Source organism: Bos indicus, chromosome 26 (assembly GCF_029378745.1).
Source record: "Bos indicus isolate NIAB-ARS_2022 breed Sahiwal x Tharparkar chromosome 26, NIAB-ARS_B.indTharparkar_mat_pri_1.0, whole genome shotgun sequence".
Lineage (NCBI taxonomy): Eukaryota > Metazoa > Chordata > Mammalia > Artiodactyla > Bovidae > Bos > Bos indicus.
Genome location: NC_091785.1, coordinates 10,552,941 through 10,611,470, shown reverse-complemented (window position 1 = coordinate 10,611,470; position 58,530 = coordinate 10,552,941). Strand labels below are relative to the sequence as shown.

Genomic DNA, 58,530 nt, shown 5'->3' with positions numbered 1-58,530 from the left:
ATATGGTTCTAACAAGTGAGTTTGTTTGCACTTAGCCTTTCTTAATAGCCACTGTAAACCAGATTTCAATAGGAAATGTCCCAAACACAGTACCCCATTTTGAGCCCTGAGTCCTTCCTGCCCCTGTGAGAACTTTCCTTCCCTCTTCAGCTCTGCTTCCTTCTTTTCACATGTCACCATTGGCAGAGTAGGTATGACTCAGAAACCGGTTCCTCGGGGTTGTAACATTAGATGACGCAGGACTTGGGTCATTCATTACATGGTAAACCAATGCCCTTGTTTCACTGGGCTGGGCTCTCTGGAAGGTGTGCTGCTGCCTGGGCTGCTGGAAGAACACTCACCGGCGTGGGAAGAAACGACCTGCCACTGACCAACCTGGGCTTCTAGAGACCTTTCTCTGGACTGGGAAGGACTTGGATATTAACTGGAAATACCTCAAGAAGATTCAAGAAGCTGTAGAGGTGAAGTAAACCCGTGAAGGACCAGTATGGGAATCCTATACTCTGAGGTACGTAAGTTCTCTGGAAATAAGATTTCCAGGGTGTTAAAACTGGCTCCTGCTTTTCAAATGGAACTTCCTATCCCTGTTAATATGTCTCCTTTTCTTCTGTCTAACTTTCTGTAAGAGCTTTAAGTCGAAACAAGGTCCTGTGTGCTAGTCTTTTTGACATGTTTAATATTTTAAAGGCAATATTATTTTGCAGCTCTAAAACTTTAGCTAGACAGAGCCATAGTGTGAACAAGTCATGATGTCCAGATGTTTATAGGGGTAATTTAGATTCATAAAATGAAGTTTATGAAGATGGAGTTAATGGAGTTGTTGTTTTCTGATGTTAAATATCCAGGGGATAAGTAAAACTTGTCCTCAGCTGAATTTTCTAAACAGACAAAAGATAGCCTGGTTCTTTTATGGAACCATTTATATAATACAGAGTAACACCTTTCTTCTTGCTATTTGAAAGGAAATTCAAATATTAGCAATTACTAATAAAGCCTGTACCTATATAGAAGGAAATTCAAATATTAGCATTACTAATAAAGCCTGTACCTATATAGAAGACAGATAAAAACAGAATGCATTTCGATATTTTTCTTTTCATATCTGATGGATACAGAAATACTTTTTCCTATATTGAGAGTTACCAGTTAAAATCAAATAGATTTTTACTAATGTTTTAAAGAACAAGAGAATGATGTTTAAACAAGAGTCCACGAAAGCAAATGATGTTATTATTCACGGTTTGCTCCCTCTCCTCTCTGACACAAATAGCCTGTCTGTCTGCATTTCATTGCAGACGCTCAGTAGAACCTCTTTGGGTCATTCGTCTATTACTAAAAGCCGTTTCTCAGTGTTGGCAGTTTTGTCTAATGCCAGTTGTGGGTGTGTGTTTCTGTAGTCAACTTGTTCTTTAATTAGTTTATATTTCTAAGTATGTCTTGACCAGCAACTTTAAGCTGGTGAAAAACTCTCATAGATGAAAGTGTCAACACGTATAATATTCTAAAATGCTACTCTGGCTTTTCTTAAACCCTAGATTGCCTAAGTGCCGGGGAGAGGAACTTGTTGAAAATGCAGTTTTAAGGGCCCCCCACCCCAGAGAGTCTATTTCACTCAGTTTAGGGTAGGGTCCAGAAACCTGCTTTGTAGAGGAGCCTCTCAAGTGATCCTGATGTAGGTGATCAGCTTACCACCTCTTGGGAGAGAAACCCTGCTTTAGGCTAGTGCTTTTCAAATTTTAATGTGCATACAGGTCACTCAAACATCTTGTGCAAATATAGATTATTATTCTGTAGGTCTGGCTGGGCCTAAGATAATGCTGCTGGGCCAGGACCACAGCTGTGAGAAGCCAGACTATAGTTTTAGCCATTCCCTTCTCCAAGGGATCTTCCCAACCCAGGGATCGAGCCCAGGTCTCCTGCATTGCAGGCGAATTCTTTACTAACTGAACCAACAGGGAAGACCAGACTGTAGTTTAGGCCCCAGGAATAATTACTTACAGAAATCTCTGTGTGAGCAGTGTAATTGTTAATGGTCTGCTGATGTGGCAGGTGGTTGAGTCAAGGCAAGGCAAGACACAATGAGTTATTTAGCAGTATCAATAAGAATATCCTCAGAAGCAGACTGAATGGTTCACTTTTCAGATATATTGAGGACAAAGCAATGTGGAATTTACTGTGATATTTGAAAGCAAATACAACCACATGCATACACACACATCATATGCTTACACACATCCCTAAAAGACTTTAACTTACCCAGAAACTCATAGGTCATTATTCAAAGCTCATAATTAATATTGAATCATGGGTAGTATTGACTGAAAAACATATGCCCAACCTAAAAGTTGAGAGTTACGTTTTATTCAGCAGACACTCTGAGGATCTTAAGCCCAGAAGGCAACATCTCAAGTAACCCTGAGAAAACTGCTCCAAGGAGGTGAAGGGGAAGCCAGGATACATAGGAGCTTTGCAAGCAAGGGCAGGAGTAGGAACAAAAGATTACTGTTAACAAAAAAAAGCTAGATATCTCAAGTTAAAAATTTAGTGCTTTTCCATGTATGGAAAGACGCCAGAGTCTGGGCTCACTGAAATCATTTCTTTGATATGCATCTCAGCTATCTGGGGCCTATATCCTGGTTTCCACTTCCTGTGTGTTCTCAGGGCTCACTGTAGGGAGTGGCCGCAGTCTGCTGGCTTCTAGATGGCAGGTTGTTCTTTGTTTTCTTCCTTAGTTCCCTCAGGGCTCACCGGGTCACCTTTGATGGTCAGAGGTGGCTGCAGTCTTTGATGACTTTGACATCCTTTATTTACTGATATGACATCCTTTGTTTACTGATATGGGATAAAAGGTATTTCCATGCAACTCAGTATCAAATGATACTACTCTGGATAACTCAAAGAGGTACTTACAACCTGGGCTCACACAGCATCTTAACAAAAGAACAACAAGTTTGTAGATCAGAGGCAAGGTGGAAGGAAAAGAACTTTGAGTTCCTAAGGCAGAAAATTGAGGGAAGGCAAATACTTAAGATAGCTAAGGGAAGATGAGAGCTAGTTTCTGTGGATTGCTTTGTTGCCTTCTCTGGGCGGACAAAGGTAATTTTGTGTTTGCTGGTAGAGAAGGAAGGGAGACACCTTCACAAATTTATATCCTGTTTTAATTAAATAGGAGGGTAGAGAACAATCTTTGTATCTACTTTTTCTCAATTGCTTTTACCTCAAAATAACTGTTACATTAATAAGTGAAAATTGGGGTGCATATTCTGCTACTCTTTAGAGTCGTGCATTGCTAATAGTTATGCTATTTTATATTAATATCTATTTATATTAATACCTAGCATATGTATATTTATTGAGATATAACTGACGTAACATTATATTAGTTTCAGGTGTATAAAGTTATGATTCAATATTTGCATATATTGCAAAATGATCACCACAATAAGTCCAGTTAACATCCATCACCATATGTAGTTAGAATTTAAAAAAAAATTTTTTTTGGCCATGTGGCATGTGGAATCTTAGCTCCCTGATCAGGGTTTGAACCCACACCCCTGCACTGCAAGCTTGGAGTCTTTACCACTGGATCACCAGGGAAGTTCCTAGAAAAATTTTTTGATGATAACTTTTAGGATCCACTCCCCTAGTTGCTTTCAAGCAAGAACTGTACTGTTATTAACTATAGTTACCAAGCTTACATTGCATCCCAATGACTTACTCATTTTATAACTAGAAATTTGCACCTTTTGACTTCCTTTACCCATTCCCCCCACCTTCCACTTCCTTCCCTCTGTCTCAGGCAACCACCATCTATTCTCAATATTCATGTGTGCATGTGTGTGAGTGTGTGCTTGTTTGTTGTTTTTCATTGTTGTTATTTGATTCCGCGGAGAGTCAGACATGACTGAGCCACTAATCACAGCACAAAAGTTAGAGCATCTGGTATTTATCTTTTTCCGTGTGACATACTTCACTTAGTATAATGTCCTGAAGGTCCATCTTTGTTATGAGCCCCTGTTAAGTTGCTTCAGTCATGTCTGACTCTTTGCAACCCCATGGACTATAGCCTGCCAGACACCTCTGTCCATGGGATTCTCCAGGCAAGAATACTCGAGTCGGTTGCCATTTCCTCCTCCATCTATGTTGTTACAAATGGTAAAAGAAATTTTCTCCTTTTTATGTCTGAATAATATTCCATTGTAGATATAGATGTACCACATTTTCTTTATCCATGTATTCACTGATGGACATTTAAATTGTTTCTAATATATTTTTAAGAAAGAAGAAGAAACTAACACAACATTGTAAATCAATTATACTCCAATAATTTTTTTTTTTTTTAAATAGGAGGGAATGAGGGGGCATCCCAGAGTCATTCCTAATGCCTACAGTAGGGGATATGCTCAGAGCTCAGTGAGAGAACCTAGCTTGGAGTGATCACCCCCAGTTACACAAGCTGAACTTTTAAACATGGCTGATTCATTTAAACTCTTATCACACATATCTGTTCATACTATTTACAATAATAACATGTACTTTGGACTTATTATGTGTCTGGCTATGCCTACCAATGCAGGACACATAAGAGATTCAAGTTCCTTCCCTGGGTTGGGAAGATCCCCTGGAGGAGGGCATGGCAACCCACTCCAGTATTCTTGCCTGGAGAATCCCATGGACAGAGGAGCCTGGCGGGCTACAGTCCACACAGTTGTACAGAGTTGGATATGACTGAAGCGGCTTAGCACGCATGCACACATGAGGCAAAGACAGTTTCAGGAACCTGTTCAGAGTTATGCAACTAAAGAATACTTACTGGCTAGAGACCTGTGTATACTCAGGGAAATCCTGCTTACCTGCTGGTGAATCTGCTAAACTCTTTCCCTAAAGCTCTCTAAACAGGCATGTCACCCTCCATAAAGAGGCTGGTCTTAACCACTCTGCTCCCCACGAAGACACACTATGGCCCTTTCCCTTAGTTAGAAGAATAGGGTACTAAATCCAGGTGCCAGTGAGGTACACCTTACTCTCAGCTGTAGAGAAGTGTTGCACTGGGAAGTATTGTTGCAAAACAAAAGTTAGAAAGCAGGAATATGTATAAAAACTTAAAGAGCTCAAGGATTTGTGCTTAGGAGACCTATAGAATCTTCTCTAAGCTCTTATACTTGTCAGCTGGGGAATCAGGCCCTAAGAGGAATGTCTAGAGGATCATATGATAAATGATGTAGCCCTTTAAACTTTAGGAAAGTTGAATGTTAAAATTACCTATGAACAGAGGTGCTTACACACACACACACACACACTTGGTATTAATGTTTTAGAAATGAATCTATTTTTCAGATAGGAAGATGATGCCATAGAAAAAGAGCATATGTTTTAGAGAAAAGTGGGATCATGTTGAAATAAACAGTGTCTAGAGAAAGCAATTTCAGCTGAACAGGGCTTTTTGGGGAGAGCTGGTACTCCTGAGGAGGAGAGCTCAGTGGGGAGAGAAAGAGAGATGTAATGAGTGGAAAGGCCATTGGAATGGAAATCCAGAAGACCTGGAATTTAGTCCCCATTGTGCCAGAAACTCTTGGCCCTTACAGGAAATCATTTAACCTCTCCAGGTCACAGTTTTGATACCACATAAAACAAGAGGGCTGGGTGAGATCCAGTTCAGCATGAAACACTGTGTCATTCCAGATGAGGGAAAAGGAGAAGCAAAGGCAGTTGAAAAAAAAAAAATCCTCCTCCTAATTTTACAAGCGGTATCTTCTTTGTTTGTATATTGCTCCCTTTGCAAAATGTTGGCATTATGTATTTAAAAAGAGCACCAAAGAGCATCCAGTTGATGTCTTGATTCCTTCCTTGTATATTTTAAGTATTTTACAAATGATAAGAAGGCACTAAATCACTTTTCAAAGAGGAAATGATAACTTCAGTGTATGAGCGGAAACCAGAACTAAGTGCTAATAAATATTTATTCATGCATTCAGTCACCTATTTGTTTAATCAACAATATTTACTGATCACATACTACATTCCAGGCACGTGCTAGTTCCTGGTACATAGTGATAAAAAAAAATCAAAGTGGATCTGGACCTCTTGGAGCTACCAGTGTGAAATGAATATACAAACTGAAAAAAAGAGTATTATATGTAGTGAAAAGAGGAAGCAAGGAAGCAACAGGATAAAGAAAGAGTATCTAAGAGGGGTGTATATATGGAATTAGATTTGACCTGAAAGGCTTCTCTGAGATAGTGACATTCGAGCTAAACTCCGGGGAAAATGAATCAGTCTTAGAATCTAGTCTTGGGGATAGGGTCCTGGACAGAAGATGTATGTGTGGAGAATGTGAAGCATGGGAAGTTGGGCCAATTGGAATAACTGAGCAGCACATGCAAGGCATGCAGGTGAGAGCAGTTCATCCAGGTGCAGGCAATAAGAAGTTTTATTGTCTATTCAGAATTTGTGCTTTCTTGTGCTCAAGTTGTGTCTGACCCTTTGTGACCCTATGGACTGTAGCCCATCAGACTTCTCTATCCATAGCATTTTCCAGGCAAGAATACTGGAGTGGGTTGCCATTTTTCTTTTCCAGGGGATCTTTCTGACCCGGGGACTGAACCCACATCTCTTGTATCTCTTGCATTGGCAGGCAGATTCTTCACCACTGTGCCACCAGAGAAGCCTGGAATTTAGAGATTAATGAATCTGACTCAGGATTGATTTGCTTTTTGTCATCACTGCTCCAGTGATTCTAAATAATGTCAGTTTAACGTGGTCCTCCCCACCCTTGGGCAGTCATTGTTTGGCAGAAAGTCCCGGGTACAGGAAGCAAGAAGTGTGACACTGACCTCTGGTGGTCTTGACCTGTAGCAGCTTGAAGCAGAGTTTTAGCTCCTGGCAGAGACTGATGTCGGGCCATGGCAGTGAGAGTGTCAAATCCTGGCCACCAGACCACCAGGGGCCAGGGATCGATGACAAGGCCCTGGCCCCACAGCTGTGTGGAAATGAATTTCCACGTAGAGATGGAAAGTTGTGAAGCAAGTACAGTGTTTATTAGGAGGAAAAAGAGTCCGTATGGAAAGACACACAGGCAGGCTCAGAGAGAGAGCGTGCTGTCCTTGGGGTGGTTTGAATTACTTTTATGGGACGTTTCTTCTGGGTTTCCTTTGGCCATTCACCTTGCTTTGCTGGGTTCTGATATATTTGGTGCATCCCAGGAGCCTCCTAAGTATGCATATGTGTCTCTCAGCCAAGATGGATTCTAGCAAAGAGGCCTATGGGAAGTTGACATCACTTACTATGAGGTGATGCTGCCTCCCCCTCTGACCTTCAAAGAGTCTTTCTGCACAGGTGTCATCTGGAAGGTCTCCTTGTCTTCGAGAATGAGGAATATGTGATCTTTTATCTCTTACCTGGGTAGGGCTCAGCTCCTCTCTTCCTCCAGCTATTTTGGAGTATCTGTCCACAGGGAAGAAACTCCAGTTGTTCAGATTGGGGCCCATCTATCTCCTGCCTCAACACTACTTCCTCCTCAAAGCTCTGCACTTGCTTCTTTTGTGCTCTGAGCTGGTGGGGAGATACAGGGCTTCTGAGGTGCTAAATCTAGCAGTTAGAACCCATGCTTCCTTTGCCCCTTCTCCTCAAACAAGCCTTTGCCTTCTCCTGGTCCTCATCACTGACTGCAGGGCTTCTCAGTCTCAAGTGTGGTCATGATGCTTCTTTAACTTTCTGGCAGTGAAGACAACATCACGTTCTCAAGAGGATCTTTGTTGGAGAAAGAACAGAAAATAGATAAATGTGTGCCTTGCCTTGATTTCCCCTTCACTGCTACTACTCCTTATAATCCAACCATTGCTGAGACTATCCTTCATGTAACATAAAGGATGGTGGACTTAAAGACAACAAACAAACAAACAAACAAACAAAACAACAACAACAACAAATACACCTTGTGCCTTTTTTTTAAATTTGTCTGAAAGAAAGAATTTATTAGGAAATTTAAGTCACAGTATGTAAAGAAAGAAGTCATCAGAAGGAAAGGCTTGAGATTTATTGTACAAATAAAATTAAACCTTCCTGATTGTTCCCTAAGATTTCCTGAATTGAAGAGGAAGAAAATGCTTTCTCGACTTTTCTGGGAAGACATTTTGTTAATATACAAGGCTCTTTACGTGAACCGTGTTGCATCAAAAGCCACTCATCCTTCTCAGAAGTTGTTAGGGAACATTTTAATTCCCCCACACACCTTTTTGCCATGCCATGGAGCATGCAGGATCTTAGTTCCCCAGCCAGGGATCAAACCTGTGTGCCCTGCATTGGGAGCACAGAGTCTTAACTGCTGGACCACCAGGGAAGTCCCAGGGAACATTTTAAATGAGTGGATCTTCAGCATGCAGATGGTTAATAAGCAACTTATCAAGGCAGAGTTCCACATCATCTTTCTTTAGACTGACAGTTAAGGAAGATCCTCTACACTTAAAGGGAAGCAATACTGAGAATGGGAGTGGTGGGAGAAACTTTGCTTTTAGAGAATCTATAATGGTGCAGGCAGCTCAGATTCTTCCATGTTACTAAAAATGTAAACCCGTGGACTGTAACCCACCAGGCTCCTTTGTCCATGGAATTCTCCAGGCAAGAATACTGGAATGGATTTGCCATTCCCCTCTCCAAGGGATCTTCCCAACCCAGGGATTGAATCTGGGTCTCCTGTACTGGCAGGTGGATTCTTTACCCTCTAAGCCACCAAGGAAACCTGAAAAGGTGAGATACAAAGTGGACGGAGGTGGGCTTCTAGCACCCAGCTCTTGACTATTTTTAAGGCCAGACACGTACACTTCCTCTTCTTCTGGCTGGTCTGCGAATTAGATGGGCATGAGGAAGATACACAGGAGAAAATCAATCAAAAGTTTGAGGACATGTTTACATGGGAGAGACCCAGGAAGACTGAGTAGCTCGCCAAAATGGCTGAAACCCTCACGTTAAATACCATCTTAAGCTAAATATGAAGAGGATGTCGGGGTGGTGATTTGAGACTTCAAAGGGGAGGAAGGCAATTCATGTAAAGATGAAAAAGCAGAGAACTTCCCTGGTGGGCAGGTGGCTAAAACTCCATGCTCCCAATGCAGGGGACTCAGACTTGATCCCTGGTCGGGGAACTAGATCCACATGCCACAGCTAAGACCCGGTGCAGCCAAAAAACCAAAAATGAACCTTTTTCTTTAAGAAGATGAAAAAGCAAACATTTGGTAGATGGATGTTTGCTGGGCCTGCAGAAACAGTGGGACACAAAGTGGACCCTGGTCTTCAGGCTTTGGTGAGTTTTCCCCATACTCCTTGCAGAGATCTCTGGTGATAGCTCTATTCTAGAACGGGCCTTTTTTATATTTTTAAATTATAGTTGATTTAGAATGTTGTGCCAATCTCTGCTATATAGCAAAGTGATTCGGTTTTACATATACATACATTCTTATTTTTAAATATTTTGTTTATTATGGTTTATCCCAGGAGACTGGATATAGTTGTTTATCTATTCTAAATGTAATAGTTTACATCTACCAACCCCAAACTCCCAGTCCATCCCTCTCCCTCTCCTCAGCCCCTTGGCAACCACAAGTCTGATCTCAACCAATAGTGTATGAGTCTATTGCTATTTCATAGATAGGTTCATTTGTGCTGTATTTTAGATTCCACATGTAAGTGGTATCACATGGTATTTGTCTTTCTCGTTCTGACTTACTTCACTTAGTACAATGATCTCTAGTTGCATCCATATTGCTGCAAATGGCATTAGATTCTATTTCTATATAGGTCATTACCGGGCACTGAGTAGAGCTCCTTGTGCTATACAATGGGCCCTTTCTAGTTATCTATTTTATATATAGTAGTGTGTATATGTCAGTTTCAATTCCCTGGTTTACCCCTCCTCCAATAATTAGCGATGGGGCTTCCCAGCAGTAAAGAATCCACTTGCAATTCAGGAGACGCAGGAGACTTGGGTTTGATCCCTGGGTCAGGAAGATCTCCTGGAGTAGGGAATGGCAACCCACTCCAGTATTCTTGCCTAGAGAATCCCATGGACAGCAGGTTGCAAAGAGTTGGACACGACTGAAGTAACTTAGCATGCACAATAATTAGTTATGTTGAGCATCTTTTTTTGTTCCTACTGACCATCTATATGTCTTCTTTGCAGAAATGCCTAACATCAGTTGGTAAAGAACCCACCTACAATGCAGGAGACCCCGGTTTGATTCCTGGGTTGGGAAGATGTCCTGGAGAAGGGACAGACTACCCACTCCAGTATTCTTGGGCTTTCCTTGTGGCTCAGCTGGTAAAGAATCTGCCTGCAATGCAGGAGATCTGGGTTCAGTCTCTGGGTTGGGAAGATTCCCTGGAGAAGGGAAAGGCTACCCACTCCAGTATTCTGGCCTGGAGAATTCCGTGGTCTGTACAGTTTATTGTGTTGCAAAGAGTCAGATAGAGCTGAGTGACTTTCATACACATGGCAAAGAATCGTAATAGGCCCTTTTATCTAAATTCTTCTGGTAGCTAAGTGGGAGGTAAAAAGAAAGATTTTCTGAGTCTTCAGTTTCTTAAAAATAACCAGCCTAAATTAATCCTCATGCCAAAGAGACACATTTTGGGGTATCAAATTTTGCTCCCCTACATCATTAACCCATTCATCTATTTAAACATAGTTGCTATTTATTGAGTAACTGTGTCTATATTTATTTATGATAAAAACATGTTAGCATAAAGCATGAAGGTCAAACCTCAGATTTTCTGGCAAAAAATTCAGCTAATATAAAGTTCTGTTCAAATTTCCTTAGCACCAAATTGTCATTCTCTTTGGTAAGGTTAATGCTTTGACTTCTGTTTTCTATCCCATCATTACTCTCTCAGTAATTATTTATCTGATAACCATCTCTGCTCCTCTTCATTGGTTCCTATGTTTTTAAAAAATAATTGTAAGGGTATAGTTTATACTAATTGAGGGTTTATTATGAGTCAGATCTGAGCTATGTGCTTTATCTATACGGTCACACTTAACCCTTTTTGTAACCTAATAAAGAAGATGTGATTATTAAATGAAGACACAAAGTGAACACAAATTGCTTAAGTGTCCAAACAGCACGGTTGTTAAATGGCAGAGTTGAGATCAGAGCCTAGAAACTCTGCCTCCAGTGCCTGTATTTATAACCACTTGAAACCACCATCCTGTCTGTAAGGGGGGTAGAACTTTGGCCGGACCCTGCTGCTCCCCTCTGGGTACCCACTGGCTCCCTCTTAGCTTTCACTACCAAACTTACAACCCACTCCAGTATTCTTTTCTGGGAAATTCCACAGAGTGTGATCAGAGAGGAATTTGTGGCAAGTCTGGTGTGTGATTCAGTCGTGTCCGACTCTTTGGGACCCCATGGACTGTAGCCTACCAGGCTTCTCTGTCCCTGGGATTTTCCAGGCAGTAGTACCGCAGTGGTCTGCCATTTCCTTCTCCAGGGGATCTTCCTGACCCACGGATCGAACCCAGGTCTCCCGCATTGTAGACAGACGCTTTACCGTCTGAGCCACCAGGGAAGTCCAAGCCTGTATGAAATTGACCTCTGAATGGTTATTAATGATTAGATCCAACAATCTTTTCTTGCACTTGACTTTCTTAATTCTATCTTCCTTCTTGAAACTTTTAAACTTTTCTTTTTTTTTAGCAGATATTGCTAAATACAGAAACTGTGTGTCTAGGATATAAGAAGCCTAGGAATGATGGAAAAATAAGGTCAGGTTAATACTGTAAATAATGTTGCTCAAATGGGATTGAGAAAACACGCCAAGGCACTGGGCAACTCTTGCAGGAAAACTGTCCACTTTTCCTTTCCTCCTCATATTTAACTCTCAATGAAATTTTGAACAGCCTAAGTAGAGGGAGCTTTGTGTGGAGTCCTGTGTGAATTGTGGGCTCTTAAAATATTTGATCTGGAAAGCCAGATTACTACATGAAAGACTCCACCTTTTTAAATATTTTCAACAAAAATTTTAGAAAAAGAAAAATTAACAATTCGTATAGGATGTCTAACCAAACCAGGAAGACACTTTACTTTTTAACAGAAAAATTAACTCTAGAACCACCTGTTTTTAAGTTTTGGAGACCATCATTTCCCAAAAGCTAGTCCGTGAGTAGTAGTGATCAGAGGCAAAGTTTCACAGGTCTATGGTTAAATTTTTAAAAATGAAATGGTTTTTTCCAAACAGCTTAATCTAGCTAATATGACAGACTGTTTTTTCCTTCTGATTACAGACTGATGTCTGTTGTCAGTGCTTTTATGACTCCGAACTGCTCCCTAGTGGAGATAGCATGCATAACAGCGTGGAATTTTCTCATTTGCTTGTACAAGTCATCCACCAAATCATTGTGTGATGTCTAAATAAAAGTTGAGAGTGAAAGTGTAGTCGCTCAGTCGTATTCGACTCTTTGAAATCCTATTGGCTGTATGTAGCCGCCAGGCTCCTCCGTCCTTGGGATTTTCCAGGCAAGTATACTGGAGTGTGTTGCCATTTCCTTCTCCAGGGGATCTTCCGGACCCAGGGATGGAACTCACGCCTCCTGAATTGTGGGCAGGCTCTTTACTGTCAGTTCAGTCGCTCAGTTGTGTCCGACTTTTTGCGACCCCATGAATTGCAGCACGCCAGGCCTCCCTGTCCATCACCAACTCCCGGAGTTCACTCAAACTCATGTCCATCGATTCGGTGATGCCATCCAGCCATCTCATCCTCTGTAGTCCCCTTCTCCTCCTGCCCCCAATCCCTCCCAGCATCAGAGTCTTTTCCAATGAGTCAACTCTTCGCATTAGGTGGCCAAAGTATTGGAGTTTCAGCTTTAGCATCAGTCCTTCCAAAGAACACCCAGGACTGATCTCCTTTGGAATGGACTGGTTGGATCTCCTTGCAGTCCAAGGGACTCTCAAGAGTCTTCTCCAACACCATAGTTCAAAAGCATCAATTCTTTGGTGCTCAGCTTTCTTCACAGTCCAACTCTCACATCCATACATGACCAGTGGAAAAACCATAACCTTGACTAGACAGACCTTTGTTGGCAAAGTAATGTCTCTGCTTTTGAATATGCTATCTAGGTTGGTCATAACGTTCCTTCCAAGGAGTAAGTGTCTTTTAATTTCATGGCTGAAATCACCATCTGCAGTGATTTTGGAGCCCCAAAAAATAAAGTCTGACACTGCTTCCCCTGTTCCCCCATCTATTTGCCATGAAGTGATGGGACCAGATGCCATGATCTTCATTTTCTGAATGCTGAATTTTAAGCCAACTTTTCCACTCTCCTCTTTCACTTTCATCAAGAGGCTTTTTAGTTCCTCTTCACTTTCTGCCATAAAGGTGGTGTCATCTGCATATCTGAGGTTATTGATATTTCTCCCAGCAATCTTGATTCCAGCTTGTGCTTCTTCCAGCCCAGCATTTCTCATGATGTACTCTGCATATAAGTTAAATAAGCAGGGTGACAATATACAGCCTTGATGTATTCCTTTTCTTATTTGGAAAGGTTGTTGTTCCATGTCCAGTTCTAACTGTTGCTTCCTGACCTGCATACAGATTTCTCAAGAGGCAGGTCAGCTGGTCTGGTATTCCCATCTCTTTCAGAATTTTCCACAGTTTATTGTGATCCACACAGTCAAAGGCTTTGGCATAGTCAATAAAGCAGAAAGAGATGTTTTTCTGGAACTCTCTTGCTTTTTCCATGATCCAGCAGATGTTGGTAATTTGATCTCCGGTTCCTCTGCCTTTTCTAAAACCAACTTGAACATCTGGAAGTTCACGGTTCATATATTGCTGAAGCCTGGCTTGGAGAATTTTGAGCATTACTTTATTAGCGTGTGAGATGAGTGCAATTGTGCGGTAGTTTGAACATTCATAACAATTTAATTTTATAATTAAAAAAAGCTTTGCCTCATTTGCATTTGGGCCATGTCTTTTTCTGGCTTCTCTTGCAACCTCTCTGCCCACTATTTCTTTTCCTCTTGGCCGATACTACTGATTAATTTAATTAATACTTGTTTTAGTCACTAAATTATGTCCAGCTCTCCGCAACTCCATGAACTGCAGTCCACCAGGCTCCTCTGTCTATGGGATTCTCCAGATAAGAATACTGGAGTGGGTTGCCATTTCCTCCTCCAGGGGATCTTCTTGACCCAGGGATCGAACCTGTGTCTCTTATGTCTCCTGCATTGACACGTGGGTTCTTTACCACTAATGTCACCTGGGAAACCCAGAAGTGATAATAATAACTTCCATCAACTAAGTATGATTCATGTGCTAGGTATTTTTAGTGTTTTTTAAATACTGTCTAATTAAAATAAATCTGAAAATATTTAATGTTTTTCTACTCTGTTCCCAGTGCTGCCCAACACTGCATGAAACTGATCTCTGAATGGTCATTAATGATCAAATTCAGCAATCTTTTCTGGGGCTGTGGTGGTGAATGGAATTAAGTAGTCTCTATTCAAGTGGAATTTCTAGCCTGAGCTTCAGTGCTTCCCCTCAGTCACCGTGGCCTCAACACCTCCTGATTCACACTGGTGTGAAACACACAATTATAAGTAAGAAAAGAGGTATAATTATGCCAGTTGCTGTAAAGGAATGCTGCAGTCAGCAAAGACTTAGATAATATGAAAATAGTTTATGACATGAAGGATAAGCTAGAAGTTAGCCAGGTAAGGAGAGAGGTGAAAAGTGTTTTGTTTAGCTTGTTTATTTTGTAGAAGGGGTAGTAAGGGCAGAGGCCCTGATGGGAAAATTAAACATGGGCTTCCCTGGTGACCCAGTGATAAAGAATCCATCTGCCAGTGTAGGAGATGTGGGTTCGATCCCTGGGAAGACCCTCTGGTGAAGGAAATGGCAATCCACCCCAGTATTCTTGGCTGGGAAATCTCATGGACAGAAGAGCTTGGCAGGTTACAGTCCATGGGGTTGCAAAAGAGTCTGACATGACTTAGCGACTAAACAACAACAAATTGAAAAAAAGAGAGAAGTTCAGAGGGAGAGCAAAGAGGGAAAATTAGGCAAGATTAGGTAGGCTCAGAACCTCCCACTGTTTTTTGCAAAGTTCCTTATAATGCTTTATAAAATAAAAAGCATCTAATTGCAACTAATTATATAATTCATTATTTGTATATTATTTGTCTGAAATAGGTCTTTCCCACTGTGCAGAGCTCCTTGGTGGGGTGTGCTGGAAGGGAGCAGGTGGTCATATGTCTTTAACTCATTGTTTGGTGCTGCCCTGAACTCCTCCCATAGGCTGATTTCATTTTAAGTAAAATCCTGCTTTCCTGACAGACATTAATCCATGAACCCAACACATGATTTCCTTACTGAGTTGGTAATATCGTAGCCATTCTTTCACTCGCTGGTCTTGGATGAACATGCCTGTGTGCCAAGCAATTTAGGAAATCATAACAGGTTCCTTGTGTCCTTATGCTTGTCCTAGACTTAAGACTAGGCATAATGGAGACCCAAGATCTCATCTACAAAGCAGAGGACAAGTGTTCCAAAACACTGAATTTCAAGGTATCAGGTGATTTTTTTTTTTTTTTGGCTGTAGTTTAATTATTCCTGTTTCAAAGCCTGCTTTTGTTTTCCTCTCCTCAGCCCATCTGCCAGGCGGCCTATCAGAATGACCTGGGTCAAGTGTGGCGGTGGGTGAGGGAAGACGGCAGCTATATCAACATCCAAGACGGCTTTAATGGAGACACCCCTTTGATCTGTGCTTGCAGGCGGGGGCACATGAGAATTGTTTCCTTCCTTCTGAGAAGGAATGCTGATGTGAATCTCAAAAACCAGGTGAGGCTATGACCGCGGTAATGCCTTTCCCTTGGCCCAGTGGAAGCAGTGGGCGTCATTTGCTTGTTGTTCGCAGTTCTTAATACAAACAAAATTTTTTTTGGCCTTACTTTAGAGAGACTGACACTTATTGAGGCCATGTCATTGGGCTAAAAAGCAAAATAAAGCCTAATTCCATGGGTAGGTATAGTTCCATGAGCAGGCGTATTTTGTTGGTTTTATAGCGATTATGTCCTTGCATTTATGGAAAAAACAAAACAAAACAGGAATGGTTCACTCATTTGTCTGCAAAGAGTATCTTCCTTTCTTTTCCTCCTTCTCCTCCTCCCCAGGCTTCTCTTTGCCCTTCTTCTTTCCCTGCTCATCTTCCTCACTATTACAAAAGTAATTGGCAAGAGTCCCTGGAAAACAAGTATTGACCTGGTGCTGCTATTTCATTAGTTAGACTTTTGTCTACTATGTCAATGTTCTGATCTCCAGAAGATTCTATAATTTGCTTATGGAATAAAAGAATTTCAGTAAGACATTTGCAAAGAATAAATATGAAGCTACCTGAAACCAGACAGGAGATGCTGTAACATCCTTTCAGAACCCGATGGGAATGTCCAATTCTGGCATCACAGTAAAGCTGACATTTAAAGGACACTGAATAAATATTAAAAGTCACTCTTTGTAATAATTGTGAATGCCCAGTACCAACTCGAGTACATTCAATGGCAGAAAATAGCCCATAAGGCCCCACCTGCCCCTTCCAAGTCACTTCAAACTCCGCATTTGGAGTAATAATATATTATCAGAAAATGGATCACTGCTGGACTTTCTTATTTGTGCTTCCTATTCTCTGTGTTGTTGGGTTTAAAAGCAAGTCACGGCTGGGCTGAGTCTAACAGATAGGCAGTTTAGTGGAGTGTGACATGATTGCCCCAGCACCCAGCTGAGGAACCAGGTGGGTGGCCTTGTGGTGACAGCGGGCAGCCAAGACAGATGTGTCTGGGTTCATGCCCTCTCAGGAGACTTGGTGGTTAGGAAGCTGAGAGAGGGAGATGTTTGTCAACACCAAGATGGGCTGAGGAGGCAGCTTAGCTCTGTTTGGCAGAGAACCTGAGCCACCCTGCTCATGGAGATGATGGAAAGGACTTCAGTGGATACTTAAGTAGAGATTTTATGAGAAGTGGTATTTGGTCTGCAATTTAAAAAATATTTTTAATGTTTTTTTAAAAGGTTTAATCTGTTACATTTTCCCCTATTATTAATTCTTATACATTAATAATTTGAACTGATGCTTTCTCATTTCTTGGGTCTAGGAACTGCCTTCAGGAAGTTCTCCTAACCTAGGAGTTAGGAGTAAGCACTCCTAACCGGAGTCCTTAAAAACAAACAAACAAAAAGCTCTGGTGTGTACCATTGATGATTAAAGAGGGGTGGTGGTGGTAGCTTAGTTGCTAAGTCATGTCTGACTCTTGTGATCCCATGGACTGTGGCTTGCCAGGCTTCTCTGTCCTTGGGGATTCTCCAGACAAGAATGCAAGAGTGGGTTGCCATGCCCTCCTCCAGGGAATCTTCCTGACTCAGGGATCAAACCCAAGTCTCAAACCTGCACTTCCCGCATTGTAGTTGAATTCTTTATTGCTGAGCCACCAGGGAAGCCCAGATTAAGGACTAACTATAGATTTTCATACTAAATTCAGTCCTTTGTTTATATCTCAATGTATTTTTCCCCCAAACTGAGTGTGATAATCCATCTTTTGATAATTCGTAAAATGTACATTTTATTTACTGTCTTCTTCTGTGGCCCAACTTTTCCTTTCGACTGTACTGTGTTCAACATTCTGGTCAATGGAAAGCAGGGTTTACTCATTAGATGTACTCTTCAGAAAAGGGTGCCCTGGGTATCACAAAAATAAAAATCACAGACTAAATTGTTTGATATTATAATTTAAAAATCTGACTTTTGAAAAAGTGTTTCATTAATAAAGAGTCCTTTTATGGATTTTTTAGAAACAGAGAACCTGCTTGCATTATGCTGTGAAGAAAAGATTTACCTTCTTTGATTATCTACTCATTATCCTCTTAATGCCTGTCCTGCTTATTGGGTATTTCCTCATGGTGAGTACAATACTCATGAGATAAGTGAGTAAGAGGTCGTCAGCATGAGTCATTTTTGCTACACTGGTGAGATGTAAATAAATGGTAACAAAAATAAGCTCTTGGTTTGTGTTCTATAAATCGCATTACCAACATATATGCAATACTATGATTGAAGTAAAGCAAGAAGAAAGGAACCCAGGTCAATCAGTCAATGATAAAATAATCTGTGCAATGTTTATTTGGAAAAATAAATTAATTTTGATTACGAATCTTCTGAAGGAAAAGCAAAAATTCTAAATATTAAAAAAATCCCCTCCCTACTGTTTATTTTCTCTCTCTCTCTCTCTTTTTTTTTTTTTTATAAGGAGAGTGTAAGTCTGTACATATCTTTCTGAGTTTCTGACTTTTAGGACCCACCCTGGTGTGAATTAAAAAACAGATCCCAGGAGATATGCACCAGAAGCTGAAAAACATAAGAGATCTTTACGGAGAATTTGAAGCCCACCTTTCCCCTTGGTAGATTTATTCATGCTTGCAGGAATCTTTGGAGTGCAGTAATCTGCTTGCGTAAAGAAAGATGCAGTTGGTATATGAATATAGTCATATTATGAATAGAAAATTAAGCTTGAGTTTTTTTTTTCCCAAATAGAGTGACAGGTTTGCACTGACTCATTCAGTTTTTCCCATCTGGTTCTTCTTTTGGCAAGCTCCACGTTTGAGAGATGACTCAACATATATGCAATTTATTTCAGTTAAGTGACCAACTCCCTTCCCTTCTGGCTAATAGACTATGGGTGTTAGTTATTCTTGTCAACATAAGCTCCAGAACAAACTCTGCCACTAGGCAATGTGATTATCTCCTTGAGTAATTAAATGTTATAAATTTTGAAGAACTATAATTAAATATGGCAACATTGATTCTGATGCTTGGATTTATGAGAGAGAGGGAAAACTATAATTCACTGACAAACATATAATCTGTTTATACTCTCAAAAAGTTCTTAAAAATGTATATTTAGTCCACAGCATTTGAATGTTTGTAGTTTTGGTGTGTGTGTGTGTGGGGCGGAATCTGCCTTCACTTCCAAGCCTTTTCAGAGATTTTGAGGAAAAAGTCTCAACCATGATTGGTCAGGCTGTTTCAGAATTTGTTGACACACAAACTTGCTCTCTAAAACAGTACAGTGTTTAAAGCTGGAGCCTGGGCAAAAAAGATGAATTACAGTGAATGAGTCAACTCTGATTGTACATGTATTATATTAATTCATGGGAACTGAAGTTGTAGATATAATGGTCATCTGAGTTAAATTCACCCATTCCAGTCCATTTCAGTTCACCGATTCCTAGAATGTCGACGTTCACTCTTGCCATCTCCTGTTTGACCACTTCCAATTTGCCTTGATTCATGGACCTTACATTCCAGGTTCCTGTGCAATATTGCTCTTGGCAGCATCGGACCTTGCTTCTATTACCAGTCACATCCACAACTGGATATTGTGTTTGCTTTGGTTCCATCCCTTCATTCTTTCTGGAGTTATTTCTTCACTGATCTCCAGTAGCATATTGGACACCTACCAACCTGGGGAGTTCCCCTTTCAGTATCCTATCATTTTGCCTTTTCATACTGTTCATGGGGTTCTCAAGGCAAGAAAACTGCAGTGGTTTGCCATTCCCTTCTCCAGTGGACCACATTCTGTCAGACCTCTCCACCATGACTCTCCTGTCTTGGGTGGCCCACATGGCATGGCTTAGTTTCATTGAGTTAGACAAGGCTGTGGTCCATGTGATCAGATTGGCTAGTTTTCTGTGATTATGGTTTCAGTATGTCTGCCCTCTGACGCATATTGAAAAGCAGAGATATTACTTTGCTAACAAAGGTCCTTCTAGTCAAGGCTATGGTTTTTCCAGTGGTCATGTTGGGATGTGAGAGTTGGACTGTAAAGAAAGCTGAGCACTGAAGAATTGATGTTTTGAACTGTGGTGTTGGAGAAGACTCTTGAGAGTCCCTTGGACTGCAAGGAGATCCAACCAGTCCATCCTAAAGGAGATCAGTCCTGGGTGTTCATTGGAAGGACTGATGCTGAAGCTGAAACTCCAATACTTTGGCTACCTCATACGAAGAGTTGATTCATTGGAAAAGACCCTGATGCTGGGAGGGATTGGGGGCAGGGGGAGAAGCGGACTACAGAGGATGAGATGGCTGGATGGCATCACTGACTCGATGGACATGAGTTTGAGTGAACTCCGGGAGTTGGTGATGGACAGGGAGGCCTGGCGTGCTGCAGTTCATGGGGTCGCAAAGAATTGGACATGACTGAGCGACTGAACTGAAGTTGTAAATTTGTGATGCATAAGGAATAAATGACATGAGAGGAAATAATCTGGGAAGGGATCAGAAAGGACTGTATTACATCAGAGGACAGGAGGAGAAAGGCAGATATTGAGGTGGGAGGGAACTGCAAAGAGAAGACAGCTGGATTAAATCAGATCAGATCAGTCCAGTGTTTCTCATGATGTACTCTGCATATAAGTTAACTAAACAGGGTGACAATATACAGCCTTGATGTACTCCTTTTCCTATTTGGAACCAGTCTGTTGTTCCATGTCCAGTTCTAACTGTTGCTTTCTGACCTGCATACAGATTTCTCAAGAGGCAGGTCAGCTGGTCTGGTATTCCCATCTCTTTCAGAATTTTCCACAGTTTATTATGATCCACACAGTCAAAGGCTTTGGCATAGTCAATAAAGCAGAAATAGATGTTTTTCTGGAACTCTCTTGCTTTTTCCATGATCCAGCGGATGTTGGCAATTTGATCTCTGGTTCCTCTGCCTTTTCTAAAACCAGCTTGAACATCAGGAAGTTCACGGTTCACATATTGCTGAAGCCTGGCTTGGAGAATTTTGAGCATCACTTTACTCCTGTGTGAGATGAGTGCAATTGTGCGGTAGTTTGAGCACTCTTTGGCATTGCCTTTCTTTGGGATTGGAATGAAAACTGACCTCTTCCAGTCCTGTGGCCACTGCCGAGTTTTCCAAATTTGCTGGCATATTGAGTGCAGCATCTTCACAGCATCATCTTTCAGGATTTGGAATAGCTCAACTGGAATTCCATCACCTCCACTAGCTTTGTTCATAGTGATGCTTTCTAAGGCCCACTTGACTTCACATTCCGGGATGTCTGGCTCTAGGTCAGTTATCACACCATCATGATTATCTGGGTCGTGAAGATCTTTTTTGTACAGTTCTTCTGTGTATTCTTGCCATCTCTTCTTAATATCTTCTGTTTCTGTTAGGTCCATACCATTTCTGTCCTTTATCGAGCTCATCTTTGCATGAAATGTTCCTTTGGTATCTCTGATTTTCTTGAAGAGATCCCTAGTCTTTCCCATTCTGTTGTTTTCCTCTATTTCTTTGCATTGATCATTGAAGAAGGCTTTCTTATCTCTTCTTGCTATTCTTTGGAACTCTGAATTCAGATGTTTATATCTTTCCTTTTCTCCTTTGCTTTTCACTTCTCTTCTTTTCACAGCTATTTGTAAGCCCTCCCCAGACAGCCAATTTGCTTTTTTGCATTTCTTTTCCACAGGAATGGTCTTGATCCCTGTCTCCTGTACAATGTCATGAACCTCATTCCATAGTTCATCAGGCACTCTATCGATCAGATCTAGGCCCTTACATCTATTTCTCACTTCCACTGTATAATCATAAGGGATTTGATTTAGGTCATACCTGAATGGTCTAGTGGTTTTCCCTACTTTCTTCAATTTAAGTCTGAATTTGGCAATAAGGAGTTCATGGTCTGAGCCACAGTCAGCTCTAAGGAGCTTCCTAAATGATAAAGGTGCTTAACTCCAGGACATACCCACTTGAATAGGGACAGCCATGCTCCCTACACAGTGGAATGGTGGGGGATGCTCAAAGTGTCCTGTGATCAGAATCTCAGAGGACTAGGCAGAAAAAGTGGATTTCCGAGGACCCTAGTTAATTTCATTCATGTTTTCAGTCATTCACCACATACTTATTTTTTTTAAATTTTATTTTATTTTTAAACTTTACAAATTGTATTAGTTTTGCCAAATATCAAAATGAATCCACCACAGGTATACATGTGTTCCCCATCCTGAACCCTTTATGTGCCAGACACTGTGCTGGGTATTAGGAATACAATGATGCACCAAACAGGTTTGGTCCTTGTCCTCATGAGAGTTAGATGGTAGTGAAGAATGAGTCACTCAATCAAACAGTGAAAGAAACTTACAAAATTCTCATGAGGTAGTTGGTACACAGAGGTGGTCAATGGAGAGGGATGTTGCCTGGACAGGTAGGTCAGAAAAAGCCTGCTGGAGGAAGAGGGGCATAGGGTGAAATATTTACCAGGCAAAGAAGAAAGAGAGGAGGCTTCTAGGCAGAAGAAACATTCAGTGCAACTCTTCTATGGCACAGGGCAGCCTGTGGGGATGAAAGACTGCTGCTGCTGCTGCTGCTGCTAAGTCGCTGCAGTCGTGTCCGACTCTGTGCGACCCCATAGACGGCAGCCCATCAGGCTGCCCCGTCCCTGGTATTCTCCAGGCAAGAACACTCGAGTGGGTTGCCATTTCCTTCTCCAGTGCATGAAAGTGAAAAGTGAAAGTGAAGTCGCTCAGTCATGTCTGACTCTTAGCGACCCCATGGACTGCAGCCTACCAGGCTCCTCTGTCCTTGGGATTTTCCAGGCAAGAGTACTGGAGTGGAGTGCCATTGCCTTCTCCGGATGAAAGACTAACAGAGGCCAATGTGGCTGGAGCAAGGTGAGCCAGGGGGTGTGGTTGAGATGGCTGAGGCCATAAGCGGAGGGTGGAATATATGGGGATTGCCACAGGCTGAAGATTTTGCTTTTGTCCCCAGAGCAACGGGATGTTATAGAAAGGTTTTGAGTGAGGAAAGGAAAGACAGGTCACTGGACTCCAGCCTCAGTAGCATTTGGCAGGTCTGGGATGGCGCCCTAGATTTTGCATTTCTAGGTCCCCAGATGCTGATGCTGCTACTCCAGGATTACACTCTGACAACTATGGCTTTCCCTAGTTGTTATGGGAGGGCAGTGGGTGGGGTGGGGAGAATTTAAGAATGATTCATAGATGCAGGGGGATGTTGGGATTAAAATAAAGCCTATTGATGGGAATATTCCAGATATAAGATGGAGACAATGTTTGTAAATAACCCTCTCTTGTTCTTCTTGTGCTTGCTGTTGTAACAGGTGTCAAAGACGAAGCAGAATGAGGCTCTTGTACGAATGCTGCTTAATGCTGGTGTTGACGTTAATGCCATAGACTGTGTAAGCTTACATTTTTAGTCACTTTGAAATAACATTCAAAATGATATTTATGGGTAGTATACTTGTCTCAGAAGAGTCAGACATGACTTAGCAACTGAACAACAATACTTGTCATCTATAAAGTTGCTTGTTTTTTATTTTGTGAAACACTTGAACAGTTAGTTGCTCCTTCCTCCTTTCTTGCCTTTCTTCTTCCCTCCCTCCTTTGCCTCACTCCCTCCTGCCCTCTTTTTTCTTCTTCATTTTTACTATGTCAGGCAACCTTGAGATTGCCACTGATCTCATGGGATTAATACTTTTATTGAATATAGGACATTTTTAAGAGAACTGCTCCACCAGTAGTGGGAAGGTAATAAAAATGGAGGCTCTGATTACAAAAGTGCATTCTCAGTAGTTAAGCTGGAACCCCAATGCCTGTGCGTAAACCTTGCCGGTTGTTACGTATGCAAGTTGTGGCAAGTTTTAAACTTACCTGACTCTTGGGTTTCCTTATCTGTAAGATGGGGACATCACTAGTTCCTACAAGGCTCATCATGTGATGCACTGAGCAGAGTAACTGGCACACAGTAAGTGCTCAATGAATCCTAACAGCTGTTGCAGCCAAAACCCCAACCCACTGGTGAGAAGGTCCCCAACTGCAAACCAAGGAAAAATAAGGGCAAAGGTCAAAGAGAAATCCAAATGACAGTAAAAACAGTGATAACAGAAGCAGTGTAAGCTACTTTCTTCCTGTTTAAATATAAGATTTTGTTTTCACCTTTTGCTCCATACTCGTGTACTCATCTTCTCTTACATGATAATATAGGGATCAGAAGTTTACTGGCATGAAATTTTGCTTATATTAGTAAAATGAAACTTTGATTCCCAGTTCTTTATTGAAAGGGCACGCAAGTTGAAATTTGATCCTAAGAAAACCAATATTCTTAGGTTTTCTTTACGATCCATGCTGTGTACATCCATGCTGTGTATTTTATGCTGTGTACATCTGTGTGTGTGCATGTTTATTACCATTTTTGTGTGATGAAAAAATGTCCCTACCCATGTTTGCATTATTGTAATTTTAGTTTTGGTTATATTGGTATTGTTTAAATGGAGGTAACACACTCTGTGTGTGTGTGTGAGAGAGAAAGAGACAGAGACAGAGAGAGAGACAGAGAGAGAGAGATACAGGAGGAGAATGCCCAAGAGAATACATTTGTGAAATTAATGTTTTCCCTTTTATTTAGGGTAGAATTTTTGGATTAATTTGGATAGACTGTGCATCATCATTTTCTTAGATAACTTTAAAATGTATTAAGTAAGATATTTAAAAAACCTAAAAGGTTTGTTGCAGGTATTGCTTGGTTTTCTTATTTAAATTCAAAAGGTATATTTATTTATTTTTTCTTTTTTTTTTAATAGTTTTTGCTTTAAGTATTGTCTAGCCATTTGTGGTTAGAGACTGTATGTTTAAATGGAGGTAACACACTCTGTGTGTGAGAGAGAGAGAGAGAGAGAGAGAGAGAGAGAGAGAGAGAGAGAGAGAGAGATACAGGAGGAGAATGCCCAAGAGAATACATTTGTGAAATTAATGTTTTCCCTTTTATTTAAGGTAGAATTTTTGGATTAATTTAGATAGACTGTGCATCATCATTTTCTTAGATAACTTTAAAATGTATTAAGTAAGATGTTTAAAAAACCTAAAAGGTTTGTTGCAGGTATTGCTTGGTCTTCTTATTTAAATTCAAAAGTTGTATTTCTTTTTTTCTCTTTTTTTAATAGTGTTTGCTTTAAGTATTGTCTAACCATTTGTGGTTAGAGACTGTATTGGATGACTTCTGATGTCTTGTCTAATTCAAGATTCTGCTTATTTAGTGTCATTTGTACAACTAAAATATGTAAAACACGTGTAATGTCTTGAAAGATCATTTCATCCAGAGCTTCTTAGTTTCTAACTTAGTAGTTGATGATTTTCAACTTGCTACACCAAGGATGCATATAAATGAGTCAACAGAGAATGTATCTATTTTAAAAAATGTGTTCGTAATAATAATTGCAAACTTAATTTCCCTTAAAAAAGGTTTACAACTTTGCCTATGACTGAAATTTCCCTAGGACATTTTTCTCACTATCTATGTCTCTCTCCATCTCTGATAGAAAAATCACATTTCTGCATACACACAAGCACATACATGCAGACATACTCTTTCCCCACTATTTTTCAAAAACCATCTAAATATTAAGGTCCATTTTCCAAATCTAAATAATGTAGTATATTGCATTTTTAGGTAATTAGATCCTATTTATTTCACATGGAAAAACTCAGATCCAGATCTTCATTTAACATGTTATCATTTAATAAAAAATAAGTGTTTGCAGCATTATTTCCTATAATCTTAGAGGAATTTCTGGGGAATAAGATCCAGAGTCAATTTTATTAGTCTTGACAGTCAAGCATACTATTTCTTCACTTCTTGAATATTATTATTCAAAATCATAGTTATTTGGCTGCTTTTTAAAAGACAAAATTTGGGGCACGAATATCTCAGCTATAAATTTCCTTTGACTGTCAGTGTTTTAAATTAGACCCACGCAGCAGCAGCAGCAGTAGATCTGCTATTGTATAGCATAATATAAGCTATAATATAATATAATAATATAAGCTTATAACATAATATAAGCTACAACAAAGCAAGGATGAACAATGACCATGTGGACCAGCACTGATCTCGTAGGTATGCTATAACATCTGAGCACCAGCAACCTTCTTCAGACTGGAGGCATTTTGATTATGAACCATAAAGGATGATATTTGTAAAAACTTGTGAACTCTTTAAGAGAAAAGATGGTAACATAATCAAGGTGGTGATTGTCCAGAATTGTAGAAAGAAACCCTGGGATAGTTCAGCATCAGCCTTTTATAAGCGGAATTTGTTTAGTCTGCAACAGAAAACAAGAAGGGACGATATGGATGACTTACAGGATGTTGATAATATACACACTGAGGCAGAACAGGCTTTTTGAGCACAAGAAATGCAATTGCACGTGGATGGTTTGCAGACTGTTGGTTTGGCTTAGCGGTGTAAGACAAAATATGAAAAGTACTTGCTGAAGAAGCCACACGTACGGTGTGTAAGGTTCCGATGGAGCCGTTGTATTGTTGGTCTTTTGTGTTTCAGTATGGCTGCACTGCACTACACTATGCCTGTGAAATGAAAAACCAAACGCTCATTCCTCTGCTCCTTGAAGCCCGTGCAAACCCCACGATAAAGAATAAGGTAAGGATCTGTGGACCACGGTCTGAGGTCCTTCCAGCAGCATCACCTTCTAACGTTGGCCTTGTGTTGACATAAATAAATTGCCCCTGAAGTTGTTAATAGCAAATTATTAAGGAGTCAAGTTATCCCATTAAAGTTAGAACCCAGTGATGCACGATGCTGGATGCTTGGGGCTGGTGCACTGGACGGCCCAGAGGGATGGTATGGGGAGGGAGGAGGGAGGAGGGTTCGGGATGGGGAACACATGTATACCTGTGGCGGATTCATTTTGATATTTGGCAAAACTAATACAATTATGTAAAGTTTAAAAATAAAATAAAATTAGAAAAAAAAAAAAAAAGTTAGAACCCAGTGACATTCAAAGCCCTTGCCAAGCCTGAGTCAATCACACTAAACTATTTACTAGATCCTTTGCATTGACATTTGACTTTCTTGGCGATAACTACAGTTTCTTTTTCTTCTCAGGATGGTGAGACTTCCCTGGATATTGCACAGAGATTAAAATTTTCCCAGATTGAATTAATGCTAAGGAAAGCATCATAGTCTTTGAGATCTCATATGAAGAAGTAGTAAAAGGCCTGGATTGTGTCTCAGTCTTGGACTATGGGTCTGCAGACCATTCACTCTGGGGACACCCGTGGTACGGGGATAAGGTTGGTTGCCATGGGTAACATTTTCGAAGAGCTTTGTATTTCCAATGTTTTTTGCTCAGTGGAGTTCATTGTGGTCACAATCCTTCTGGGGGAGACACTAAAAATGTTGGACTCTCCACATCAGTCAAAAAAAGGTGATGTTTCAAAGTCAATCTCTCCTGAAGGAAAGGATCAGTGTTCTGTCTTTTCAGTTGCACTGCTCTTATAAAGAGGCTGTCCCGTCCATATCCTGCCCCAAAAGACAAACTGTTCCTCTGAGGCTCCTTTGAGTAATAAGACGAAGAATCAAGCAGATATATTCGTACAGAATGGTATATGTATGTGTGTAGGTTTAGAGATTAATATGTAAATATTCCATCTTCAACAAAATCATGTATCAGTTGTCAACAACAAATATTGGCAAATGCTTCAAGTCAGCTTTTTTTTTTGCCTTACAAAGAGCCACTGTATCAGCATCTCGAGATGTTTTGCTATCAGTTTACAAATTAGAGCCGTCTTGATTTCAAACATGATTATATGACTATCAAGTTGTTTGTTCAAAAATATTTTTATGATTCTCTTGTGAATGCAGGGCAGTTACTAATCTTGTTAGTGCATTTTTTATTGATAAAATTAAAATATTGTAAATTATTTGAATAAATAATTCTTTACAAGAAAGAACTACGTGATGAGGTGGCGTCTGGATTAAACTTCTAGAGGAGAGAGAGTGAACATTGAAAGATCTGTCTCAAGTTCTTTGTCAGTGAAACAGAACAGAAATAAGCATATTTAAAAATGATTGAATTTTTACAAAGCAAGACTGCATCTTGATTATTTTTAGCCATGGACTACACAGTATGTAGTAACAAATGCAGTCTAAGAATGAAAGATTTACCATCTCCAAACAGAACAAAGGTCTAATAAAAAAATAAAATCCAGGAAAATTCATTGAACTCTGCACAGTACCTTAAGCACATACTTTTTGAGGGAAGTAGTTGTGTGTAGATATAGATTCTGAAGACCTTAAATGTCTCTTACTACATTATCTAAGATCCATTCACGTTGAACTGAGCTATAAGGTGACTCTGAAGATTTAAAAAAAAAAAAAAGTGAAACTTCCAACAAATTGCCAGTATGCCTTCAGTTTGGTGTCAGTGTTCTGCAAAATCACCATACCATGTAATTCATAACTGTTGTCTTTGTGTGAAAATTGAACAATTTTCTAAAGAAATAAATCCAGATTTATAAACGAGTTACTTTGCCAACAAAGGTCTGTCTAGTCAAGGCTATGGTTTTTCCAGTGATCATGTATGGATGTGAGAGTTGGACTATAAAGAAAGCTGAGTGCAGAAGAATTGATGCTTTTGAACTGTGGTGTTGGAGAAAACTCTTGAGAGTCCCTTGAACTGCAAGGAGATCCAACAAGTCCATCCTAAAGGAAATCAGTCCTGGATATTCACTGGAAGGACTGATGTTGAAGGTGAAACTCCTACTTTGGCCACCTCATGTGAAGAACTGACTCACTTGAAAAGACTCTGATGCTGGGAAAAATTGAGGGCAGGAGGAGAAGGGGACAACAGAGGATGAGATGGTTGGATGGCATCATTGACTCAATGGACGTGAGTTTGAGTAAACTCCAGGAATTGGCAATGGACAGGGAAGCCTGGTGTGCTGCAGTCCATGCGGTCACAAAGAATCGGACACGAATGAGCAACTGAACTGAACTGAACTGGGTATGATTGTCTAATAACAGTACCTTTGTTAAGATCAAAGCACAATGTTGTATTATGTTCATGATATTTTAAAAACTTTATTCCTGGTGTTTAATTTTTGAAGGCAGAAAACTGGGCTAGACATTTGTAGCCAGTAGGTCTCCTAGCAACAACCTGTAAATTATCAAAGAAGCTTGAGCTAGAACCTAGGTACTGAAACACACACACATGCTTTATTGGAAAAACTCATAAATATCCTAGAAGATATCTTCTTTGACTCTCAGCTATGAATCTTGGCCTTTTCATCTATACTGTACATTGATTTTTCTTTTTTGGTTAAAGCAACTTGGCTTCCTGAAATAGTGTTATGTCTCTGTAGCAATAAGGTAAAAACATCTAACTTATTTTTTCAAATTCAGCAACCATCTGGAGATTCAAGACCTCTGACTCCAATTCATCATTTTACTTTATTGCTCCAAAAATATGGCTCATAGACAAGAATAAAAGTTTTAGGGAAGTTTATTTGAATGACTTAAAGAATGACTAGATAATTCCTAGCTGTCAGCTAACACCTACCTTTCAAGATGGCAGAATACACAATAGTACATGAAAACTGTGTTCCCCCAATGAGTGGTTCAATTAACTGAAAAAATCAAATGTCAGTTTTAGCCTCAAATGCAAAAAATCTGAAGGAATGAATACAATCTTAACCCCAATCTCTGCCCTCCCTTTTACTAATAGGGTGGGTTTCCAATGCTGAAAATCTTTCATATCTTTCATTCTTGGCCCCATCATTCTTGAGGTTTTTTCTAAGACTAGTTAGTATCAGGTGTTTCACAAGCTCACACTGATAGTTCCCTGGGAAAGGCTGGTATCTTCCTGTTTCATCAGATGTATGATTTCATTGTACATACGGTGAGGAGCATCCAGACCCCAGATGAAATCCACGTGAGCCCATTCAGGAATGTTCTTATGGTAGATGAGATTGGTCACCTCGGAGAGCAGTGTTCTCACATCATCCGGATTTGAAAGCCAGTCCTGACCCCCAGTCCAGATTGCTGTAGGGACTGTCATGTCTCTAACTTTGTACCTTACAGGAGTTGGCTAGAGAAAATAAATAGTTTTTAACTGTATAACATTTGGACATCCAAACTCATAATTTACTTTTCTAATAAACTCAGTAAATGTGCTCTGTGTTGTGATGAAAGGCGCATGGGCACTGGAGCCATACAAAACTGCATTGAGAGTTTCTACGCCAACTCCTGCTCAACCTCATTTAACCTCGTTTTCTTCATCTGCAAAATGTGGATGATGCCTGGAATAATTTACCAAGTTAAATGAGAAAACATCTCAATTGCCTAGCACCTTTGGCATTGCATGTTCAATTCTTTCCCTTCCTATTAGTAAATATTTAATATACAAATTGCCTTTAAAAGATAATACTCCTGTTTTTTTCAAAGATAATTTCACAACATTTCATGAGGTCAGATTGAAAAGATTGTACAGAGAAAGGCAAGAGGATGGAATCTACTGAGAAGGACTTGGCTGTTCACAGGGGTTTTCTGTCCTGTGTCTCAAGAAACATGGGGAAGCCAATGGCACTGAAACTTAGGGAGTTTGAACCTAGAAGTGGTAAGAATTAGATCCTTGCTCTAGTCGCCCATCACCCAGAGAAAGGATATCTAGGATTCCTAGTTCTTGAGATCTTCTCTTATTCAAACAGAACTACCAGATCAGTTTGGCTGGCTGAGAGCCCTTGATGTTAATAAACACCAAGAACTCTCAACAGAAATGTCCAGGCCCACTTCTCAGAAAATCCACCCTGGACCCAGGACTCCAATCCTGGGAGTCTTTATTTCTCTTTGTGGCTTTTAAGAATTTGAAGGAATAGCATCTGATACTGTGAGTTATAATAAGACATATGTATATGGTCTTCATCCAAGTTTGTGGTCAGATCCACTTTAATAGAGTAACTAAATGTGGAAAGGACTTCCCTGGTGGCTCACACGGTAAAGCGTCTGTCTACAATGTGGGAGACCTGGGTTCGATCCCTGGGTCAGGAAGATCCCCTGGAGAAGGGAATGGCAATCCACTCCAGGACTATTGCCTGGAAAATCCCATGGACAGAGAAGCCTGGTAGGCTACAGTCCATGGAGTCGCAAAGAGTCGGACACGACTGAGCGACTTCACTTTCACTTTAGATATGGAAGGTTGGAATAGTCTATGGAACCTATGTTTTTCTCATCTAACAGGTGAAAAGATTGGCCTGAATATCAGGACTGGCTCTAAGGCTGTGTGCCTCTATGATATCTTTTTGTGTAATAATGCTTTTTGGTATGTGTGTTTTTCTTTCCATGACATTTTTTGTCACCCCTTTTGCATGCTTCACTTTCTAATTCATGACCTTAAATATTGATTAATTAAATCTACCTTGGAACTGGTATGCTTTCTCTAAAGCTATCTTTTAGGAAACAAGAAGGATCTAAAAATATATAGCTGATACTCGTGATTGAGAGTTTGCTCTTCAGTGGCACTGCAGTGGTCTCTCCAGTTTCCTAGACTTTTATATCTAGACTGTTATAGAAAAGTGGATGCTAAGTATGATGTGAGACTCTCAAAGATCCACCTGTGTGTGTATTCTGCTCCTTCCAGCTTTATGTTTGTGTGGTCAATATCTGTTTACATTCATATACAAGCTAACCAATAAACTTCAGTGAAGATTTTATGCTCAGAAAAGTTTGATGCCCATTACTTTTACTTTAAATTTTAGTCCATAGCATTGATCACACACACATTTTCTTGGGTAATATGTTTTCATATTTTTCACTTGCAGATTACAGATTCATTAAAAGTGTAACCAGGGAGAATTCTTACAAGTTATCTCATCCAATAATTTTCATTTTAAAGAGAAACAGATTGAGGCCTGAAGAATCAAAGCAGTCTGGCCATCATTACACAACTTTGTAGGGCAGAGGCATAACTAATGCAGTAATTCTTACTTGTTATTAATACTCCTTTTACTGTACCATGAACCAACCTCACTCCTGCCACCTTAATTTTTTTTTTCTGTTGTCATTGTTGTTTTTAAATCTTAAAGATCTTTCTAGCAGCCACCAGACTACACCCTTCCCTTCACTGTCTACCCAGTCTTGCTCCTAGGGGGCCCAGTCCCTTGCTCACAGAGGCAGCATCATCAGAAAAGTTCTCCTAAGCATTATAACAGTCTTTTTTTTTAACTTCTAAAAGTCTCTTGTCAAAGCTTTAAACTTTCTCATATCCTTAAATGAAGTTGAACCAGAACTAATTACTTTCTACTTGAATTCTTTCGTAAGAATTTATTTTGTGCCATGCACATAGTTGACTGACAATGTCGTGTTAATTTCTGCTGTACAGCAAAATGATTCAGATATATATTCTTTTTCATTTTCTTTTCAATTATATGCACCAGATATTGAATAGAGTTCTCTGTGCTATACAGTAGGACCCTGCTGTTTATCCATCCTATATATAATAGTTTGCATTTGCTAATCCCAAACTTCAAGTCAGTCCGTCTCCTAACCCCTCCGCCCTGGCAACCACAAGTCTGCTGTTCTATTCGTCTGTAAGTCTCTTTTGTAGATAAGTTCATCTGTGTCGTATTTTAGATGCCACATATAAGTGATAACATGCGGTATTTTCCTTTCTTTCTCTGACATACTTCACTTAGTATGATAATCTCTGGGTCCATCCATATTGTTGCAAATGGCATTATTTCACTCTTTTTTTATGGCTGAGTGGTATTCTATTCTACTTGATTTCTTATACTTTATTTCCATTTCTAGAATAAACTGCCAGTATAACTTTTCTCTCATGCATTTCAAAAGGATATATTTTCAGCAGATGGTATTTGATTTTCTTACCTGATTGCTTTTTTCCAGATTTTTGGTCTCACTACCCCAGTCAAATGCCCGGAGTTCCCCAGAATTCGCTGCCTAAAAGGAAACAACAATTTAGATGGCATTCAAATGTGTTAAGGGATAAAGGTGGGAAAAGGGTTGAAAACATGCTGCCAAGTCTGCAGTTATGAGGGAAGCAGAGGACAAAGCCTGAAGCTGCTTTCCATTCAACTTCAGGATAATCTTCAGGAGAGTGTAAAGACAAGAATAAGGTCCTTCAGGAAGAAAAATGTGCTACAGAACTTGACCACCATATTATACAACCCCAGAAAGTGTATCCCCATCATAGTCTATGTAGGTGGGAATCCTGCACACACCTACAGTGGGAGAGTACCCCCTACAGTTGTGCAATGTAGTGACTCTGGACGAAGATGACCAACACTTAATCCAGTTTAGAATTCTTTAATTTTAATGATAAAATGCCTCTCCCCACTCTTCTCTCTCTCTCTCTCTCTCTTGCTCTCACACACATCTACCAAAATATAACAATGACCTTTGAAGAACAATTTGACTAGGTTCTAAATTAGAAAAATGGACACTACCAGTATTTATGATTTATTAATGTCATCATCACTATTACAACTTTTTGTTGAGTTAAAAGTCTCTCATTTTCAAAAACAAAGTAGTATTTTTAGTACATATGTATATACATTAGTCACTCAGTCATGTCTGACTCTTTTGCAGCCCCTTGGACTTTAAAGTCCACCAGGCTCCTCTTCCATGGAGTTCCCAGGCAAGAATACTGGAGTGGGTGGCCATTCCCTTCTCCGGGGGCATTTTTAATAGGTGAGAATCTAAGGTTAGTGAGGTTCTAACTCTCTGTACTGTGTGCATTGTCATTCCCACAGCCGATTGGGGTCACTCTATAGTATCATCTATAATGAGCAATATTAGTTTTGTTGCTTCTTCACATGTGAAAGAATAACGAGCAGTCACATTGTTCCTTGAACCGATGGCAGAACAAACTCACCACACTGTGCCTAGAGATAGTTTCCATGACTGTTCATCAGGACATTCCTTCCTCGGCTCCAGATGCAATCTTCAGCACAGAGGACTTCCGTGGAAGCCTCTCTGGGGAATTAGACCTGCATTTGCATTTTTATTTCTACTTGACCATGCCATCCTGCTGGAAAAGCCTATCTCCAGTCTTATCTTTGAGGTGGCTAGAGATTCACATTCACATTTTGAGGAGTCTACTAAAGATGTCCTAGGGCCAGTCCTTTCCTCCCATATCTTGAAAAGTTTCAGTTTTCTAGATCAAACTCACAGTTGAAATAGTGTTGACAGAATCACATGTCATCTTGGAATAAAGGTGAAACAACTCCTGGGCTGTCCGAAGAGCACTGACTTTTCCAGACAAACTGCACAAACACCTTCAACAAAGAGTACAAACTCAGCGCCCTTACCTGGCTCCAGTGCAGGATGTTTTGCACAGACGTTCCTGAAGGAGTATGAGCGACATACACATTTGCTCGGCTCTGTAACAAAGCATGAGTAGTTTGTGGGACATGAATGGAAGTCTTCATTCCAATGCCAAAGAAAGGCAATGCCAAAGAATGCTCAAACTACTGCACAATTGCACTCATCTCACACGCTAGTAAAGTAATGCTCAAAATTCTCCAAGCCAGGCTTCAGCAATGTGTGAACTGCGAACTTCCAGATGTTCAAGCTGGTTTTAGAAAAGGCAGAGGAACCAGAGACCAAATTGCCAACATCCGCTGGATCATCGAAAAAGCAAAAGAGTTCCAGAAAAACATCTATTTCTGCTTTATTGACTATGCCAAAGCCTTTGACTGTGTGGATCACAATAAACTGTGGAAAATTCTGAAAGAGATGGGAATACCAGACCACCTGACCTGCCTCTTGAGAAACCTGTATGCAGGTCAGGAAGCAACAGTTAGAACTGGACATGGAACAACAGACTGGTTCCAAATAGGAAAAGGAGTACGTCAAGGCTGTATATTGTCACCCTATTTATTTAACTTATATGCAGAGTACATCATGAGAAATGCTGGGCTGGAAGAAGCACAAGCTGGAATCAAGATTGCCAGGAGAAATATCAATAACCTCAGATATGCAGATGATGCCACCCTTATGACAGAAAGTGAAGAGGAACTAAAAAGCCTCTTGATGAAAGTGAAAGAGGAGAGTGAAAAAGTTGGCTTAAAGCTCAACGTTCAGAAAATGAAGATCATGGCATCTGGTCCCATCACTTCATGGCAAATAGATGGGGAAACAGTGGAAACAGTGTCAGACTTAATTTTTTGGGCTCCAAAATCACTGCAGATGGTGACTGTAGCCATGAAATTAAAAGACACTTACTCCTTGGAAGGAAAGTTATGACCAACCTAGATAGCGTATTGAAAAGCAGAGACATTACTTTGCCAACAAAGGTCCGTCTAGTCAAGGCTGTGGTTTTTCCAGTGGTCATGTACAGATGCGACAGTTGGACTATGAAGAAAGCTGAGCGCCGAAGAATTGATGCTTTTGAACTGTGGTGTTGGAGAAGACTCTTGAGAGTCCCTTGGATTGCAAGGAGATCCAACCAGTGCATTCTAAAGGAGATCAGCCCTGGGATTTCTTTGGAAGGAATGATGCTAAAGCTGAAACTCCAGTACTTTGGCTACCTCATGCAAAGAGTTGACTCATTGGAAAAGACCCTGATGCTGGGAGGGATTGGGGGCAGGAGGAGAAGGGGACGACAGAGGATGAGATGGCTGGGGCATCACGGACTCAATGGACGTGAGTTTGAGTGAACTCCGGGAGATGGTGATGGACAGGGAAGCCTGGCGTGCTGCTATTCATGGGGTTGCAAAGTGTCGGACACGACTGAGTGACTGAACTGAACTGAAGAGCAAATCTTCAGGGTGTCAAACGCAGAAATGGGAACATCATTAAAGTCCCAGCATTTATCCATGAAATAGAAAACTACACATGCACATAATTAAAAAATGCCCCTAAACCTATCCCAAGCACCTGAATTTTTCATCTGAGAAAAGCTTCTCATTAGACATCTGACTTTATCTTTTAGAAAGCTTTCCTAAAGTAATTAACTGAGACTGCATTCAAATCTCACTTCTGCTGTTTATTTTTTAGGAGAAATTGAGAGCATAGCTTAATCCACTAAATGTGAGGTTATTAATCTGCAAAGTGGGAATATTGATAATACCTGTTTCATAGGGTTGTTATAGGGAATAATAGCCTGGCATGCAATGAAATGCTTATCAAATGATAGCTGTTCATCATATTTTTGATTAAAAAAAAGGCAAAAAAATCTTCCATGTGCCTCCAGCTGTTGACAGATAGCCCTCCACTGTCTGGTGTCCTTGGGGAACTGTCCCCTCTGCAGAGAGCTGCACTGCCCATCTCCCCATGACTGGTGCTGTCTGTGGGGGTTATAAAGACCCAGCCCTCTCATGCTAACTTGGGACAATTCTGAAGGATCATCCCATCTTTACAGATCCCTAGAGGGTCAACTGAGGTTCCCACTGAGGCTACATCCCAGCTGGACTTTTTTGATCTACCAAGTCCTGTTGCCTTCCCTTTCCTATGTGTTATCCCAAGGCCATAGCCTGAATCATTCTGCACACGAATCTCTATCTCAGAGTACGCTTCCTGGGGAACCCACTGTCATGCTTGCCAAATGGAAGCTATGCCTTGTGTGTGCTAAGTTGCTTCAGTTGTGTCTGACTCTTTGCGGTCCTATGGGCCATAAACTGCCAGGCTTCTCTGTTTATGGGATTCTCCAAGCATGAATACTGGAGTGGGTTGCCATGCCCTCCTCCAGGGGATCTTCCCAACCCAGGGACCAAACCTGTGTCTCTTACATCTCCTGCATTGGCAGGCAAGTTCTTTACCACTAACACCACCTGGGAAGAACTGGGAAGCTATCTTAGCCAAACTGAAACTCCCAGACAGCCTATCACAGGACTTAAACTACAAACTGGAAAGGTCTGAGTAAAAAGAAGACATGGATGGTGCACAGCAGTTTTCTCTTTCGACTTATGGGTTCTAATCACATATTTTTGTGGATGTTAATTCACTGTAGGGAAGCTGTTTTCAGACCTTTTCAATCTTGAATCTATGGAGTTAATGCGTAGTCATGCTGTTATGTTAAACTTGACTCAGCCCATGCTGAAGTATTTTCTGCACAGTATCATGATTTGAAGAAAACTGAGTTTCTTGGAGCATCACTTCCCTAAATCTTCCCTGGCATTAGCTCACCCTCAAGGAGAGAGACTAATAATTGTTTGCTTTGTTCTGGGACACTGAGAATTGACGAGGCTGCCACTTACCATGTTCATATTCTTTGGATTAAATCCTCCCAGGAGTAACATGATGTTGCTACAAATCTGATCCATAATCACCTGGCTGCAAAGGTACACAACAAACTGTCTAAGAAATCGGGTCTGGTAGAGAAATTCTCTTTTGCCAAACAATCCCTGTAAAAACATGAAATGAAATAGTCATTATAGTAAAAAAGAAGTGTCTCTAGTGTAAAAGCATATTTCCTAGCCAATGGACTGGAAAACTCTTGTGCATAGGCAAGGAATTTTCTGAGGAGTCACATACCTTGATCATCATATCTGGCAGCAGCAAAAATTTGGTCCCAGGGCTTTTTGCATATTTAATAGTAGCTATGGGTGCTAAAGCAAAATACATTTTTATTTTCTGAGCCAGCTCTGGCATGGTGGAAAATGCAATAAAGCCTGCAAAAAAGAAATATGTCAACATGGATATTGAATATCCTAGAGCAAATAAAATGCTTATTTAACTTCTATCAAGATGTTTCAGTAATTGTTTTGTTCTTTAGTAGCTAAGTAATTGGAGAAGGCAATGGCACCCCCCTTCAGTACTCTTGCCTGGAAAATCCCACGGATGGAGGAGCCTGGAAGGCTGAAGTCCATGGAGTCGCTGAGGGTCAGACACGACTGAGCGACTTCACTTTCACTTTTCACTTTCATGCATTGGAGGAGGAAATGGCAACCCACTCTAGTGTTCTTGCCTGGAGAATCCCAGGGACGGGGGAGCCTGGTGGGCTGCTGTCTATGGGGTTGCACAGAGTCGGACACAACTGAAGTGACTTAGCAGCAGCAGCTAAGTAATTATGTGTGTTCTAACTCTCTTGAGAAATTATAAGCTCCTTGACAGGCAAAAACAACAGCAGCAACCGCATCTCTGAGCTTCCTCTGATGTATAGGATACTTGCTGCCCATTACTAGGTTTTCGGTGAATTATTAAATTATTGAATCCAATAATATGGATTTTGAGAAAATATGTATTTTGAGAGGTAACTATATGTTAGATACTTTGCAGGAGAGTTTCATGGATCTTACTTAATTCTCAGATGCTTGTGAGGTATTTTTCATAAATCTTTATAGTGAGAGACATCAAGGCTGAGAGACATTTTCTTGTTTATTGATAAAAAGTATGTTCTCTAACATAATGGGTATTGAGATAACAGAGTTTTGCTGGTTTTCTTGGATCTCCAGCTTTTCTGGAGCCCAAATTGGAACACAGTAGCTCAGGTGGGAAAGAATCCACCTGCAATGCAGGAGACCCTGGTTCGATTCCTGGATTGGGAAGATTTGCTGGAGAAGGGATAGGTTACCCACTCCAGTATTCTTGGGCTTCCCTGTGGCTCAGCTGCTAAAGAATCTGCCTGCAATGTGGGAGACCTGGTTTCAGTCCCTGGGTTGGGAGGATCTCCTAGAGAAGGGAACAGCTACCCACTCCAATATTCTGGCCCAGAGAATTCCATGGATTGTATAGTCCATGGGGTTGCAAAGAGTCAGACACGACTGAGCAACTTTCACACACACTAGTAGAAAAGTCGTCCAGTGAACTGGATTCCAGTTCTTATTTTTGCCCATAGACTAGGTATGGGATATTGGTAAAGTCAGTCTGTGCCTCAGTTTCCATACTTATAAAATAGAGACTAATACCCCAGATTGCAAAGGGACAATCTTTCTAGAGCCTTTGGGAGGAAAATACTATTGTAGACAGCCAGGGCATGGCCATTATATTTGAAATACTATGTGTCTATTTCAAAAGCACCTGCATACTCTCTGTCTAAGCTGATATTTGCATGTTGTGGGGCAGGAGGGTGGGCAGGGAGAAACCAGAATCTCATGGCCCTGAAGAAGCCAGATCTGAGAGAAGTGTGTGATGCCTGGCCTGGCTGTGCTCATATACGCTCACATTTCTCCTGAATATACAAACCTGATTTTTTTTGGAACCTACCCATGGTGGTGCCCTGTGAATAGCCGACATAATAAATCTTTTCTTGGCCCGTTTTCTGCAAAATAAAGTTTATGACTGCAGGAAGGTCAAACCTAGCCATCTCATCATAGCTACAAGGGGAAAAGACAAAGTTGTATGAAAAATTATAACCAGAAACAAACAAAAGCAGCCCCCCAGGGTTTACAAACACCCTTGAGTTGTCAGTCCTATCCATCAGCTTGTTACTGTGTTCCTCACAACACTCAGGATGGACTTGTTTCAAACCCATGATACGTGGGTGCCTCTGGGAGCATGGGCTGTTAGCAAACTGCTGTTTTCTCTAGAAATTATCAAAGAGAAATAACCATCTTAATCAACATTCAGTGAGCACAAGCTGCACCTCCTGATGGGGGTGTCCTTGTTATTCGACTAGCAGAATAGAACAGGGCCAACCAGATTGTTTGTTTTTGAGGCCATGCCAGGTGACCTGCAGGATCTTAGTTCCCCACCAGGGATTAGACCCATACTGCCTGCAGTGGAAGCATGAAGTCTGAATGATTGGACTGCCAGAGAATTCCCATGCAGATTCTTTATATGAAATGTATTAAAGATGCTGCAGGGTCCCTTCTCTGGTGAAATGGATAAACAGCAAGTTGAATATCAAAAGATCATTCAAATAAAAACATTAAAAAAACTTTTGTAAGAGTGTGAGAGATATAGTAACCAAGTTGATGGCCCCTAAGGCTTATTCATTCCCCGTATATCTTTAACACTGCCTGTCCTCATCATCTTCTGGGGGTGGGAGTCCTCACTTAGGGAAGAGTCAGTCCCAGGATATCCATCTACAAGGAAATGGACCTACATTTCTCCCATTCCAGTCTCCATCACCTGACACTAACCAGCATTCTTATCCCACTGGCCATACCAACCTTCTACTTGAGGAACTCAATTTACTGCCCCCAGAGAATCACTAGTCAACTATGACAATTAGGGGACATAGTGTTGGGATATTGATGGGCCAACCAAAGTAAATTATCCTAATACCAGGAGCTCTAATTCTTTACTCAGTTCTCCCAAAGATATCCATGTTCACCTCCACTCTCAAGATTTACATATACCTGAAAGCCCAGAACTCATCTTGGTCTATGGAGAGGGTCTTGTGCTTCCGAGACCAAGTGTTGCCTCTGCTGTTTCCCAGCCACACGTCAAAACCAGCATCTGCCAGAATGAAGCCCAGGCTGTTGTTGGGCAGGTTGGAAATCCAGTTGCTAGCATCTCCCAACAGGCCATGCTGCAGTAACACCACAGGTCTGGGACCTACAGAAAAGTGAATTTCAACAGCGTGTAATGTTCTGCACCTGCCTTATCCCTTCATGTGTTTGAAGGTTTAAAGTTAGACAGACCTGTGTTCAAACCTCGATTCAGCTGCTTGCTAACTTGATTACCTTGGGCAGTTACTTAACCTTTCTGTGCCTTGATTTCCTCATGAAGAAAATAGTATTTTTGTTATGATTAAGTAAAATAGTGCACAAGAAGCAGATGGCAGAATGTCTGGCACAGAGAAAGAATCAATAACGTTTGCCTTCTATTGTTGCTTTTGTGTAGTTACCATTATCGTTAGACTTGTCTGGGGTCAGAGGATATTGGAAGTGCCCCAGGAAGAACGTATAGAATTAATTTAATTATATATAATTATAAATATCATATACAAATAAGAAAATAATGTTATTATATTTTAATAAGCTATATTATAAAATTATATATAAATATATGTGTATATTAATATCATAATATCAATAATGTATACTATGGGCTGTAAAGAGTCAGACACAACTTAGTGACTGAGCAATAAAATTAATATACAATGTAAAATTAGGATTCTAAAGTATATATAATTATTGACATACTATTAATATACACACATATAAATATATACAAATATATTTAATATATTATATGTTTACTATATTAATAATATATAAACATACACTTGTGTAATTATAAATATGATATTTACACACACACACACACACACATATATATACACACACACACCATACACTTAATGGCTTAATTATTATAGATCTTTCAAATCAAGAGGACTGGCAAGCCAGCTTGAAGGAATTCCAACTGTTAAACGTGAAAGTTTTAACATCAGAATAAATAATGATGATATAAATTACATCCCATTGAATAAATTAAAAATGTATGAGTTAATATTGACACCAAGAAAAAAATAAACAAGTAATTATGGGAGGAAAAAACTCTTAGTTACAGCATCTGTGTGAAACTGTCATTCATTTGTGTCTGACCTTTGTGACTCTCTGGACTGTAGCCTGCCAGGCTCATCTGTCCATGGAATACTCCAGGCAAGAATACTGGAGTGGGTTGCCATTCCTTTCTCCAGGGATCTTCCTGACCCAGGGATCGAGCCCAGGTTTCCCGCATTGCAGGCAGATTCTTTACTGTGTGAGCCACCAGGGAATATGGAAACTTGGATGGTGTTTAAATTCATCCATGGATGCTAAAATTAGTGGGTAAAAGTTTGAATAGGTATAGGATATTTACATATCTTGAAAATATCTCCTCACAAATTATTTATGAATTCCAGAGTGAAGAATATGAACTTTATGGTAGAAAAACAGCAGACACCACCTTAGCAAAGTGATCATTGCTAAATATTGCCAAAATGGAAATGCCTGACCTCTTAAAAGTTAGTAGCTCTTGTCATTCAGTAAACAGTTCTTATCAGTGAACTGAGTCCATACTCAGTCCATACTCAGAGCCTCCATATAAGACAAAGGCCTTTCTATAGCAAACTCATTCAGCATCTGGGCAATCTTCATGAATGCTGTTTGCCTCATTTTGTCCTTCTGGAGAGAGAACTCGAGGGCTGCTACTGCAAGGCCAGGATAAAGGAACTCAGAGTTAGTTTAGGTTTTCCTTTGTGTCTGGTCCTTGAGTTCATCCTCTTAACCCTCAAGGAGATGACCTTAACAGGTGATCAAATCAAGGCGAATCAGTGCTCCTCTTTGGAGCCCTAAGGACGTTTCCCCTAATTGGGGCCAGCTTGGTCCTCCTTAGCAGTACGCTTTGTACTTATGGTTCACCTAGTGAATGAATTGGCTTAGAAATGATTTATTTCATTTCAGATTTCCCCTTGAGTCGTGGGCTTTCATTTAAATTACAGCTAGCAGGTGAGTGTGTAAGGGCTGCTTAAAGATCTATCGTTTCTGAAGATGGCCCAGCCTATTTCACCTCTTGATGTAAATATTTGAAGCTAACAACGATTACTTGAGAAAATAAAATTTAAAAAAGGCTTTTGTCACAAACTTATAGACATCTTTCAGTTGTTTCAGTATGAATTTTATCGGCCCTCTTTTTGAAGAGACGGTGAGAAATCCTTTTCCATCACTGCTGGGGGATTTCTTCCTTGAAGAGGCCAATGGGAGCTGCAGGAACAACATCAGCCACTAGAGGGGAGTATTCTGCACCCGGTAGCTCAGTTGGTAAGGAATCCGCCTGCAACGCGGGAGACCTGGATTCGATCTCTGGGTTGGGAAGATCCCCTGGAGAAGGAAACGGCCGCCTACCCCAGTATTCTGGCCTGGAGAATTCCATGGACTGTGTAGTCCATGGAGTCTCAAAGAGTCGGACATGACCGAGTGACTTTCACTCACCTTGAACTCCAATTGCCTGGGCAATGAGGAAACAGTCTGAATAAACAGTATTGAAGAAAACAAACTCCATCCATGAATAGGTGCTGCAGGTAACCCCCTAAGCTTGTGAAAGGCCGCAGTCTCCTGACTGCTTGGAAGAACTGTGGCTTGCTTTCCCTCTAGGATTCATGGGGCTTAGTGAAAAAGTTCTTTCTATCTCCAGGCCATTCATTTATTTATAAAAAATTCATTCATTCATTCCACATATATTTGGCACCTGCCATGTGCTTGGCACTATTTTAGGCACTGGTTATACCCTTGAACAAAACTGATAAAGTTTCTTGCTGAGTTTACATCCTGGTTGGGAGAGACAGTTAATAAACAAACGAGAAAATATCTATCATATCAAAGGTGTTAAGGGCTATAAGGAAAAGTAATCAGGATAAAGGGCCAGATATCCATAGTTGGGAAGGGTTTGTTCTTTTGAACAGACTGGTTAGGGAAGAACATGGCAGAAGACCTGAAAGAGAGGCCAGAGCAAACTGCATGGATATCTGATGAAACTGTGTTCCAGAGAGAGAACTGGAAGTTCAAAAGCGCTGACATAAGGGCATGCTGGACATATATAAAGCATAGCTATTTAGCTGGTGTGAAAAAAAGCTGCACATTGCCCCCAACAGTGCAAAAGAGTGCCCTTTTCTCCACACCCTCTCCAGTAGAAAACCATAATTTAAAAAGACACGTGTATCCCAAAGTTCATTGAAGTACTATTTACAATAGCCAGGATGTGGAAGCAACCTAAATGTCCATCATGAGAGAAATGGATAGAGATGGTGTGGTATATATACACAATAGAATATTAATCATAAAAAGAAACAAAATTGGGTCATTTGTTGAGATGTGGATGGACCTAGAGTCTGTCATGCAGTGTGAAGTAAGTCAGAGAAAATCAAATATTATATATTAATATGTATATGTGGGCTTCCCTTGTGGCTCAGCTGGTAAAGAATCTGCAATATAGGAGACCTGGGTTCAGTCTCTGTGTTGGAAAGATCCCCTGGAGAAGGGAAAGGCTACCCACTCCAGTATTCTGGCCTGGAGAATTCCATGGACTGTATAGTCCATGGGGTCACAAAGAGCCAGACACGACTGAGAGATTTTCACTTCACAATGTATATATGTGGAATCTAGAAAGATGGTACAGATATATCTATTTGCAGGTCAAGAATAGGGACACAGACCTAGAGAATTGATATGTGGACATGGGGGAGGGGGAAGGAGAGGGTGGGGGAGGGGGAGGAGAGGGTGGGGTGAATTTTGAGATGAGGCTTGATATATATACACTGTGCTGTGTGCTCTTCTGAGTTGCTCAGTCGTGTTCGACTCTGTGCAACCCCATGGACTTAGCTCGCCAGGTTCCCACCATGTGTAAAACAGATAGCTAGTGGGAACCTGCTTTATAGTACAGCAAGCTCAGCTTGGTGCTCCTTGATGACCTAGGAGGGGTGGGATTGGGGTAGGGAGGAAGGGAAGTCCGAGAGGGTGGGGATGTATGTATACATCTAGCTGATTCACTTCCTTGTACAGCAGAAAGTAACAACATTATAAAATAATTATACTCCAAAGAAAAAAATAAAATGAAGATATATTATTTGAAAAAGCTGTACAAATGTAAATTAGAGTAAAATAGAACCCTGAAGCTTCTTTATACCAAAGCCAAATAGCATTCATTCAGCATTTTCTGGTCCTAGTTAAGACAGGAATCTTAATTTGAGTGCAGGTTTTGCAACATACTAGCAAGTACTAGCAGAGATTCTCTGGGTAATTTAACCTCTGTGAGTGGCAGTTTCTTCAGATTATTATGAAAGCTAAATGGGATTAATGTAAAGGAATTTAGCATTGTACCTGGTACATGGAAAGAAGACAGTAAGAAATTACATTATCTGTACTCATGACTGATAACATAGTGGCTGCTGTAAACGTAGCTCTCGCCTTTTAAAAGGAATAGAGCCAAATGTAGCTGAAGGATGGGTATACTTTAATTAGTAATGAAGGTGAACTTCTTAAAAGCCAACAGTGGCTGAAAATCATTGTTTAAAAAAAGGGATTGTAAGAGCAATGGAAACATGTACCAAAACCTTAAAATACACATATAGTGCTCAATTCTTTAAAAGACTTTACTGAAAAGCTAAGCAACATCTTAAATATTTACAGGATATTTATAAGACTATCTGGATGGGGAATATAGTGTGCTAGGGTGGATATCAGATGCCATGTTGTAGTTTATATTCTTTGTGAGCAAGGTTTGCTATGATCTATTTTCATGGGAAATAGATGGGGAAACAGTGGAAACAGTGTCAGACTTTATTTTTCTGGGCTCCAAAATCACTACAGATGGTGACTGCAGCCATGAAACTAAAAGATGCTTACTCCTTGGAAGGAAAGTTATGACCAACCTAGATAGCGTATTCAAAAGCAGAGACATTACTTTGCCAACAAAGGTTCGTCTAGTCAAGGCTATGGTTTTTCCTGTGGTCATGTATGGATGTGAGAGTTGGACTGTGAAGAAGGCTGAGCACCAAAGAATTGATGCTTTTGAACTGTGGTGTTGGAGAAGACTCTTGAGAGTCCCTTGGACTGCAAGGAGATCCAACCAGTCCATTCTGAAGGAGATCAGCCCTGGGATTTCTTTGGAGGGAATGATGCTAAAGCTGAAACTCCAGTACTTTGGCCACCTCATGCGAAGAGTTGACTCATTGGAAAAGACTCTGATGCTGGGAGGGATTGGGGGCAGAAGGAGAAGGGGACGACAGAGGATGAGATGGCTGGATGGCATCACTGACTCAATGGACATGAGTCTGAATGAACTCTGGGAGTTGGACATGAACAGGGAGGCCTGGCGTGCTGCGATGCCTGGGTCGCAAAGAGTCGGACACGACTGAGTGACTGATCTGATCTGATCTGATTTAAGAGATCATCAGGAGATATTCTAGAATATTTATATAGGAGGGATTGGGGGGAATGAATTAATTACTAGAAGGGATAAAAAATAAACTTTTCTTGAAGGTGTTTTTTGAAAAGCAAATTCTGTGTTTAGAGACTTCCCTGGTGGTCCAGTGGTTAAGAATTCTCCTTTCAATGCACGGGATGTGGTTTCAATCCCTGGTCAGGGAACTAAGATCCCACATGCTGAGGGGCAACTAAACCTGTGTGCTGCAAGTAGAGAAAGCCTGTGTGCTCAGCACAGCCAAAAAAACCACAAAAAACCATACCTCACTGTTTATTTGAGATAATTGGGAGTGGGGCAGTGGTGATGGGAATTAAGAAGGAGCTGAAGCCACTTTTTGGCTGGAATAATGGGCCCAGTCTGTACCAAAAATCCATGTTTCTTTCTACATACCCAAATCACAAGGAATTCTTTACTGTAGGGAAGACTGCGATGTGGGGATAATATAGGGGAAATCATACCTGTCTTCTTAAGTTGCACGAGGCCTTGAGGAATCCTGTTAACAGAAAGGATATATCCATCTTCTGTTAAGACTTCATACTCCTCACAAGGATAACGTTTATGTTGGATGATTTCACTCTACAGAAAAAGCAAAAAAAAATTTTTTTTTAGTTCAGTTCTGTATGGTTATGTTCTCAATGATTATAAAGTAAAAAGTAGATTTCTTGAGCATGGAAGAAATAGACAAGAAATTCCTTGCTTCTCACTAGCTAATTAGATTATTGTTTTTTTAAAAAAGTAAACCTTTTCCAGTTCTCATTTTCTTTATCTTTAATGTGGAGATTGAACTAGAAGGATAGTTTTTAAAGTGTAGCCCTGAGCCAAGAGCATAGCATCACTTAGACAATTGGTAGAAACACAAAATGATCAGTTTCCACTCAAACCTATTGAATTGGAAACTCTGAGGATAGGGTGCAGCAATTTGGGTCTTAACAAGTCTCTTAGGAAATTCTGATGCACTCTTAACATTTGAGAACCACTGGACAAGAACATTTATTCCAAAACCTGAGCATGTGTCAGAAACGTTCAGGGCACTTAAATATTACTGACTCACTTCAGGTTAGGAATCAGGTAATTCCAATGCATTTGTAGAATATAAAGCTGCCAAATCTCCTAAGTATCCTCAGTTTCTGCCCATTGTCATTACTTAGAGGAGGAGGGAATTATTCCTATTAGCTGCTGGTTTTAAAGGAACAGGAGAGGAGAAAGCCAGGTGCAAAGTGGCCAGTGTAGTATACAGGATAAAAGGGCATAGTAGTTAAGGGAAAGGCTGTGGGGTCCCACCACTTGAGTTTTTAAATCCTGACTCTTGGACTAATATATAAACTGTGTGATCTTAGGAAATTTAGTTAACCTGCCCCTATTGCTCAGTTTATTTGTTCATAAATTAGCTACACCAATAGTTTATTCAGGCTTCCTGGGTGCCTCAGTGGTAAAGAATCTGCCTGCAATGCAGGAGATGCAGATTTGATCCCTGAGTCAGGAAGATATCCCCTAGTGGAGGAAATGGCAATCCACTCCATTTTCTTGCTGGGACAATCCCATGGACAGAGGAAGGCTACAGCCTGTGGGATCTCAAAGACAACTGAGCACCCAGACGTGCACGTACAATAGTTTGCATTCTGTGGGATTATTGCAAAGAATGTAAAAAGATAATTCACATGTGACACCAACAAGATTGACTGGTTCATAGTAGGGACTTAAAGAGCATTAGCTGCTACTGTAATTAAAAATCACCCCCACCCCTTCAAGTAACTCCTATTCATCTTTCAGAATTCAGGTTAAGAAATCTTTCTTCAGAAAAACGTTCTTAAATTCTCTATTTTACATTTTCTTTTTTGATGTCACTGCTCTTGTGGTTAATAATTGAGTGTCTGTCTTCTCTGCTGGATTGTTAACTCCATGAACTCAGGGCTTTGATATGCTTAGATTTAACTCTGGTGCTTAGCCCAGTATTGAGGCCTAACAGGTGCTCAATTAACACTAGCTGGAAGAATACTTGAGTGAGGCAAGTTGTATACCAAAATATAGGATAAATTATATCCATATGAATTTGTTGTGTGTATATGCTCAGACACTTAGTCATGTCCCATTATTTACAACCCCATGAACTGTAGCCTGCCAGGCTCTTCTGTCCATGACATTTTCCAGGCAAGAATACTGGAGTGGGTAGCCATTTCCTTCTCCAGGGGATCTTTCCACTACAGGAATTGAATCCGTGTTACTGTGTCTTCTGCATTGGCAGGCATATTCTTTATCACTGAGCCAGATCTTTAGGAGACATCCTTCTGGCCCTTAGAAGTTCCTATACAGATTCTTCTGGGTTGTTGAGTGAAGAGAATCTCTTTAGTTGTAGATATAGCTAATCTCCCTGGGCCTCACCTACTGGGTGTGCCTAGCACCTACACAACGCTTGGGCTTCAGGAGCCCGAAGACTAAAATCCATTCAATTGGACTTGACATGGAGAATTGTACATGGAGAGGCAAATTAAGATAGAAAATTCTTATAATCTCTCATATAAATTAAATGAAGTAGAATAGAAATGCTTCAGAGTACTAATTTATGTGGCTTCTCTGATGGCTCATGGTAAAGAATCCACCTGCAATGTAGGAATCGAGAGTTTGATCCCTAGGTGGGGAAGATCCCCCGGAGAAGGAAATGGCAACCCATTCCCAGTATTTGCATGTGTGTAGATTCAGAATATTTCAATAGCCTATTTAGAGTTTTAGAATTCATTCAAGGAAGTCTCTGTAAAAAGCATCTTAAATCTGTATAAAGATATATTAAGTCTATGATAAAGCTGTGGAGCATGAACATTACAGAGAGTGACCTTACTCAGCTGGAGGCAGCCTCTTCTTCCCTGGGAAGATTTGTTGCAGAGTGGTTACAATCATGAGTTGTGTGTTCAGGCAGGCCTAGATTTGAATTCTAGTTCTACCACCTACCAGGGATGGGGCTGATTTGAGTTGCTTAACTTCTTTCATCTCAGTTCTTTGATTGCGAAAATGAGGATGGTCATATCTATAGCATAGGACAGTGAAGATGAAATAATATCTTTTCAGCTTTCATCACAATGTCTGCTGTGGGATAAGTATTACTATACCATGAATGTTATTAAAATTCAGCTAAGAATGTGAGCAGAAGCCAAAAAAAATTCTGTGGGATGCCTAGAGAGGTCACATCATTCATGAATTTTACCGACAGGAAGACCTCTCTATCATTCATAAGGGTCCTTTTATTGCCAGTCAACAGAGTTACCAGTTCAAACTAGGAGTAAATAGATTAGAATGGCACAAAATGTTACTAAAAAGGGCTGTCCTGAGAGTAAGAAAGGAGGTCTAACATCTTTCTAATATTGGAAAAAGTAGAAGAGGAATATAATTAGCACAGATGATATGGAAATAATCATAGCTCTGAGCTTGACCCAAGACACTGCAATGATTTAACAGTTCATAGGATGAACCTAAGAATTCAAGAAAAAGTTAAATTGCATTTGAAGCTCAAAGGGATTTAATTATTTGCCTGAATTTACCAAAACTGTTCGAGGTGAGCCCATATCCACTCACACCCAGCTTAGTGTTCTTTTCAGGACAATATGTTATTTTACAACTATGCTCTACTAGCAAAAATCACCACCACATATAAATATGATACATAGTGCAGATAATATACAGTTGTAAGCAATAAGCACGTAAGGTACTTCCTTTCCCCCAAACATGGAAAATCCCGACTTACAATATTCATGAATGCTTCTGGGTCCACAGTGGTAGTTCGCATATGTCCTGAATTCACATTTCTCTGGAACAAATGGGCCACCAGGATCAGAAGCCACATCTCGTTTCTGTATGAAACAATCCATTCTCTTGACAAGATTTTTGGCATGGTTCAACACCTGCATTTATCTCTTCCTGGTCATATAACAACTGATTCTAAAGTCAGAAGAACCTCTAGGTTTAAAAACTTTTTCACATGTTTGCCAGCTATAATTTCTTCTCCAAATTCCAAAGCATATTAAATAAGCTTGGTTGATAGGAATGAAGGAACATAAAGTAGAATGGAAACACCATCCAGAGCGTCCCAATACTATCTGGCTCCTCCCATTCCATCACATGAATTGGTGTGTAGAAAGAACTTTCTCTGATGCAACCTGCAATTATGTGCATCTGATACAACCCATAAAAATCTCTGTTCACCATCAGGTAATATGAACCTGGTTGTGCTTAGCCACTCAGCCGTGTCTGACTCTTTTTGACCCCATGGACTGTAGCCCGCCAAGCTCCTCTGTCCATGGGGATTCTCCAGGCAAGAATACTGGAGTGGGTTGTCATGCCCTCCTCCAGGGGATCTTCCCAACCCAGGGACTGAACCCGGGTCTCCTGCATTGCAGGCAGATTCTTTACCACTGAGCCATCAGGGAAGCCCAATATGAACATAGGAAGGAAGCATCATTTTCTTTTTACCTAGTTCTTCAAAAAAATTTTTTATTGGAATAAACTTGATTTATAGTGTGTTAGTTTTAGATGTACAGCAAAGTGTATCTGTTATACATATACGTATATCCCCTCTTTTTTAGATTTTTTCCCCCATATTAGTGATCACAGAGTATTGAGTAGAATTCCCTGTGTTATACAGCAGGCCCTTATTATCTATTTTATATTTATGTATAGTAATGTGTATATGTTAATACCAATATTCCGATTTCTCTCCCTTTACCCCTTTGTAACCATAGGTTTATTTTCTACATCTGTAAGTCTATTTCTGTTTCATAGATAAGACAAGTGTATGATATCACTTACATGTGGAAACTGAAACAAAGGTACAAACGAACTTTTTCCTATTTCTTATCTTACCTTTATTTTGTTAAGTAGAAAGATATGAAGTCTGCAGAAAACTTTACAGTCACATTCTAGGGCTTTAGTGATCACTGTCCTTTGGTTGAAGGTCAATGTAGTGATAAGCATTTTTACTTAAAATGTGGAAAAAATTTTAAGATATTTTCTATTTTCAGTGATGAGTAAAAACATTGATTGGAAGACTGAATCCTCCATGTTTAGGTCATTTCTAACTAGCTCAGCTAAATAGATGATGAGTTTTATTTGGGGTTGTAATCACTAGTTAGTAGCTGACAGATTAATTTGACGGATATCTGGTAATTAAATCATCTGCAATAACTAAAGTGAGTTGCAGCCTAGTTATTCTCATGAACTAAATGTCCCAGTTCAACCAACTGTTTGAGCAATGCCTTAACCAACTAATATTTAAGCAAAGCAGGAGAACAGTCTTACTGTCACTGTAAGTAAAGAATGTGTTGGAATTTAAGAAAAAATACTATTTAAAGTAAAATATTTGTTTGCTTTTACATCAAAGCTTCAGAACTGAGGTACCAGCAGCCACACTAAATGAGAGACTTTTGGAATGTGGTTGGTGAAGGAACTAAAGCTAAAACAGGAATGGTGAGTCTGTGAGTAAATACCCACCCACACTTTCAGCCTCACCCACCGGGCTGCCTGGCTCAGACGTGAGGAGGTGAGCTTGCAGCTTTTATTTGGACCAGTCTCAACATCTCCGCCACTAAAGATCTGATGTGTGCTAAGAGTAAGCTTTGACCTAATTTAAGAGAGCAAATAGATGGGGAAATAGTGGAAACAGTGAGAGACTTTATTTTTCTGGGCTCCAAAATCACTGCAGATGGTGATTGCAGCCATGAAATTAAAAGACACTTACTCCTTGGAAGGAAAGTTATGACAAACCTAGACAGCATATTAAAAAGCAGAGACATTACTTTGCCAAAAAAGGTCCATCTAGTTAAGGCTATGGTTTTTCCTGTGGTCATGTATGGATGTGAGAGTTGGACTATAAAGAAAGCTGAGTGCCGAAGAATTGATGCTTTTGAACTGTGGTGTTGGAGAAGACTCTTGAGAGTCCCTTGGACTGCAAGGAGATCCAACCAGTCCATCCTAAAGGAGATCAGTGCTAAATGTTCATTGGAAGGACTTGATGCTGAAGCTGAAACTCCAATACTTTGGCTACCTGATGTGAAGAACTGACTCATTTGAAAAGACCCTGATGTTGGGAAAGGCTGAACCCTGGAGGAGAAGGGGACGACAGAGGATGAGATGGTTGGATGGCATCACCGACTCAACGGACATGAGTTTGGGTGAGCTCCGGGAGTTGGTAATGGACAGGGAGGCCTGGCGTGCTGTGGTCCATGGGGTTGCAAAGAGTCGGACACAACTGAGTGACTGAACTGAACTGAAGAGAGAAGAGGAGTGGGTGCCCAATGCTGCAGAGCCCAAGTCCTTGGTGCCCACTCAGCTCACGCTGAAGTTCTGCAAAATAAAATTTTGGAAAAGAACTTGGATTCCCACTGTCGACACTTTAGGATTTTAAAATGTCATTCAGCCAGATTTATACACACTGTGTGCATGCTAAGTCGCTTCAGTTGTATCCGACTCTGCGACCGTATGGACTGTAGCTCGCCAGGCTCCTCTGTCCATGGGATACTCCAGGCAAGAATATTGGAGTGGGTAACCATGCCCTCCTCCTGGGGATCTCCCCACCCCAAGGATTGAACTCTTGTCTCCTGTATTGCAGGCAGATTTTTTACTGAGGCACTGGGGAAGCCCCATATACACACTGCTGCTGCTGCTAAGTCGCTGCAGTCGTGTCTGACTCTGTGCGACCCCAGACACGGCAGCCCATCAGGCTCCCACGTCCCTGGGATTCTCCAGGCAAGAACACTGGAGTGGATTGCCGTTTCCTTCTCCAATGCATGAAAGTGAAAAGTGAAAGTGAAGTCGCTCAGTCCTGTCTGACTCTTAGCGACCCCATGGACTGCAGCCCACCAGGCTCCTCTGTCCATGGGATTTTCCAGGCAAGAGTACTGGAATGGGGTGCCATCGCCTTCTGCATATACACAGTACTGTATGTGAAGTAGGAAAACAACAAGGACCTACTGTCTAGCACAGAATGCCTCATTCACTATCTTGTAATTATCTATAATGGAAAAGAATCTGGAAAAGAATAGAAAAATCTGAATCCACTTTGCTGAATGTCCATTCGGACAGTCCACTTTACTGTACACTCGAAACTAACACAGTAAATTAGTTTTCAAAATGTTATACAGTCAGAAGGAAAGAAACTCTCATTCAGCCCTGTCATTTTCATTTGGGAAAATATGTTAAAAAGCCTTGCCCAACATTACCTAGCTAGACTGTGGCAAGGCCAGAAATAAAATTCAGGTGTTTTAATTCATCATTGAGGATTATTAATACATGGGAAGAAAATGTAACATTTCAATGTTCCACATTCAAGGGCAAAGTTGCTGCTGTTGCTGCTAAGTCGCTTCAGTCGTGTCCGACTCTGTGTGACCCCATAGACAGCAGCCCACCAGGCTCCCCCGTCCCTGGGATTCTCCAGGCAAGAACACTGGGGTGGGTTGCCATTTCCTTCTGCAAGGCGTGAAAGTGAAAAGTGAAAGTGAAGTCGCTCAGTCATGTCCGGCTCTTAGCGACCCCACGGACTTCAGCCTACCAGGCTCCTCCACCCATGGGATTTTCCAGGCACGAGTACTGGAGTGGGTTGCCATTGCTTTCTCTGGGACAAAATTGCATCTACTATCAAAAGCAATTATATCAAACTCTATGAATTGTCTCTTTAAAAGTTCTCTCTAGATTTAAAACTCAAAATGACTCCCAATAACTTCATTATAAATTTGGGACCAATCTCCCATTGTTCCAGTATATTCAGGGAAGATCAACTCTCACATAATTTACATGTGAATACTGTATGGATGTATAAATGAAAGACTTGATACCAAAAATTGATTAGTTTTGGAAGAAAACCCTATGTTTTTGGTAGTGGGGCCACTTTCCCCCAACACTACCTCTTTTTCAGCCTTTAGAAACTGTTCTCCCCTTTGGCTTACCCTGTGGCTTAGACGGTAAAGAGTCTGCCTACAATGAGGGGGACCTGGTTTCGATCCCTGGGTCGGGAAGATCCCCTGGAGAAGGAAATGCAACCCACTCTGGTACTCTTGCCTGGAAAATCCCATGGATGGAGGAGCCCAGTAGGCTACAGTCCATGGGGCTGCAAAGAGTCAGACATGACTGAGGGACTTCACTTCACCTCACTTCACTTCAATGTAGAGAAAATAGAGTTCAATTCAGCTTATCAAATTCTTGGGTGACTTTATGAACTCACAACTGTCATTTTGGAAGCAAGAAAGTGACAGGCAAAGTCCAGCTCAAAGAGCTACATCTTGAACAAATGTGAAATAATTATAGTTCTTCTCCACTGCAGAATTTTAAGAATGCCCTTAACACCTGAGCAACCCACCGCTCATGGAAAGCATCAGCAGCATCACAAAATGAGCCAGTGTGAGCTTGCACTTGGAACTGTTTATTTTGAGAGGTTTATCTTTAGAGGTTTCTATCAAGGAACTCTGATCTTTTTAAATATATATATATATGTACAATCTCAACACATAAAGAAGGATGATTTGAAGTACCCTGACACCTTGAAACTAAGAAAATACATCTCCCCTAGTGTATACAACCCATAAATCAATTAACTATCAAAATTATATAAAAAGCAACAGGTCAAATAGGAGACAGGTTAAGGAAAAACTAAGAAAAAAGCGAATAGAAGGTGATTATCTATAGATGTTCTATGTGTAAAAATTATGAAAATGATCAGTGAAAAGTGAAAGTGAAGTTGCTCAGTTGTGACTCTTAGTGACCCCATGGATCACCAAAATTTTATTTTGCAAAATAAATAAATGTTACATTGATCAGTTAAACAAAACAGAACCCCCTTACACCCCACAAACACACACACACATGCCAGTAACATAAGAGTGTAAAAAACACACCACCAGGAGTGAATGTCTTTCTTCTATTTGCGTTGCAGTTTAAAGGGCTCTCAAGCGCTGCTTTCCCCCAAAGTTAAATAGAGTTTTATTAAAAAAATTCATTCAGGTTCTATAATCCAAAACCCCACGTCCAGTGAAGGTTATACCATGAAATGTGCCTGAAGGCCCAAGTCAGTGCTCTTGTTAGGATCACACTATGATCAAATGACCAAAGCTCTTGTACAAACAGAGGCCCTATTCCTTCTCTCAACGTGAGTTACCTCACAAGAGACTCTGGGCCACCTGGCAAATGCTCTTTTGGTTTATCTGCCCTCCCATTTGTCAGACATACCTGAAAATGTATAATTCTCATTTTGAGATCAATCACTGTCTCTCAGCTGCATTAATCCCAGGTGGCACAATGGTAAAGAATCCACCTGCCAATGCAGGAGACACCAGAGACGAGGGTTTGATTCCTGGGTTGGGAAGATCCCCGCTGGAGAAGGGCATGGCAACCCACTCCAGTGTTCTTGCCTGGAGAATCCCATGGACAGAGGAGTTCCTGGGTCATAAAGAGTCGGACATGACTGAGCATGCACAAGATCCAAGTATCACTTAGCTGCATTAATCAATATGTGATGATTCTTTTCTTTTAAATTGTTTTATCTTAAAATAAAGCTATTAAACTCTAAAATTAGTTGTAGTTAATTTTTTAAAAACTTAGGGGGACTTCCCTGTTGGTCCAGTGGCTGACTCCACACTCCAAATGCAGGGAGGCTGGGTTTGAGCCCTGGTCAGGGAACTAGATCCTGCATGCTATAAATGAAGATCCCACATGCCTCAAAGAAGATAGAAGATTTTGAGGGCTGCAACGAAGACCTGGCACCACCAATAAATAAACATCTAAAAAAAATTTTTTTTTAATTTTGGGGAAAATATTTTAAACATTATTCAAACAGCAGAATGTACTTATGTTGATATTTATGCACAAGGAAAATTAGAAGGTTTAAAAATAACCATGGTACTATATTGAGGTTGTTGGTATTTTAGAAGGTATAATCTGTTTAGGTGAGTTCATAAATATTCATACCCTAAACTTATCATCTGATGAAGTTCCAGAGAATTTGAGAATATACAGTACTAGTCTGTTAACATCATGTTTCTTGGAATTTATCCCTTTCTTCTAGGTTATCCAATTTGTTGACATGTAATTGTTCATATGGTTTCATTGGATCCTTTGTATTTCTGTGGTACCAGCTAGAGTGTTGCCTTTTTAAATTTCTAGATTTATTTATCTCTCCTTTTTTTTTTAGCCTAGCTAAAAGTTGGTCAATTTTGATTTCCTACTCAAAAAATTAATTCATTGCTTTATCAATCTTTTCTATTGTTTTCTTGTTAGTTTTGTTATAAAGTGTCTTCGAGAAGGTCATTTTGAATAAAAATTTTGAGTTGACCTACTAGCTTCATGAACTTGGATGCCTCCAAATTTGTCCCCAGGTTTGAGAAGTTCTCTTTCTTTTCCAGGACTCCAGTGATGTGTACATGGTTTCTGTTTCAGCTCCAAAATTTCTGTTTGCTTTTTTAATGTTTTCTATCTCCTTGTTGAAGTTCTCATTTTATTCTTGTTTTCTCTCTTTCTTTATTCTCTTTTTGGCTGTGCTGAGTCTTCACTGCAGTGCAAGGGGTTCTTTAGCTGTGATGTGGGCTCAGTTGCCTTGCAACATGCAAAATCTTAGTTCCTTGGTGAGGGATCAAATCTGAGTCCCCTGCATTGGAAGGTAGATTCTTAAACACTGGAGCATCTGGGAGGTCCCATATTGTTTTCTCAATACCATCCAGTTATTTATTTGTGTTCTACTGTGGCTGAGCATCCTTAGAACAATTATTTATAATTTTTGTTGGGCAATTCCTGGGTCTCCATTTTTTTGGGGGAGTCACTGGAGGTTTAGTGTATTCCTCATTCTTCACGATCCCTAAAGCCTTGTATTGGTGTCTGTATTTGGAGACAGTCATCTCTTCCAGACTTCATGATCTGATTTTGGTAAAGGATGACTTTGACCTGTGAGTGGTGGCATGCTGAAGTGTGCCGTGACCTCAGAGTTAGTTGTGTAGGGCACCAAGTGCAGGAGTGTGTGGCAGCTCTGGGTCTAGTGAGGAATGATGTCTCTTGGGCTCCGGTTGCTAGGACCCATAGCATTGACAACTGTGTGATCCTTGGTGAGTGCTGCAGTGTTGCACTCCTCTGTGACTACAGGGGCTTTCGGGGCCCTCAAAAGGTCCAGTGCCTGGAGTGCCTGCAGGGCCAGCCGTTACGGACTGAGACAGGCAACAGTGGTTGTCTGGAGGTGAGGCTGAGCACACAGTCGGCTGCGGGGGCCGGCTGCGGGGGCCTGTGTCGTGGCTGGGACTGATCGCAGACACCCAGGTAGAGCTGGGAGCTAGGGAGGCAGCAAGAGCCAGCCCCATCAGGGGCACACAGTGCTTCTCCCCTGGAGCTGTGGCCCTCTGTGCTCTGATTTGATATTTGTAAGGTAAACCAGAGTTTCTTCATCAACCAGTGAAATTATGAGATATCTGATATAGAAAGCAACAATTGTATTCCCCACAGACTGGTCCAAGTGTAAATCCCAACTCCATCCTGTCCTGGTCCTGTGATATTTTTTATTTTTTCGGCCACACCATTCATCCACTTGTCATGTGGGACAAACGTGTTCCCTGAACAGGGATTGAAGCTTCACCTCCTTCAGTGAAAGCTTGGAATCTTAACCAATGAACCACCAGGGAAATCACATGGCCCTGTGATTTTTGTTAAACCTCTCAGCCTCTCAGAGTCTCAGTAGAAGTGAGATGCTAGCAGGACAAATGGGGAAATGTATGCAAATGGAATAAGCATGAAGTGTCTGCTTAGAGAACTGTCTTTCCTTTCTCTTTTTCTTTTCCTTGAAGGATTCTGTGATATGGACTCAAGCTTCGTGGCTTGTTTTCAAATTAATTTCTAAATCAGAATTAAGGCATAGGTTGTTAGAGCCAAAATTACACATTTCTGAAATCATTTAGTTCAATCTTATCACTTTAATTTAAAAATTATACAATATTTGTGGTGAAACCTAAAACACTACGAAACACATAGGATGAGATGTATATCCTGCTTTTCTTCCTGGAATTAATTCCTACTGATTGTTTGATGTGTATATTTTAAGACACTTTTTATAAGTTTACCTATATGCATAATTATGTTGATAATTATACATACACATGACATTATTTACATGAATAAATAAATTTATTTACATACATGTGTATATTTACATGTTTGTATACAGCTCTGGGAGTCTCTGTCATATAAAAGGTTTTTTCACTTCAATATTTTAAATTATCTCATTCAATGTAAACATTGCATAAAGCTACAGTGTATGGTTGGATGGCATCGCCAACTAGATGGACATGAATTTGAGCAAGCTCCGGGAATTGGTGATGGACAGGGACGCCTGGCATGCTGCAGTCAATGGGGTCGCAAAGAGGTGGACATGACCGAGCGACTGAACTGACTGACACTGTATGTATCAAGATAGAGTGTTGTGCCAAATATTCCTTGTTGATGGCTTACAGCTTGTTTGTAAAGTTTTGTTATTATAAATAGTACCATGTAATTACCCTTGTTATATGTATGTGTATATATATATCTATAGTGAGCACATATGAGAGTATTTTTATAGAAAAGATTTATAGATGTAAATACTGGGTCAGAGTATACCATCTACATTTCCATAGCTACTGTTTAGTTGCCTTCAAGAGACCAAATTAATGTAAGTTCTCCTAACAGGGCATGAACATGCTTGTTTCTTCACATCTTCCTTCATTCATTCTGCACTTCGTAAATCTTTTAAATTTTGCCAGTATGATGGGATCAAGACATCTCATTGTAATTTTAGTTTGCAATTTTTTCTTTCTTTCTTTTTTTTGGCAACATTACACAGTTTATGGGATCTTGGTTCCCTGACCAGGGATTGAGCCCAGACCCTTTGCACTGA

General features: G+C 40.5%; 2 protein-coding genes across 2 annotated transcripts; one reads left to right on the top strand and one right to left on the bottom strand.

Moving 5' to 3' along the window:
- Window positions 1–216: 216 nt before the first annotated feature.
- Window positions 217–37,539, top strand: ANKRD22 (ankyrin repeat domain 22). Its single transcript, XM_019953223.2, has 6 exons — window positions 217–508; window positions 15,634–15,825; window positions 17,824–17,931; window positions 23,146–23,223; window positions 26,382–26,480; window positions 26,946–37,539. The coding sequence occupies exons 1-6, from the start codon at window positions 488–490 to the stop codon at window positions 27,021–27,023; spliced, it is 576 nt and encodes a 191-aa protein (XP_019808782.1). The 5' UTR covers window positions 217–487; the 3' UTR covers window positions 27,024–37,539.
- On the bottom strand, window positions 29,659–49,530 carry LIPM (lipase family member M). Its single transcript, XM_019953214.2, has 9 exons — window positions 49,384–49,530; window positions 46,109–46,226; window positions 40,100–40,298; window positions 39,003–39,112; window positions 37,332–37,468; window positions 37,055–37,201; window positions 34,166–34,237; window positions 32,724–32,795; window positions 29,659–29,928 (listed from the first exon to the last, which is right to left on the bottom strand). Exons 1-9 carry the CDS (start codon window positions 49,528–49,530, stop codon window positions 29,659–29,661), a joined length of 1,272 nt encoding a protein of 423 aa, XP_019808773.1.
- Between the last annotated feature and the right edge of the window lie 9,000 nt (window positions 49,531–58,530).

Coding starts and splice junctions, on each gene's coding strand:
- ANKRD22 (XM_019953223.2), top strand. CDS start 488: ATGGGAATCCTATACTCTGAG. Junction 509..15,633: donor TGGGAATCCTATACTCTGAG/GTACGTAAGTTC, acceptor TCCTCTCCTCAG/CCCATCTGCCAGGCGGCCTA. Junction 23,224..26,381: donor ACGTTAATGCCATAGACTGT/GTAAGCTTACAT, acceptor TTTGTGTTTCAG/TATGGCTGCACTGCACTACA.
- LIPM (XM_019953214.2), bottom strand. CDS start 49,530: ATGCCAAAAATCTTGTCAAGAGAATGGATTGTTTCATACAGAAACGAG. Junction 40,299..46,108: donor CGTGCAACTTAAGAAGACAG/GTATGATTTCCC, acceptor ACTTTTCTGTAG/GTCCCAGACCTGTGGTGTTA. Junction 39,113..40,099: donor GATGAGTTCTGGGCTTTCAG/GTATATGTAAAT, acceptor TTCCCCTTGTAG/CTATGATGAGATGGCTAGGT.